General features: G+C 50.7%; 1 protein-coding gene across 1 annotated transcript; it reads left to right on the top strand.

Annotated features, from left to right (window-relative positions):
- Positions 1-15,489: 15,489 nt before the first annotated feature.
- LOC148479131 (uncharacterized) lies at positions 15,490-67,485 on the top strand. Its single transcript, XM_088454932.1, is given in 9 exon segments — positions 15,490-15,596; positions 16,494-17,195; positions 17,315-17,494; positions 20,572-22,494; positions 24,341-24,538; positions 24,793-25,539; positions 40,853-41,698; positions 64,798-65,683; positions 65,685-67,485. Coding segments are annotated over 8 exon segments (5,427 nt in total). The 5' UTR covers positions 15,490-15,596; positions 16,494-16,594; the 3' UTR covers positions 65,731-67,485.
- The last annotated feature ends 4,604 nt before the right edge of the window (positions 67,486-72,089 follow it).

Here is a 72,089-nt window from a genome sequence, read left to right as displayed (position 1 = left end):
GGTGTCCCCTCACTCTCAGGACACATGTAATACAGACAGTCCCGGTATCTCCTCTCACTCTCAGGACACATGTAATACCGACAGTCCCAATGTCCCCTTACTCTCAGGACACATGTAATACAGACAGTCCCAATGTCCCCTCACTCTCAGGAGACATGTAATACAGACAGTCCCGAGGTCCCCTCACTCTCAGGACACATGTAATACAGACAGTCCCGGTGTCCCCTCACTCTCTGGACACATGTAATACAGACAGTCACAGTGTCCTCTTATTCTCAGGACACATGTAATACAGACAGTCCCGGTGTCCTCTCACTCTCAGGACACATGTAATACATACAGTCCCAGTGTCCCCTCACTCTCAGGACACATGCAATACAGACAGTCCCGGTGTCCCCTCACTCTCAGGACACATGTAATACAGACAGTCCCGGTGTCCCCTCACTCTCAGGACACATGTAAGATAGACAGTCCCGGTGTCCCCTCACTCTCAGGACACATGTAATACAGACAGTCACAGTGTCCTCTTATTCTCAGGACACATGTAATACAGACAGTCCCGGTATCCCCTCACTCTCAGGACACATGTAATACATACAGTCCCGGTGTCCCCTCACTCTCAGGACACATGCAATACAGACAGTCCCGGTGTCCAGTCACTCTCAGGACACATGTAATATAGACAGTCCCGGTGTCCTCTCACTCTCTGGACATATGCATTACAGACAGTCCTGGCATCCTCTCACTCTCACGACACATGCAATACAGACAGTCCCGGTGTCCCCTCACTCTCAGGACACATGTAATACAGACAGTCCTTGTGTCATCTTAATCTCAGGACATATGTAATACAGACAGTCCCGGTGTCCTCTTACTCTCAGGACACATGAAATACAGACAGTATTGGTGTCCTCTTACTCTCAGGACACATGTAATACAGACAGTCCCGGTATCACGTCACTCTCAGGACACATGTAAAACAGACAGTCCCGGTGCCCCCTCACTCTCATGTAACACAGACAGTCCCGGTGTTCCCTCACTCTCAGGACACATGTAATACAGACAGTCCCGGTGTCCCCTCACTCTCAGGACACATGTAATACATACAGTCCCGGTGTCTCCTCTCACTCTCAGGACACATGTAATACCGATAGTCCCAATGTCCCCTTACTTTCAGGACACATGTAATACAAACAGCCCAATGTCCGCTCACTCTCAGGAGACATGTAATACAGACAGTCCCGGGGTCCCCTCACTCTCAGGACACATGTAATACAGACAGTCCCGGGGTCCCCTCACTCTCAGGACACATGTAATACAGACAGTCCCGGTGTCCCCTCACTCTCTGGACACATGTAATACAGACAGTCACAGTGTCCTCTTATTCTCAGGACACATGTAATACAGACAGTGTTGGTGTCCTCTCACTCTCAGGACACATGTAATACATACAGTCCCGGTGTCCCCTCTCTCTCAGGACACATGCAATACAGACAGTCCCGGTGTCCCCTCACTCTCAGGACACATGTAATATAGACAGTCCCGGTGTCCCCTCACTCTCAGGACACATGTAATACAGACAGTCACAGTGTACTCTTATTCTCAGGACACATGTAATACAGACAGTCCCGGTATCCCCTCACTCTCAGGACACATGTAATACATACAGTCCCGGTGTCCCCTCACTCTCAGGACACATGCAATACAGACAGTCCCGGTGTCCAGTCACTCTCAGGACACATGTAATATAGACAGTTCCGGTGTCCTCTCACTCTCAGGACACATGTAATACAGACAGTCCCGGTGTCCTCTTACGCTCAGGGCACATGTAACATAGACTGTTCCGATGTCCCCTCACTCTCATGTAACACAGACAGTCCCGGTGTTCCCTCACTCTCAGGACACATGTAATACAGACAGTCCCGGTGTCCCCTCACTCTCAGGACACATGTAATACATACAGTCCCGGTGTCTCCTCTCACTCTCAGGACACATGTAATACCGACAGTCCCAATGTCCCCTCACTCTCTGAACATATGAAATACTGACAGTCCTGGTGTCCTCTCACTCTCAGGACTCATGTAATACAGACAGTCCCGGTGTCCTCTCACACTCTCTGGACACATGTAATACAGACTGTCCCGGTGTCCTCTCACTCTCAGGGCACATGTAATACAGACAGTCCCAATGTCCCCTCACTCTCAGGACACATGTAATACAGACAATCCCGGTGTCCCCTCACATTCAGAACACATGCAATGCAGAAAGTCCCGGTGTCTCCTCACTCTCAGGGCACATGTAATACAGACTGTCCCGGTGTCCCCTCACTATCAGGACACATGTAATACAGACAGTCCCGGTGTCCTCTTACTCTCAGGGCACATGTAATACAGACTGTCTCGGTGTCCCCTCACTCTCAGGACACATGTAAAACAGACAGTCCAGGTGCACCCTCACTCTCAGGACACATGTAAAACAGACAGTCCCGGTGCCCCCTCACTCTCAGGACACATGTAAAACAGACAGTCCCAATGTCCCCTCACTCTCAGGACACATATAATACAGACAGTCCCAATGTCCCCTCACTCTCAGGACACATGTAATTCAGACAGTCCCGGTGTCCTCTCACACTCAGGACACATGTAATACAGACTGTCCTGGTGTCCTCTCACTCTCAGGGCACAGGTAATACAGACAGTCCCAGTATCCCCTCACTCTCAGGACACATGTAATACATACAGTCCCGGTGTCCCCTCATTCTCAGGACATATGCAATACAGACAGTCCCGGTGTCTCCTCACTCTCAGGACACATGTAATACAGACTGTCTCGGTGTCCCCTCACTCTCAGGACACATGTAAAACAGACAGTCCCGGTGCACCCTCACTCTCAGGACACATGTAAAACAGACAGTCCCAATGTCCCCTCACTCTCAGGACACATGTAAAACAGACAGTCCCGGTGCCCCCTCACTCTCAGGTCACATGTAATACAGTCCCGGTGTTCCCTCACTCTCAGGACACATATAATACATACAGTCCTGGTGTCCTCTTAATCTCAGGACATATGTAATACAGACAGTCCCTGTGTCCTCTTACTCTCAGGACACATGAAATACAGACAGTATTGGTGTCCTCTTACTCTCAGACACATGTAATACAGACAGTCCCCATGTCCTCTTACTCTCAGGGCACATGTAATATAGACTGTCCCGATGTCCCTTCACTCTCAGGACACATGTAAAACAGACAGTCCCGGTGTCTTCTCTCACTCTCAGGACACATGTAAAACAGACAGTCCCGGTACCCCCTCACTCTCATGTAACACAGACAGTCCCGGTGTTCCCTCACTCTCAGGACACATGTAATACAGACAGTCCCGGTGTCCCCTCACTCTCAGGACACATGTAATACATACAGTCCCGGTGTCTCCTCTCACTCTCAGGACACAAGTAATACCGATAGTCCCAATGTCCCCTTACTTTCAGGACACATGTAATACAAACAGCCCAATGTCCGCTCACTCTCAGGAGACATGTAATACAGACAGTCCCGGGGTCCCCTCACTCTCAGGACACATGTAATACAGACAGTCCCGGTGTCCCCTCACTCTCTGGACACATGTAATACAGACAGTCACAGTGTCCTCTTATTCTCAGGACACATGTAATACAGACAGTCGAAGTATCCCCTCACTCTCAGGACACATGTAATACAGACAGTCCCAGTATCACCTCACTCTCAGGACACATGTAATACATACAGTCCCGGTGTCCCCTCACTCTCAGGACACATGTAATACATACAGTCACAGTGTCCCCTCACACTCAGGACACATGTAATACAGACAATCCTGGTGTCCTCTTAATCTCAGGACATATGTAATACAGACAGTCCCGGTGTCCTCTTACTCTCATGGCACATGAAATACAGACAGTATTGGTGTCCTCTTACTCTCAGGACACATGTAATACAGACAGTCCCGGTGTCCTCTTACTCTCAGGGCACATGTAATATAGACTGTCCCGATGTCCCCTCACTCTCATGTAACACAGACAGGTCGGTGTTCCCTCACTCTCAGGACACATGTAATACAGACAGTCCCGGTGTCCCGTCACTCTCGGGACACATGTAATACATACAGTCCCGGTGTCTCCTCTCACTCTCAGGACACATGTAATACCGACAGTCCCAATGTCCCCTTACTCTCAGGACACATGTAATACAGACAGTCCCGGTGTCCTCTTACTCTCAGGGCACATGTAATACAGACTGTCTCGGTGTCCCCTCACTCTCAGGACACATGTAAAATAGACAGTCCCGGTGCACCCTCACTTTCAGGACACATGTAAAACAGACAGTCCCAATGTCCCCTCACTCTCAGGACACATGTAAAACAGACAGTCCCGGTGCCCCCTCACTCTCAGGACACATGTAAAACAGACAGTCCCAATGTCCCCTCACTCTCAGGACACATATAATACAGACAGTCCCAATGTCCCCTCACTCTCAGGACACATGTAATACAGACAGTCCCGGTGTCCTCTCACACTCAGGACACATGTAATACAGACTGTCCTGGTGTCCTCACACTCTCAGGGCACAGGTAATACAGACAGTCCCAGTATCCCCTCACTCTCAGGACACATGTAATACATACAGTCCCGGTGTCCCCTCATTCTCAGGACACATGTAATACAGACAGTCCTGGTGTCCTCTTAATCTCAGGACATATGTAATACAGACAGTCCCTGTGTCCTCTTACTCTCAGGACACATGAAATACAGACAGTATTGGTGTCCTCTTACTCTCAGACACATGTAATACAGACAGTCCCAGTGTCCTCTTACTCTCAGGGCACATGTAATATAGACTGTCCCGATGTCCCTTCACTCTCAGGACACATGTAAAACAGACAGTCCCGGTGTCTTCTCTCACTCTCAGGACACATGTAAAACAGACAGTCCCGGTACCCCCTCACTCTCATGTAACACAGACAGTCCCGGTGTTCCTCTCACTCTCAGGACACATGTAATACAGACAGTCCCGGTGTCCCCTCACTCTCAGGACACATGTAATACATACAGTCCCGGTGTCTCCTCTCACTCTCAGGACACAAGTAATACCGATAGTCCCAATGTCCCCTTACTTTCAGGACACATGTAATACAAACAGCCCAATGTCCGCTCACTCTCAGGACACATGTAATACAGACAGTCCCGGGGTCCCCTCACTCTCTGGACACATGTAATACAGACAGTAACAGTGTCCTCTTTTTCTCAGGACACATGTAATACAGACAGTCCTGGTGTCCTCTCACTCTCAAACCACATGTAATACAGACAGTCCCGGTGTCCCCTCACTATCAGGACACATGTAATACAGACAGTCCCGGTGTCCTCTTACTCTCAGGGCACATGTAATACAGACTGTCTCGGTGTCCACTCACTCTCAGGACACATGTAAAACAGACAGTCCCGATGCACCCTCACTCTCAGGACACATGTAAAACAGACAGTCCCAATGTCCCCTCACTCTCAGGACACATGTAAAACAGACAGTCCCGATGCCCCCTCACTCTCAGGACACATGTAAAACAGACAGTCCCAATGTCCCCTCACTCTCAGGACACATGTAATACAGACAGTCCCAATGTCCCCTCACTCTCAGGACACATGTAATACAGACAGTCCCGGTGTCCTCTCACACTCAGGACACATGTAATACAGACTGTCCTGGTGTCCTCTCACTCTCAGGGCACATGTAATACAGACAGTCCCAGTATCCCCTCACTCTCAGGACACATGTAATACATACAGTCCCGGTGTCCCCTCATTCTCAGGACACATGGAATACAGACAGTCCCGGTGTCTCCTCACTCTCAGGACACATGTAATACAGACAGTCCCGGTGCCCCCTCACTCTCAGGACACATGTAAAACAGACAGTCCCGGTGCCCCCTCACTCTCATGTAACACAGACAGTCCCGGTGTTCCCTCACTCTCAGGACACATGTAATACATACAGTCCCGGTGTCTCCTGTCACTCTCAGGACACATGTAATACAGACAGTCCCGGTGTCCTCTCACTCTCAGGACTCATGTAATACAGACAGTCCCGGTGTCCTCTCACACTCAGGACACATGTAATACAGACTGTCCCGGTGTCCTCTCACTCTCAGGGCACATGTAATACAGACAGTCCCAATGTCCCCTCACTCTCAGGACACATGTAATACCGACTGTCCCGGTGTCCTCTCACTCTCAAACCACATGTAATACAGACAGTCCCGGTGTCCCCTCACTCTCAGGACACATGTAATACAGACAGTCCCGGTGTCCCCTCACTCTCAGGACACATGTAATACAGACAATCCCGGTGTCCCCTCACATTCAGAACACATGCAATACAGAAAGTCCCGGTGTCTCCTCACTCTCAGGGCACATGTAATACAGACTGTCCCGGTGTCACCTCACTCTCAGGACACATGTAATACAGACAGTCTGGGTGTCCCCTCACTCTCAGGTCACAAGTAATACAGACAGTCCCGGTGTCCCCTCACTATCAGGACACATGTAATACAGACAGTCCCGGTGTCCTCTTACTCTCAGGGCACATGTAATACAGACTCTCTCGGTGTCCACTCACTCTCAGGACACATGTAAAACAGACAGTCCCGGTGCACCCTCACTCTCAGGACACATGTAAAACAGACAGTCCCCGGTGCCCCCTCACTCTCATGTAACACAGACAGTCCCGGTGTCCCCTCACTCTCAGGACACATGCAATACAGACAGTCCCGGTGTTTCCTCACTCTCAGGGCACATGCAATACAGACAGTCCCGTTGTCTCCTCACTCTGAGGGCACATGTAATACAGACAGTCCCGGTATCTCCTCACTCTCAGGACATATGCAATACAGACAGTCCCGGTGTCCCCTCTCTCTCAGGACACATGTAATACAGACAGTCCCGGTGTCCCCTCACTCTCAGCACACATGTAATACAGATTGTCCCGGTGTCGTCTCACTCTCAGGACACATGTAATACAGATTGTCCCGGAGACCCCTCACTCTCAGGACACATGCAATACAGACAGTCCCGGTGTCTCCTCACTCTCAGGGCACATGTAATACAGACTGTCCCGGTGTCTCCTCACTCTCAGGGCACATGTAATACAGACTGTCCCGGTGTCCCCTCACTCTCAGGGCACATGCAATACAGACAGTCCCGGTGTCCCCTCACTCTCAGGGCACATGTAATACCGACTGTCCCGGTGTCCCCTCACTCTCAGGACACATGTAATACAGATTGTCCCGGTGTCCCCTCATTCTCAGGACACATGCAATACAGACAGTCCCGGTGTCTCCTCACTCTCAGGGCACATGTAATACAGACTGTCCCGGTGTCCTCTCACTCTCAGGACACATGTAATACAGACAGTCCCGGTGTCCTCTCCCACTCAGGACACATGTAATACAGACTGTCCCGGTGTCCTCTCACACTCAGGGCACATGTAATACAGACAGTCCCAATGTCCCCTCACTCTCAGGACACATGTAATACCGACTGTCCCGGTGTCCTCTCACTCTCAAACCACATGTAATACAGACAGTCCCGGTGTCCCCTCACTATCAGGACACATGTAATACAGACAGTCCCGGTGTCCCCTCACTCTCAGGACACATGTAATACAGACAATCCCGGTGTCTCCTCACTCTCAGGGCACATGTAATACAGATTGTCCCGGTGTCTCCTCACTCTCAGGGCACATGTAATACAGACTGTCCCGGTGTCCCCTCACTCTCAGGACACAAAACAGACAGTCCCGGTGTCCCCTCACTCTCAGGGCACATGCAATACAGACAGTCCCGGTGTCCCCTCACTCTCAGGGCACATGTAATACCGACTGTCCCGGTGTCCCCTCACTCTCAGGACACATGTAATACAGATTGTCCCGGTGTCCCCTCATTCTCAGGACACATGCAATACAGACAGTCCCGGTGTCTCCTCACTCTCAGGGCACATGTAATACAGACTGTCCCGGTGTCCTCTCACTCTCAGGACACATGTAATACAGATTGTCCCGGTGTCCCCTCACTCTCAGGACACATACAATACAGACAGTCCCGGTGTCTCCTCACTCTCAGGGCACATGTAATACAGACTGTCCCGGTGTCCCCTCACTCTCAGGGCACATGCAATACAGACAGTCCCGGTGTCTCCTCACTCTCAGGGCACATGTAATACAGAATGTCCCGGTGTCTCCTCACTCTCAGGGCACATGTAATACAGACTGTCCCGGTGTCCTCTCACTCTCAGGACACATGTAATACAGATTGTCCCGGTGTCCCCTCACTCTCAGGACACATGCAATACAGACAGTCCCGGTGTCTCCTCACTCTCAGGGCACATGTAATACAGACTGTCCAGGTGTCTCCTCACTCTCAGGGCACATGTAATACAGACTGTCCTTGTGTCATCTTAATCTCAGGAGATATGTAATACAGACAGTCCCGGTGTCCTCTTACTCTCAGGACACATGAAATACTGACAGTATTGGTGTCCTCTTACTCTCAGGACACATGTAATACAGACAGCCCCGGTGTCCTCTTACTCTCAGGACACATGTAAAACAGACAGTCCAGGTGCCCCCTCACTCTCAGGACACATGTAAAACTGACAGTCCCGGTGTCCTCTCACACTCAGGGCACATGTAATACAGACAGTCCCAATGTCCCCTCACTCTCAGGACACATGTAATAAATACAGTCCCGGTGTCTCCTCTCACTCTCAGGACACATGTAATACAGACAGTCCCGGTGTCCTCTCACTCTCAGGACACATGTAATACAGACAGTCCCGGTGTCCTCTCACACTCAGGACACATGTAATACAGACTGTCCCGGTGTCCTCTCACACTCAGGGCACATGTAATACAGACAGTCCCAATGTCCCCTCACTCTCAGGACACATGTAATACCGACTGTCCCGGTGTCCTCTCACTCTCAAACCACATGTAATACAGACAGTCCCGGTGTCCCCTCGCTATCAGGACACATGTAATACAGACAGTCCCGGTGTCCCCTCACTCTCAGGACACAAAACAGACAGTCGCGGTGTCCCCTCACTCTCAGGGCACATGTAATACAGACTGTCCCAGTGTCCCCTCACTCTCAGCGCACATGTAATACAGACAGTCCCGGTGTCCCCTCACTCTCAGGACACATGTAATACAGATTGTCCCGGTGTCCCCTCATTCTCAGGACACATGCAATACAGACAGTCCCGGTGTCTCCTCACTCTCAGGGCACATGCAATACAGACTGTCCCGGTGTCTCCTCACTCTCAGGACACATGTAATACAGACTGTCCCGGTGTCTCCTCACTCTCAGGGCACATGTAATACAGACTGTCCCGGTGTCCCCTCACTCTCAGGGCACATGTAATACAGACAGTCCCGGGGTGTCCCCTCACTCTCAGGACACATGTAATACAGACTGTCCCGGTGTCCCCTCACTCTCAGGGCACCATCACATACCCCCAACCATCACAGTGGGTGAATAGATGTGCGCACATCATCTAGACACTGTGGGGGACCAGCGGCACAGAGGAGATGGGGAGGTGCTTGTTGGAGAGGCCAGTGCAGCTGCTGAGGGGACATCTTCCCCCTTTGCAATGCTGTTTAGGGGGACAAACATACCCGTTTGCAGAGCAGTGCCATGCATAGTTTATTTCTGGGGGAGGGGCGTGGGGACACCTCCCAGATTTATCCAGTACCCAGCTCTTGACGGCTCCTTAGGGGAAAGCCTAGGTACAGCTCGTAATTTGGGGACTGCTGAGCATGCCTCCATAGTGATAGAAATGGGGGTGTACTGAGTGGCCACACACCTTATTGCGAGGCCACGCCCTGTTTCTGGTAGAATAAATTGGGATATTATACCATTCCCAAATAATGTTATGCAGGAACCTTATTAATCCAATAGTCCCTGCCAAAACCAGGATGGTTGTGAGTTATGTTTTTATCATTAATGAATTATTGCTGTAATACACAGACAGCTCCTGTCCTATCACTTACAATGTATGTTGGTATATGGCGAGATGAGACTGCTGCCAAGGCCTAATGTTTCCTTGGAAAGTCCCTATTATCCGTACTCACCGTGTGCACAGTGCCATGCCTATAATTCTGTAAGCTGGGCGCAAATATAGCCTCAGTGCTGGTCTAGGGGGTATTGTCCTGCTCGGTGCTAGTATAGGGGGTATTACCAGGCTCAGTGCTGGTATAGGGGGTATTGTCATGCTCACTGTGGGTATGAGGGGGTATTATCTTTCTCAGTGCTGGTATATGGGGGTATTACCAGGCTCAGTGCTGGTAGAGGGGAGTATTACTCTGCCCAGTGCTGGTATAGGGGGTATTACCCTGCTCAGTGCTGGTATAGGGGGTATTACTCTGCCCAGTGCTGGTATAGGGGGTATTACCATGCTCAGAGCTGGTATAGGGGAGTATTACCCTGCTCACTGCGGGTATTATCTTTCTCAGTGCTGGTATAGGGGGGTATTACTCTGCTCAGTGCTGGTATAGGGGGTATTACCCTGCTCAGTGCTGGTATAGGGGTATTACCCTGCTCAGTGCTGGTATAGGGGGTATTACCATGCTCAGTGCTGGTATAGGGGGTATTATCCCGCTCAGTGCTGGTATAGGGGGTATTATCCTGCTCAGTGCTGGTATAGGGGGGTATTACCAGGCTCAGTGCTGGTATAGGGGGGTATTACCCTGCTCACTGCTGGTATAGGGGGTATTACCCTGCTCAGTGCTGGTATAGGAGGTATTACCCTGCTCAGTGCTGGTATAGGGGGGTATTACCCTGCTCAGTGCTGGTATAGGAGGTATTACCCTGCTCAGTGCTGGTATAGGGGTATTACCCTGCTCAGCACTGGTATAGGGGGTATTACCCTGCTCAGCACTGGTATAGGGGGGTATTACCCTGCTCAGCGCTGGTATAGGGGTATTACCCTGCTCAGCGCTGGTATAGGGGTATTACCCTGCTCAGCGCTGGTATAGAGGGTATTACCCTGCTCAGCGCTGGTATAGGGGTGAATTACCCTGCTCAGCGCTGGTATAGGGGGTAATACCCTGCTCAGCGCTGGTATAGGGGGTATTACCCTGCTCAGCGCTGGTATAGGGGGTATTACCCTGCTCAGCGCTGGTATAGGGGTATTACCCTGCTCAGCGCTGGTATAGGGGTATTACCCTGCTCAGCGCTGGTATAGGGGGTATTACCCTGCTCAGCGCTGGTATAGGGGTATTACCCTGCTCAGTGATGGTATAGGGGTATTACCCTGCTCAGTGCTGGTATAGGGGAGTATTACCCTGCTCAGTGCTGGTATAGGGGGTATTACCAAGCTCAGAGCTGGTATAGGGGTATTACCATGCTCAGTGCTGCTATAGGGGGTATTACCCTGCTCAGTGCTGGTATAGAGGTATTACCCTGCTCAGTGCTGGTATAGGGGGGTATAACCCTGCTCAGTGCTGGTATAGGGGGTATAACCCTGCTCAGTGCTGGTATAGGGGGTATTACCCTGCTCAGTGCTGGTATAGGGGGTATTACCCTGCTCAGTGCTGGTATAGGGGGTATTACCCTGCTCAGAGCTGGTATAGGGGGTATTACCCTGCTCAGAGCTGGTATAGGGGGTATTACCCTGCTCAGAGCTGGTATAGGGGGTATTACCCTGCTCAGAGCTGGTATAGGGGGTATAACCCAGCTCAGAGCTGGTATAGGGGGTATAACCCTGCTCAGAGCTGGTATAGGGGGTATTACCCTGCTCAGTGCTGGTATAGGGGTATTACCCTGCTCAGTGCTGGTATAGGGGGTATTACCCTGCTCAGTGCTGGTATAGGGGGTATTACCCTGCTCAGTGCTGGTATAGGGGGTATTACCATGCTCAGTGCTGGTATAGGGGGGTATTACCCTGCTCAGTGCTGGTATAGGGGTATTACCCTGCTCAGTGCTGGTATAGGGGGTATTACCCTGCTCAGAGATGGTATAGAGGGTATTACCCTGCTGAGTGCTGGTATAGGGGTATTACCCTGCTCAGCGCTGGTATAGGGGTATTACCCTGCTCAGCGCTGGTATAGGGGGTATTACCCTGCTCAGTGCTGGTATAGGGGTATTACCCTGCTCAGTGCTGGTATACTGGTATTACCCACTCAGTGCTGGTATAGGGGGTATTAGCATGATCAGTGCTGGTATAGGGGTATTACCCTGCTCAGTGCTGGTATAGGGTGTATTACCATGCTCAGAGATGGTATAGGGGGTATTACCATGCTCAGTGCTGGTATAGGGGGTATTACCATGCTCAGTGCTGGTATAGGGGTATTACCCTGCTCAGTGCTGGTATAGGGGGTATTACCCTGCTCAGTGCTGGTATAGGGGGTATTACCCTGCTCAGAGCTGGTATAGGAGGTATTACCCTGCTCAGCGCTGGTATAGGGGTATTACCCTGCTCAGCACTGGTATAGGGGGTATTACCCTGCTCAGCACTGGTATAGGGGGGTATTACCCTGCTCAGCGCTGGTATAGGGGTATTACCCTGCTCAGCGCTGGTATAGGGGTATTACCCTGCTCAGCGCTGGTATAGAGGGTATTACCCTGCTCAGCGCTGGTATAGGGGTGAATTACCCTGCTCAGCGCTGGTATAGGGGGTAATACCCTGCTCAGCGCTGGTATAGGGGGTATTACCCTGCTCAGCGCTGGTATAGGGGGTATTACCCTGCTCAGCGCTGGTATAGGGGGTATTACCCTGCTCAGCGCTGGTATAGGGGTATTACCCTGCTCAGCGCTGGTATAGGGGGTATTACCCTGCTCAGCGCTGGTATAGGGGTATTACCCTGCTCAGTGATGGTATAGGGGTATTACCCTGCTCAGTGCTGGTATAGGGGGGTATTACCCTGCTCAGTGCTGGTATAGGGGGTATTACCAAGCTCAGAGCTGGTATAGGGGTATTACCATGCTCAGTGCTGCTATAGGGGGTATTACCCTGCTCAGTGCTGGTATAGAGGTATTACCCTGCTCAGTGCTGGTATAGGGGGGTATAACCCTGCTCAGTGCTGGTATAGGGGGTATAACCCTGCTCAGTGCTGGTATAGGGGGTATTACCGTGCTCAGTGCTGGTATAGGGGGTATTACCCTGCTCAGTGCTGGTATAGGGGGTATTACCCTGCTCAGAGCTGGTATAGGGGGTATTACCCTGCTCAGAGCTGGTATAGGGGGTATTACCCTGCTCAGAGCTGGTATAGGGGGTATTACCCTGCTCAGAGCTGGTATAGGGGGTATAACCCAGCTCAGAGCTGGTATAGGGGGTATAACCCTGCTCAGAGCTGGTATAGGGGGTATTACCCTGCTCAGTGCTGGTATAGGGGTATTATCCTGCTCAGTGCTGGTATAGGGGGTATTACCCTGCTCAGTGCTGGTATAGGGGGTATTACCCTGCTCAGTGCTGGTATAGGGGGTATTACCCTGCTCAGTGTTGGTATAGGGGGGTATTACCCTGCTCAGTGCTGGTATAGGGGTATTACCCTGCTCAGTGCTGGTATAGGGGTTATTACCCTGCTCAGAGATGGTATAGAGGGTATTACCCTGCTGAGTGCTGGTATAGGGGTATTACCCTGCTCAGTGCTGGTATAGGGGTATTACCCTGCTCAGCGCTGGTATAGGGGGTATTACCCTGCTCAGTGCTGGTATAGGGGTATTACCCTGCTCAGTGCTGGTATAGGGGGTATTACCCTGCTCAGAGCTGGTATAGGGGGTATTACCCTGCTCAGAGCTGGTATAGGGGGTATTACCCTGCTCAGAGCTGGTATAGGGGGTATTACCCTGCTCAGAGCTGGTATAGGGGGTATAACCCAGCTCAGAGCTGGTATAGGGGGTATAACCCTGCTCAGAGCTGGTATAGGGGGTATTACCCTGCTCAGTGCTGGTATAGGGGGTATTACCCTGCTCAGTGCTGGTATAGGGGGTATTACCATGCTCAGTGCTGGTATAGGGGGGTATTACCCTGCTCAGTGCTGGTATAGGGGTATTACCCTGCTCAGTGCTGGTATAGGGGGTATTACCCTGCTCAGAGATGGTATAGGGGGTATTACCCTGCTGAGTGCTGGTATAGGGGTATTACCCTGCTCAGTGCTGGTATAGGGGTATTACCCTGCTCAGCGCTGGTATAGGGGGTATTACCCTGCTCAGTGCTGGTATAGGGGTATTACCCTGCTCAGTGCTGGTATAGGGGGTATTACCATGCTCAGTGCTGGTATAGGGGTATTACCCTGCTCAGTGCTGGTATACTGGTATTACCCACTCAGTGCTGGTATAGGGGGTATTAGCATGATCAGTGCTGGTATAGGGGTATTACCCTGCTCAGTGCTGGTATAGGGTGTATTACCCTGCTCAGAGATGGTATAGGGGGTATTACCATGCTCAGTGCTGGTATAGGGGGTATTACCATGCTCAGTGCTGGTATAGGGGGTATTACCCTGCTCAGTGCTGGTATAGGGGGTATTACCCTGCTCAGTGCTGGTATAGGGGGTATTACCCTGCTCAGAGCTGGTATAGGGGGTATTACCATGCTCAGTGCTGGTATAGGGGGTATTAGCATGATCAGTGCTGGTATAGGGGTATTACCCTGCTCAGTGCTGGTATAGGGTGTATTACCATGCTCAGAGATGGTATAGGGGGTATTACCATGCTCAGTGCTGGTATAGGGGTATTACCCTGCTCAGTGCTGGTATAGGGGTATTACCATGCTCAGTGCTGGTATAGGGGTATTACCCTGCTCAGTGCTGGTATAGGGGGTATTATCATGATCAGTGCTGGTATAGGGGTATTACCCTGCTCAGTGCTGGTATAGGGGGTATTACCCTGCTCAGTGCTGGTATAGGGGGTATTACCCTGCTCAGTGCTGGTATAGGGGGTATTACCCTGCTCAGAGCTGGTATAGGGGGTATTACCATGCTCAGTGCTGGTATAGGGGGTATTAGCATGATCAGTGCTGGTATAGGGGTATTACCCTGCTCAGTGCTGGTATAGGGTGTATTACCATGCTCAGAGATGGTATAGGGGGTATTACCATGCTCAGTGCTGGTATAGGGGTATTACCCTGCTCAGTGCTGGTATAGGGGTATTACCATGCTCAGTGCTGGTATAGGGGTATTACCCTGCTCAGTGCTGGTATAGGGGGTATTATCATGATCAGTGCTGGTATAGGGGTATTACCCTGCTCAGTGCTGGTATAGGGGGTATTACCATGCTGTCAGGGGTGCACAGCCCCAGCACAGATCCCAGCAGGTGCCGTCCTCCACTATCGTCATGAATCTGAGAAGATAAAGACACAGCTCCATCTGGCGGCCACTACAGGTAACTGCATCCAGTAAGTCCTATGACACTGCTCTGTCCGTGATGTCACTCTTCTCTTCCCCCTCCCGAGCTCAGAGTGGACTCGTCCTGCCTACTTCCTCCCATCACGTTACTAGGAGGAAGAGTACATGTGCACTATCAGGAGGGGAAGCCGGTCATAGAACGCTGCATGCTGTGGGCGGCAGGAGGAGGTGAGATATCCAATGTGTCCGTAGGAACCCTGCTACTGACCTGCCAGGGATATTGCCCTGCTCAGTGCTGGTACAAAAGGGGTTTTTGTACCAGGTGCTGTATAGGGGGGGGGGGGGGTGTTACCCTGCTCAGGGTAGGTACAGGGGGGTATAGGGGGTATTACCCTGCTTAGTGCTGGTACAGGGGGGTATCACCCTGCTTAGTGTACTGGGGGCATTAAACTGCTCAGTCCTGGTATATGAGGTATACTTGGTGCTGGTATAGGGGGTATAACCCAGCTCAGTGCTGGTATAGGGGGGGTATAACCCAGCTCAGTGCTGGTATAGGGGGTATCACCCTGCTCAGTGCTGGTATAGGGGGTATCACCCTGCTTAGTGTACTGGGGGGTATTATTCTACTCAGTCGTGGTATATGGGGTATACTCAGTGCTGGTATAGGAGGTATTGCCCTTTTCAGGGCGGGGTATAAGTGATATGCTCATCGCTGGTATAAGTGATACTACACCGCTCAGTGCTGGCATAGGGGATATTACATTTCCCAGAGCTTGTATAGGGGTATTATCCTGCTCAGAGCTTGTATAGGGGACTAGAACCCTGATCAGGACTGGCGTAGGAGTTATTACTCATCTCAGAGGTGGTATAGGGGGTATTACCCTGCTCAGTGGTGACAGAGGGTAGTAATAATTAACCTGTTCAGTCATGACAGAGTGGAGTAGTAACTACTCAGTGGTGACATACTGTAGAGGGGCAATAACCTGTACAGTGGTGACAGAAGGGGTCAGTAGTAACAGAGGAGGGTAGTAATCTGGTGAATTACTTATTATGGACGTGGATGCCTACACTATATGTATGGGTCAGATGCTGCATCTATCCCAATCTCTTCTTTACTATCCACAGATCAGAAACAAGGGGACAATAAGTCTATTGAGGAAGCAGAGCCTAATGCTGGTATGGTGTGCCCATAGGGAAAGGCCTTTAATACTCAGTCGTCTTTGATTATGCACAAGAGGATGCATACCGTGGAACGGCCCTATTCTTGCCCAGACTGCGGCAAAAGCTTTGGTCAGAGATCAACCCTCATCCGCCATCAGACTTTTCACTGTAGCGCCAAGAAGGGCAAAATTCCAGTTTCTTCCAGCAGCCCAGTGCTGTCCTTCGAGACCCATCGTTCTTATAAGTGTGGCATCTGCCAGGAGACATACCCAAGCCCCAATGAACTAAAGAAACACCTAAGAAGTCACCCCAGAGACAAGCGCTACATGTGCCAGGAGTGTGGTCGCACCTTCACCTGTAACTTCTACCTGGTCCGTCACCAGAGGACGCACACCGGGGAGAGACCCTTCAGCTGCCCGCAGTGCAACAAGAGCTTCAAGTGCAGCTCCGTCCTGTACCGGCACCAGAGGACCCACTCCGGGGAGCTGCCGTATAAGTGTGAAGTGTGTATGAAGGGCTTCTCCCAGAAGACCAGTCTGATCATCCACCTGAGGACGCACACGGGAGAACGGCCCTTCTGCTGCCAGGTCTGTGGGCGGAGCTTCTGTTCCAGCTCCGCCCTGATCCGACACGCGCAAACTCACAGACGGCATGGATGTAGAGAAGGTGGGACCTGTAGCCCCTCTTATTTGCCATTTATTGCTGTTTGCCGCTCCCCTCTTTTATATTGTAATTAATGAAGTCTAACAATGCTGCTAAGTCCTGATACATTGTCTAACCCACAGATGGAGACCGGCTGATGGGAGCTATTGAGAGTCCTGTAAAGCTGAAGATCGTGGATAGTTTATCAGAAAACACCCAGAACATTTCATTCAGGAGAGAGGGCGGGGGGGACGGCAAGCAGCCTGAAAGCCCAGCCATGGTGCAGGATGTCCCCGAGAACGGGATTAACAGCAAATATAGAGGTAATGATTTAAGATGACTGGAGGCTTGTTGTGGCATAATGCTGTGCCCCCCACTTCATTGGCTCTACTGATTGTCCTCGTCCTGTCCACTGGCCACATGACTGGCTGGAGGCAGCTGGCAGAGAGATTTATGGGTGTAAGATGCTATTTCCGCAGTTACTGTCATTATGTTTAAAGGGAAAACTACTTGCATGTACACTGATTCTTTCCCCCACACACTGTTGTATCCAGAGCTGTGACCTCTCAGTGTGGACTTGAGATAGATCAGAGCGGGGTCAATATTCTAAGACTGTGGAGGATTTGTACCAGGATCATGTGGGAAACTTTAAAGACGTCAGGGAACTTCTGAGCCTTGTTGGGATTAGTGTAAAAGGATTAGAGAACATCAGTTGTATCAACGTTAATGAAAGGATTGGGGGGAGCTACTGGTATAGGGATTAGTGAAAGAGAATTGGGGAACCCCTGGTCTCATGGGGATTAGGGAAAGAGGATTGGGGGGAGCCCCTGGTCTCATTGGGATAGGTGAAAGAGGATTGAGGAGCCTCTGGTCTCATTGGGATTAGTAAAAGAGGATTGGGGGGAGCCTTTGGTCTCATGGGGATTAGTGAAAGAGGATTGGGGGAGCCTCTGGTCTCATTGAGATTAGTGAATGAAGATTGGGGGGAGCCCCTGGTCTCATTGGGATTGGTGAAAGAGGATTGGGCAACCCCTGGTCTCATTGGGATTAGTGAAAGAGGATTGGGGAGCCCCTGGTCTCATTGGGATTAGTGAAAGAAGATGGGGGAGCCTCTGGTCTCATTGGGATTGGTGAAAGAGGGTTGGCCAACCCCTGGTCTCATTGGGATTAGTGAAAGAGGATTGGGGAGCCCCTGGTCTCATTGGGATTAGTGAAAGAAGATGGGGGAGCCTCTGGTCTCATTGGGATTAGTGAATGAAGATTGGTGGGAGTCCCTGGTCTCATTGGGATTAATGAAAGAAGATTGGTGGGAGAGCCTCTGGTCTCATTGGGATTAGTGAAAGAAGATGGGGGAGCCTCTGGTCTCATTGGGATTAGTGAAAGAGGATTGGGGGAGTCTCTGGTCTCATTGGGATTAGTGAAAGAGGATTGAGGAGCCCCTGGTCTCATTGGGATTAATGAAAGCAGATTGGTGGGAGAGCCTCTGTTCTCATTGGGATTAGTGAAAGAAGATGGGGGAGCCTCTGGTCTCATTGGGATTAGTGAAAGAGGATTAGGGGAGTCTCTGGTCTTATTGGGATTAGTGAAAGAGGATTGGGAGAGCCTCTGGTCTCATTGGGATTAGTGAATGAAGATTGGTGGGAGAGCCTCTGGTCTCATTGGGATTAGTGAAAGAAGATGGGGGAGCCTCTGGTCTCATTGGGATTAGTGAAAGAAGATGGGGGAGCCTCTGGTCTCATTGGGATTAGTGAAAGAGGATTGGGGGAGTCTCTGGTCTCATTGGGATTAGTGAAAGAGGATTGGGAGAGCCTCTGGTCTCATTGGGATTAGTGAAAGAGGATTGGGGGAGTCTCTGGTCTCAGTGGGATTAGTGAAAGAGGATTGGGAGAGCCTCTGGTCTCATTGGGATTAGTGAATGAAGATTGGTGGGAGCCCCTGGTCTCATTGGAATTAGTGAAAGAGGATTGAGGAGCCCCTGGTCTCTTTGGGATTAATGAAAGAAGATTGGTGGGAGAGCCTCTGTTCTCATTGGGATTAGTGAAAGAAGATGGGGGAGCCTCTGGTCTCATTGGGATTAGTGAAAGAGGATTAGGGGAGTCTCTGGTCTCATTGGGATTAGTGAAAGAGGATTGGGAGAGCCTCTGGTCTCATTGGGATTAGTGAATGAAGATTGGTGGGAGAGCCTCTGGTCTCATTGGGATTAGTGAAAGAAGATGGGGGAGCCTCTGGTCTCATTGGGATTAGTGAAAGAGGATTGGGGGAGTCTGGTCTCATTGGGATTAGTGAAAGAGGATTGGGAGAGCCTCTGGTCTCATTGGGATTAGTGAATGAAGATTGGTGGGAGCCCCTGGTCTCATTGGGATTAGTGAAAGAGGATTGAGGAGCCCCTGGTCTCATTGGGATTAGTGAAAGAAGATTGGCGGGATCCTCTGTTCTCATTGGGATTAGTGAAAGAAGATGGGGGAGCCTCTGGTCTCATTGGGATTAGTGAAAGAGGATTGGGGGAGTCTCTGGTCTCATTGGGATTAGTGAAAGAGGATTGGGGGAGTCTCTGGTCTCATTGGGATTAGTGAAAGAGGATTGGGAGAGCCTCTGGTCTCATTGGGATTAGTGAATGAAGATTGGTGGGAGCCCCTGGTCTCATTGGAATTAGTGAAAGAGGATTGAGGAGCCCCTGGTCTCATTGGGATTAATGAAAGAAGATTGGTGGGATTGGTGGGAGCCCCTGGTCTCATTGGGATTAGTGAAAGAGGATTGAGGAGCCCCTGGTCTCATTGGGATTAATGAAAGAAGATTGGGGGAGTCTCTGGTCTCATTGGGATTAGTGAAAGAAGATGGGGGAGCCTCTGGTCTCATTGGGATTAGTGAAAGAGGATTGGGGGAGTCTCTGGTCTCATTGGGATTAGTGAAAGAGGATTGGGAGAGCCTCTGGTCTCATTGGGATTAGTGAATGAAGATTGGTGGGAGCCCCTGGTCTCATTGGGATTAGTGAAAGAGGATTGAGGAGCCCCTGGTCTCATTGGGTTAGTGAAAGAGGATTGAGGAGCCCCTGGTCTCATTGGGTTAGTGAAAGAGGATTGGGGAGCCCCTGGTCTCATTGGGATTAGTGAAAGAAGATGGGGGAGCCTCTGGTCTCATTGGGATTGATCATAGAGAGGGGGGAGCCTTTTGGTCTTGTTGGGATAAGTGAAATAGTTTGGAGGAATCTCAGGGTTCCGTCAGGGTTAGTGAAAGAGGATAAGGGGCCACTGCTGGTGCTGGGATAAGTGGAAGTAGAACAATCATTAATTTGAGAGAAGATACAATGATGAAACTGTAGATGTAAATGATTACATTGTACAATATATGTTATATGCATAGAAATAGGAACATTGACCGGTTTCCTTCTTTACATTGACAGACATGTATTCAGAAATCGGTTCACAGAGTGATGACTGCCCAGTACAAGTGACAGCCACTGTGGAGTCTGGACGTGGTGCAAAGCTGCGTGACACAGGACATAGTGCTATTACTGAGCATGAAGACTGGGCAACTGATACATATACAGAGTGTCAGGACACAGGACATAGTGCTATTACTGAGCATGAAGACTGGGTACCTGATACATATACAGAGCGTCAGGACACAGGACATGGTGCTATCACTAAGCATGAAGACACACCTGATACATATACAGATCGTCAGGACACAGGACAGGGTGCTATCACTGAGCATGAAGACACACCTGATACATATACAGAGTGTCAGGACACAGGACAGGGTGCTATTACTGAGCATGAAGACTGGGCACCTGATACATATACAGAGTGTCAGGACACAAGACAGGGTGCTATCACTGAGCATGAAGACACACCTGATACATATACAGAGTGTCAGGACACAGGACAGGGTGCTATCACTGAGCATGAAGACTGGGCACCTGCTACATATACAGAGCGTCAGGACACAGGACAGGGTGCTATCACTGAGCATGAAGACTGGGCACCTGATACATATACAGAGCGTCAGGACACAGGACAGGGTGCTATCACTGAGCATGAAGACTGGGTACCTGATACATATACAGAGCGTCAGGACACCGTACAGGGTGCTATCACTGAGCATGAAGACTGGGCACCTGATACATATACAGAGCGTCAGGACACAGGACAGGGTGCTATCACTGAGCATGATGACTGGGCACCTGATACATATACAGAGCGTCAGGACACAGGACAGGGTGCTATCACTGAGCATGAAGACTGGGCACCTGCTACATATACAGAGCGTCAGGACACAGGACAGGGTGCTATCACTGAGCATGAAGACACATCTGATACATATACAGAGCGTCAGGACACAGGACAGGGTGCTATCACTGAGCATGAAGACACATCTGATACATATACAGAGCGTCAGGACACAGGACATGGTGCTATCACTGAGCATGAAGACTGGGCACCTGATACATATACAGAGTGTCAGGACACAGGAGAGGGTGCTGCCAGTGAGCAGGGGGACACAGGAGAGGGTGCTGCCAGTGAGCAGGGGGACACAGGAGAGGGTGCTGCCAGTGAGCAGGGGGACACAGGAGAGGGTGCTGCCAGTGGCCTGGAAGGCAGTATGCTAGAGGTGTTTGCAAACCAGGGGAGTGAGGAAAAAGTTGTGCCCGCAGAGGGGAACATCAGCTGTGGTTTTATATGTTCTGAATGTGGTAAGATGTTCTCATCTCAGTCTGATCTCTCTGTCCATTCTGCCACGCATACCAGGGAGCGGCCTTCGTGCCCAGACTGTGGTAAAACATTTAGACATCGATCATCTCTTATGCGGCACCAGAACTCGCACTGTGGCATCCAGACCGGAAAACGCAGCTATCGTTCCAGCCATTTCTCTTCCACTGTCAGTTGTCAGAGCCACAATAAATGTGGGATCTGTCACATGAACTTCCCTGGCCTGAATGAGCTGCGGAGACATCTGGGAAGTCACACCGGGGACCAGCGCTACATGTGCCGCGACTGTGGTCGCACGTTTAACTGTAACTACTTCTTGGTTCGACACCAGAGGACACACACCGGAGAGCGGCCCTTCACCTGTCCGCAGTGCAACAAGAGCTTTAGGTGCAGCTCCGTCCTGTACCGGCACCAGAGGACCCACACAAGAGAGCAGCCGTATCGGTGTGAGGTCTGTACACGATGCTTCTCCCAGAAGACCAGTCTGATCATCCACCTGAGGACGCACACGGGAGAGCGCCCATTCTGCTGCCAGGTCTGTGGCCGGAGCTTCTGTTCCAGCTCCGCTCGGGTCCGTCACGAGCAAAGTGGAAGACATGGCAGGAATCGGACATGTGAGTATCTTCTGGGTTATTCAGATTGCCTCTAGCATTTCTATGGGAGTGTCTTTTTAATGAGCCCCGGTACATATGGTTTACCTGTTATTTCTCAGTCATTTTATGGAGGCACTGGACCCTTAGAGATATAGAATATCCTTCCGCTTCCATTTGACCATCCGACTAGAGTGCTCACAGGACAGGGCGCTGTTTCGTCTGCTGTAGTAGCCTGGTGTATTTTATTCTGAATTAGTTTTTCGTTCATTTATATTTTTAGTGTGGGTTTTTTTTACTATAGCAGCCCAGAGCGACCTTCACCATCAGTGTTTGTTTTTGACCTCTACCGGGCACAGCAGCGGGTATAGTACAATGGCATAATGTATGGTGAGGGGATCAGGGGAAGCCATGGTCGGATCCTAGGGATCGTCCTAGGATTGCTTTATATCTACTGTGAAGATGTAGTCGGTGCAGGGAGAGTGTCTCCGCACAGGCAATTAAATTAAATTATGGTCAGAGTTTCAGGTTGTATAGCATCACTAATTATGGAGAAGTCCTCATATTCTTTCAATTTGTTAAATGCCATCAACATATAAAGCTGGCGGTGCTCCCCTAGAGCTTGGTTACAGTATTGTACAAGAGGGAAAAGAAAACTAATTTTTCTGGGGGCACAAACTTAATGTACTCTGTTTAAAAACATTTTTTATTATTATATTGGGTATTGTGTACTTTGCGGACTCATTGCAGAGAGAACCCAATGAATGTTTTAAATGGTACTTGTGTACTTTACGTACGGCGGTCATTCATACTGATTCCGTCAGATCATATACAAGGCTTGCAATTGGGAAAGAACTAGCATCCTTTTACTAGAACACCGCCGGGAGGCGCCTTAATATCTGGAGGACACCGCAGTGGCTGCTGGTCAGATTGGAGATATAATTTTAGCTTTGGTGCGTACTGAGCTCTCTCGCTGTAGGCTTGGGAGGTGGATGCAGAGTCTAAGAAGACTAAAGTCCCTTCTGTATAACAGGTAATGCCTTCTTCAGCCCAGAGTTGTATAAGTTAATTGGTTGGATGATGGACAGTAGTTCCTTCGACCAAAATGTGTGTTGAATGTGCTGGAAGCCAGAGGTTCTCGTTTTCATTCCATTCATGTTTCCATCAAAGGCAGATGTTACAGGCCGAAGGTCTTAGCTCCTCATGCAGCCAGCAGGGAGGGATACAGGCTTGGACCAGGAAGAAACCTTCAGCCAAGCCCTCAGAGGAACAGTATGCATGATGGGCACCCGATGGGTGCTACAATGGAAGCTGCTACTTCACTGGGATCAGTGGTTTAATGCATGCACACTTCCCTTAACTCATGTTCCAGAACAGACTCCTTTCAGATGTTTGGATGTCTGCATGGGCTGAGTGTGCCTCATAGAAAGATGGAGACATAAATGTTAAATTCTTTTCTCTATACCCATTAGTGAACATTGCGGGCTCTAGTTCTCCTGTTTAATGTTTGCCAATGCTAAATGTTCTTTCAGATAGATGATTTTCTTTTCTGTCCTGCCGGACTTGGTTAAAGAAAAGTAACTGAGGGTCCAGTAGAATGAGAATATGGAAGAGGTGACCTTTTTAGCTGAATTTAAAGTGCCAATGTCCTGAAGGGGGGACGCTATATTCACAAGGGTCCCGAATTCCAAAATAGATTCAGATAAATGGATTTAACGGAAGTAGAAAAGTCCTGGTTTGTCCTACGTCTTTTTCATGGTCTCTCCTGGAGTTCTTAGTCCTCAAACCGACAGAATCTGTTACATGATCATTGTAGTGACACGGCAAAGCATGTCCTCTGCAGTCATGTGTGTTCATTGTGTGCTTTCAGCAAAGGAAGGTCTGAGGCAATGTGACGACGGAAGGGGCCAAGTGAGAAGGCAGCCGAAGGCTTGTGGCGGCGGCAGCTCCCTCCGGGCCGTGGAGAACACGCGGTGGATTGAGCAGCAGATGGATTCCGACACTTGGCAAGGAAAACTTATGGTGGAGATTGAAGGAGCCAAGGAACAATCGCATGACATTCGTTATGGTAATAATAGAACGCTCTCGGACAATCCTAATTATCCGAGGCATCAAATCATAAGACGAACATTTATCTCTATTTTTTTAAATTCTGTAGGCTTCTATTTTTTAAATTTTGTTATTATTTTTTATTTTTTTGCCACACACGGGAGTGTGGACATGAGACAAATCCCTAATTTTCCATGCTCGTAGCTTTTTAAAGAAAAACGCTCATTAGACCATTAATATATAATATAATATTTATATTTATTTTCTCAGCAGATCAGAATCTGGAGAGCACAGGAGAGACGCTCTGCACAAGGAGTCTTGTAAAACCTGAAGATGTTTCTGATGAGAAACCTCTGCTGGATAAAGGTGGAAAATACAGGAACATGGATGAAGATCACGGGAGGTGGACATCAGACGGATATCCCTGTGGGGACCTGCTAGACTCTAATAATGGTGGTGGGATTATCTGCCCAGACTGTGGCAAGACATTCCGATCTCCATCCTCGTTCACGGTGCATCAGAAGATCCACCTAGGAGACAGCCGGTTCACTTGTTCCCAGTGTGGTAAAATATTTGGTCACCGGTCTACGCTTGCCCGACACCAGAGTTCTCACTGCCATAATCTAGTGCGGAAACCATTTACCTCTAACAATGGTCTCGCTCTTGTTGAAACCTCTAAGCTCTCCCATAAATGTGGCGTCTGTAACCATAGCTTCCTGGACACCAGTGAGTTGAGGAGACATTTGGCGGACCACAAGGGAGAGCACAGGTACATCTGTAAGGACTGTGGGCATAATTTTACCTGCAACTACTTTTTAGTTAGACACCAAAGGACGCACACGGGTGAACAACCTTACAAATGCGAGGTCTGTCTAAGGGGCTTCTCTCAGAAGACAAGCCTGGTGATCCATGTCAGGACGCATACCGGGGAGCGACCGTACATCTGCTCAATCTGCACTAGAGGATTTTGTTCTCGTTCGGCCTTGGTCCGGCACCAGCACAGTCACCGGGACAGGAGAGGTGGGTACTCTACGATGATGACGGAGTTACTGATTTATAAGTGATATTGTGTAATGATGGTGACATGAAAGGTTGGAATGGGCCCTAATGTTTTTTTCTTCGTCAGGGTCCATAGGGGATCCACAAGGATACCATAGGCGGGTGTGGTTGGAGTGTTCCGGGCACCAAACAGTTAAAGCTTTAGCACCCAGGATGCCTCGGGCCTCCTCTACATATACCCCGCCCCAGCCATAGGCAGACAGTTTTTAGTTTAGTGCTGGACAGGAACGGTCGCATCTTTAGAACAGACAGCCTCATGCTTTATTTTTATGAGGGTTTTTTTTAAAATTTTTATTATTATCTGAGCAAGCAGCAAGGCGTCCTAATGGGCGCCTGTGCGGCTGCTCCAGCTACCTCCGATGGCGCCGTAACACTGGTGAGTGGTCCAGTGATTACAGCGGGTGCCAGCGGGGCTCTGCTAGCCGCTCCACTGGGGACCCAGAACTGCAGACAGAGTGGAACAGGTAAGGTGATTCCCCTGTCGCGTATTGTGCAGTCCTTACCTCTGGCGGTGGAGACCTGCCGGAGGACGCCGCAGTGGGGGCGACTGGTTCGTCCGCTCACCCACTAGACCAACAGGGCATCGGGGACCATGTTGGAGGGCAGCGGCACCCGGCGGTTCATGCAGCAGCAGCAGGGAGGTAAGTTCTCCCCCCGGCAGCCCCTCACCCAGCCCGGAGTGTGATCCCTCACGAGAGGTTTCCCGCCTCTGAGCTGCTCCTACTCCTCCTCACCCTCCTCCCTATATGAGACAATCAGGGCTTTTCTGAAGTTACAGGTCTCGGGTGTTTCGGGTTCAGTCTCCCTGTATACCTCTTCCAGATCCTACCAGCCCTTTGAGGCTTGAGCAGTTGTTCTAGTGCCCATTATAAGTATATTCTACTTCAGGGTCCATAGGGGGTCCACAGGGTTGACCTTGGGGTTATAGCTGGAACAGGATCCATGGGCACCACACAGTTAAGCTTTTAGCTCCCAGGATGCACTTGGGTCCTCCTCTATACCCCGCCCCCGAGCCACAGGCACCTCAGTGTAAGCTGGTGCCCGGCCGGAGTCGGTCACCGCGCAGGGGGGCTGCAGGAGCAGCCCCCAGAAGCTTTTTATTTTAAGTAAAATTTTTATTTAGTTTTAATCTATTTTTACTACAGACGGCAGCGAAGGGCTGTCTGTACAGACGCCCATGCTGCCGCTCTGATCCCCGACTGGCGCCGCGACGCCAGTACTGATCTGGGGATCGCAGCGGGAGGACAGAGGCCGGACTCTGTCTACCTCCCAGGACTGCTGCCGGAGTCGCCGGGGATGCAGGTAAGCCGCGCGTCGCTGGCTAGCGGCGGCGCGCGGAATGCCTTAAATGCAGTCCTTTAGCCTCCGGTCCTGGGGACAGACCGGAGGCTGCTGGCAGTGGCGGCGGGCCCCCCCCCATAACCCGTGGGACCACTAGACCACCAGGGATAACCGGCAAGCGGGAAGCCAGCATCCCTGGGGTTATGGCCAGCCAGGGGAGGAAGCCTTCCCTGTCAGCGGCTCCTCCCCTCAGCTCAGCGCGCCTTTCAGCACGGAGTCTGGCGTCGCTGAGCTGCAGCTACTCGGCCACTCCTCCTCTGAGGTCTCCAGCGGCCATTTTCCCACAGTGGCAGCGCAGATCTCAGGGAGCACGCGGACCGGTCCCCCTGTGTACCTCTCCCCTGATTAAGGACAGCGTACACAGCACTATAGCCCTCCCAGACACTGAATCTGGGCAGGTTGATTGTAGTGTAAAGGTGCAGTGAGTATATCTTCCTGCATGGTATGTGACTTTTTGCTAGTGCTGCCTGTCTGTGCTTATTTTCCGCTTACTGTCAGCTTATACCTATCCCTTTACTTCTCCTACAAGCCCTGCAGGTGTGTGGGGGAGGGGCGTTTCTACTGACCTCACTTATATAGATCACGTATTTGTGAGGTCCGTCACATACAGTAGTGTGCTACTCAGTGCCATATTGTGGGCTGTTGTTCAGCACACCGGTGAGTGCGTTTCACTTCTACCCTGGTGCCAGATATATAATATATTCTGTCATGTCAGACGAGGAGGTTGAGCGCTCAGTGGCTCCGGTGTTGGCCTCCTGCGGACGCTGTTCTGCAGGAGTAGATAGGGAGGATTTGTCACAGGATGGCCTGTGTAGTCGATGCCAGGTGGCTCCTGGCCCATCCAGACCTTCTCTGGCGCAGGAACCACCGTGGGCGATGTTTTCTCAAGTGCTGGTGTCTATTGCGGACCGTCTGTCGGTCCCGACTGCTCTCCCTACTAGGGCGGTGCCCCAGCCGACCATCCCCCATTCCCCGGGTGTCCCGCAGTTATTGCGGAGTCCTCCTGTGTCTCAATCAGTTGGTCCCTATGCGGGGTTGCCTATGTATATACAGGCTTCCCCTGTGCCGCAGCAGCCTGTGGTACCTTTTCAGGCCCCTATGGCGACGCCTCCACCATGGGTGGATGTGCTCTCCAACTCCGTGCAAAATTTGGCGGCCGCTTCCTCGGCTTTTCAGTCAATGTTGCAGACTGACATGCCTTCTAGGATTTCTAAACGCCCACTCATGACACGGGCTGCTCAGGTATCGGACTCAGAGGGTTCCTCAGATGATGGGGAGGTCCCTGATGACACTGACTCGAACGCCTCGGTCCAGGAAATGGATACCAAGTCGTCCATTAATGTGCGAGCACTAGTTAGGGCGGTGCGAGCTATTCTTCTTATAGAGGATGAGGCACCGGTTCCTAGGTCGAAGTTTCCTAGTTTCAAAAAAAACTAAGGTGGCTTCTGCGGTGTTTCCCCTGTCGGATCAGTTGACGGATCATATGGCGGTAGCTTGGCAGGCGCCCAGTAAGAGATTCCTTCCTCAGAAGCGGTTGGCTTCTAATTACCCCTTCCCTGAGGCACATTGTAAAAAATGGGAAACTCCACCGGCGGTGGATTCCCATGTCACCCGTTTAACTCGGGGCGCCACCTTACCATTACCGTCGATATCCTCGCTGAAGGATCCCACGGACAGGAAAGTTGAGACTTGCTTAAAGTCTATTTACTCCCTCTCCGGGGCGGTGGCCCGACCGTCCATGGCCATTTCCTGGGTGGCCAAGGCCATTGAGGGGTGGGCCAATGCATTGGAAGATACCTTCCCGGACGACGCTCCGGATGTCCAGCGGGCGTTGTTGGGACAAATGAGGGACGCCGCTTCTTACATTGGAGAAGCTTCTTTAGATGCTAGTCTGCTGACCTCGCGGGTATCGGCTGCAGCGGTGTCTGCCCGCCGATCCTTATGGTTGCGGTCCTGGAGAGCGGACTCTGATTCAAAGAAAGGTCTGGAGGCCTTACCTTTCAATGGGGAATTACTATTTGGTCCGGACTTGGACAAAATAGTGGACACCCTGGCTAAATCCAAGTCGGCCTTCCTCCCTTCGGCGGCACTGCCTGCTAAGGTTCGGAGTTCGGCTTTTCGTTCCTTTCGGGTTCAGGGTAAGGCGAAAGGTCAGTCCTTCCCGAGACAGTCTGCGAGTAAGACGGCCTCTAAACCCAAGAAGCAAGCCTGGAGTGCTCGGCGCCCTTCTTCCAAGCAGGAAGATAAACCTGCGGCCTGATGGGACGGGCCTCCCTCTGGGGGACCTCAGAGTGGGAGGCCGACTTCTATTTGCCCAGTGCTGGCACAATACCACCACGGATGCCTGGGTTCGAGAAGTGGTCTCCCAGGGGTACGCCCTGTCTTTTCGGCACAGACCACCCCACCAGTTTTTCTGCACAAGTCCTTCTCAGAACAAGACCAAGGCGTTACAGGTTCAGGAGGCTATAGAGTCCTTGCTGAAAGCAGGGGTCATTGTTCCCGTTCCTCTATCACAACGAGGGACGGGGTATTATTCGTCTCTGTTTCTGGTGCAGAAACCCAATGGTTCTCATCGCCCTATCCTCAATTTGAAGTCTCTGAACAAATTCCTCAGAGTTCCCAAGTTCAGGATGGAAACGTTACGTTCCATCATTCTGGCGATGGAACCGGGGGATTACATGGTGTCCCTGGACATCCAGGACGCCTACCTCCATGTTCCGATAGCATCTTCACACCAGCGGTATCTGAGGTTCGCTATCCTTCAACACCACTATCAGTTCCAGGCGCTACCCTTTGGTCTCTCCACGGCACCGAGGGTGTTCACGAAGATTATGGCGGTCATGGCCGCACATCTTCGGAACCAGAATGTACGGCTGCTGCCGTACCTGGACGACCTCCTGTTGCTGGCGAGCTCCCCGGAGGTACTGCTTCAACATCTCCACCTGACGATCGCTTGCCTGCAAGCGCACGGGTGGTTGATAAATTGGAAAAAGTCCTCTCTGATTCCATCACAGCGGATGGTTCATTTGGGAGCCCTGCTGGATTCGCGTCAGCAAAGGATCTTCCTGACTCCGGAGAAGGTCGCCTCACTACAGCTGCGGATACGCAGTTGCCTGAGCCGTTGCCGCCTGTCGGTCCATTCGGCTATGAGAGTTCTGGGGTCCATGGTGTCGACATTCGACATGGTGGAATTTGCCCAGTTCCATTCCCGGCCCCTGCAGGGGCTGATTCTATCAGAATGGAACGGGTTACCTCACCGGATCCGCTCTCAGGTGCTGGTGTTGTCTCCGGACGTTCGGCTATCTTTGGCTTGGTGGCTTCAGACAGCTCATCTGGTCGAGGGGCGCCCATTTTGGATCCCGGACTGGGTCCTGCTCACGACGGATGCCAGTCTCCGGGGTTGGGGGGGCAGTGACCGGCTCTTTGTCGCTTCAGGGTCGTTGGTCAGCGGAAGAAGCACTTCTCCCCATCAACATCCTGGAACTGCGGGCAGTATACAAGGCCCTGCAGTCGTCCGGCCCCGCTCTTCACGGAAGGGCGGTACAGGTGCAGTCCAACAACGCCACCACGGTGGCGTATATCAATCACCAAGGCGGAACTCGCAGTCAGGCAGCGATGTCGGAGGTGTCTCGTATCCTGTCTTGGGCGGAGGGTCACATTCCAGCGATCTCGGCGGTCTTCATCCCCGGAGTCCTCAATTGGGAGGCGGACTTCCTCAGCCGTCACGACGTGCATCCCGGGGAATGGTCGCTTCACCCAGAGGTGTTTCAGCTACTCGTGGACAGGTGGGGACTGCCGGAGCTGGACTTGATGGCCTCCCGTCACAATCACAAGTTGCCCGTTTACGGGTCAAGGACAAGAGACGCAGGTGCAAGTCTGGTGGACGCGCTGTCGGTGACATGGACGTTTCACCTGGCGTATCTGTTTCCTCCGATATCCCTGCTTCCTCGGGTTCTGCGGAAATTCAAGCAGGACGGCGGCATGCTCGTGCTGGTAGCTCCGGCGTGGCCCAGACGTCCTTGGTACTCCGATCTGAGGAGCCTCTCCATCGACGCTCCGTACCTTCTTCCTCAACGTCGGGACCTGTTGTCTCAGGGGCCCTGCCTTTACCCGGATCTGGGTCGGCTGTCTTTGACGGCGTGGCTCTTGAGACAGCCGTCTTGAGGTCTCGGGGCTTCTCCAGTTCGGTTATTGGTACGATGCTCAGGGCACGCAAGCCTGCTTCAGCACGGATTTATCACAGAGTGTGGCACACTTACTTTCAGTGGTGTGAGTCCAGACTTTATGATCCTCAGGTGTTCCGAGTTTCTAGGATCTTGGAATTTCTTCAGTCAGGATTGGATCTCGGCTTACGCCTTGCATCTCTGAAGGTTCATGTGTCCGCCTTGTCCGTGTGGTTTCAACGGCGGATTGCAATACTACCAGACGTTCACACCTTTTTCCAAGGTGTTCTCAGGATCCAGCCTCCCTTTGTGCCTCCTGTGGCTCCTTGGGACTTGGCGGTGGTGCTACGGGTCCTGCAGGGTCCTCCGTTTGAGCCTCTTGAGGCGGTGGAGCTCAAGTGGCTGACATTTAAGACGGTTTTTCTCCTGGCAATTGCTTCGGCCAGGAGGGTGTCTGAATTGGGGGCGCTTTCCTGTCGCCCTCCTTTCCTGATTTTTCACCAGGACAGAGCGGTGCTCCGCACTCGTCCTGAGTTTTTGCCCAAAGTGGTCTCGAAGTTCCATATTAATCAGGAACTTGTTGTGCCAGCTTTTCAGTCCCCTGATCTTTCAGCTGGTGAGACTTCCTTAGATGTGGTCCGGGCGCTTAGAATTTATGTAGACCGGACGGCTTCGGTTAGGAAGTCTGATTCCTTGTTTATCCTCTTTGGTTTTCACAAGAGGGGTTGGCCTGCCAACAAACAAACGTTAGCCCGTTGGCTTCGTTCCGTTATTTGTGAGGCTTATGCACAGGAGGGCTTACCTGTGCCAGCCTCTGTTAAGGCTCATTCCACTCGTTCTGTGGGTCCCTCTTGGGCTGCTAGACGTGGCGCTTCTGCTGTTCAGCTGTGTAAGGCGGCCACTTGGTCTTCAATTCAAACGTTTTTGAGGTTCTATGCGTTTGACACCTTTGCCTCTCAGGATGCATCCTTTGGGCGCCGGGTACTCCTTTCAGCACAGGAGCGTCCCCGCCCTTAGTTGTACTGCTTTGGAACATCCCCAAGGTCAACCCTGTGGACCCCCTATGGACCCTGAAGTAGAAAACAAGAGATATGGTAAGAACTTACCTTTGTTATCTCTGTTTCTACGAAGTCCATAGGGTCCACAGGGCGCCCGCCCTGACGCACCTGGCTTCAAATGGGCTGTGTGGCTGGTCACCGGTTTTCCGTCTCCTATTGCTGTGAGTATGGTTTCTTGTGTGTTCCAGTCTTCCTTCTCTCTGTTCCATATTCTCCTCCGGCCTAGGCTGCTTACCAACTGAGGTGCCTGTGGCTCGGGGGCGGGGTATAGAGGAGGACCCAAGTGCATCCTGGGAGCTAAAAGCTTAACTGTGTGGTGCCCATGGATCCTGTTCCAGCTATAACCCCAAGGTCAACCCTGTGGACCCTATGGACTTCGTAGAAACAGAGATAACAAAGGTAAGTTCTTACCATATCTCTTGTTTTTATATGCATTGTATGTGACTTGTGCTAGCTCTGCTGTTGTTATATACTGCCTTAAACATTGACTGTCAGTTATATCTATCCCTGCTGCTCTTTTCTTAAACCCTCAACTACCAGGTGTCTAGGGGTTATAATTACTTCACATTTACCTGTATTTGTGAAGGGTGTCACATTGCATTATTAGCTATACACTTATTGTGTGCTGGCTATTTCTATATCTTCTAAATGCAAGGATAACCAGGAGGCGGAGGCCCCTGTGCTAGTTACATGCAAATCCTGTTTTGCAGGCTTGTCCCCTCAGGATTTCATACAGGATGGTTTGTGTGCTAATCAGTCCACCTTACCAGCCCCTGTCCAGGAGCCACCTTGGGTGTCCTCCTTATCCCAGGTTATGACGCAGCTAGTGGACCACTTATCAGCCCCCATGCTGCCTCCCACCATGGAGTACACACAGCTATTACAGCCTACTATGTCGGTACCCCCTATGCATTCTCCTTGGATGGATGTTTATGCCCACTCAGGCAGCAGATGTTTGAGCCATATTCTGAACTGTCAGCAAAGGTTACAGGCGGACTAACGACTAGCCACCAAAGCACATAGACTGACTGTATCATTCTCTCAGTCTACCCAGCTTTCGGATTCCGACGCATCATCTGAGGAGGCAGATGATGCACAAGGTTCTTTCTCCGAGTCGCACTCTGGTGAGGAGCACCGTGATTCAACAGTGGATGTTCCTTCTTTAGTGAGGGCGGTTAAATCAATCCTGATAATAGAGGATGATGGACTGGCCCCTAAGCCTAAAACCTTGATGTTTAAACATCAAAAAGTGGTTAAGGCTGAATTCCCGGAGTCTTAACACCTCACTGAGCTCATGGGAGAAACTTGGGGTACTCCTGGCAAATGGTTCCAGGTCCCAAATTAGACTAGTGTCTTTTTACCCTCTCCCTACTAGGGAGTGTACTAGGTGGGAAGACCCTCCCACTCTTGATTCACATGTGGCACACTTAGGACCTCATTCAGAGACTCTCGCAAAATGCGAGCGCTCGATCTGAATGAGGGCGGCCGCATCTATTTTCTGACCCGGCCTCCTCTCCGCTCGCTAGGCTGTGGGTGACCATCCACAGCTTTAGCGAGTGGCCAGGTTGATGGTCGGGATGGTCAAGACCATCGGGGCTTGCGACGAGACCCTTGTGGTAGGGTCTCGTCTACCGCAAGCCCCAGTGAGCTTTCAGCTCTATTAGAGTCACCCCCACCGCCCCGCCTACAAAACTGTGCGAGCCGCCCCTTTTTGTAGTAAGCGTGCGCAAGGCCTCTACATTGACCCGCTCGCAAGCGCATCGGCGCTTGCGAGCGGGTCTGAATGAGACCCTTAGTCAGAAGATCTACTCTGCCTTTGCCGTCTACATCCACGGATAGAAGACTAGAGACTTGTCTCAAGTCAGTCTACTCGCTTTCTGGCGCTATTACTAGGCCAGCTATAGCTGTGGCTAAGGCTATCGAAGGATGGGCAGACGCACTGGAAGAGAGCCTGCCATCAGATGCTACCAGGGGACAACTGGCCTACATCTCCCATATTCAGGAAGTGGCCTCTTATTTTGGAGAAGCTGTGTTGGATACTGGACTCCTTCCCTCTAAGGCATCTGCGACCTCGGTAGTCGCCCGCTGGGTCCTTTTGGCTACGATCCTGGAAGGCGGACACGGGATCCAAGAAAGCACTCGAATCTTTACCCTTCTCTGGAGACAGGCTGTACGGCACAGAGTTGGACAAGATTGTGGCTACCTCAAATCTGTCTTTCTGCCATCAGCAGCTGCCCCTAAGCCTAGGCTGTCCTCTTCTCGGTCCTTTCGCCCCCAGGTTAAGGCAAGAGGACAGTCCTTTCCAAGGCACTCTAGTTCGCACAAGACCACCAAGCCGCGAGCCAAGCAGTCTTGGTCAGCCAGACATCCCACTTCCAAGTTGCATAACAAACATTCCGCCTGATGGGACGGGCCTCCTCCTGGGGGATCCCAGGGTGTGGGGGCGGCTACTTCGATTTGCCGGCTCTTGGTGTCAAACAACAACAGACGCCTGGGTCCGAGAAGTGGTCTCTCAGGGGTACGCTCTTACCTTTCTGAGGCGTCCTCCCAAGCTATTTTTTTGTACCGGTCCCCCATTAGGCTCTATTAAGGCTTGGCCCTTCAGGGGGCCATTGACTCCCTGCTGAGTACAGGTGTGATAATACTGGTTCCTTTGGCTCAAAGAGCAATTGGATTTTATTCCACTCTCTCTTTTTGATTCAGAAGCTGAGTGGGTCTCATCGGCCTATTCTGAATCTCAAACCCCTCAACAAATTTATCTAAGTGCCCAAGTTCCGCATGGAAACTTTGCTCCCGGCGCCCCAGCACTTTCGGGTCACGAGTCGCCGCACGCTGAGGGACAACCAGCTCCCTGTACCTCTGTCGCTGGGGAAAGCAGGACGCTGCTGCAGCCGGGACAAGTGTCCCGGACTGCAGGGCTAAGTTCTGCACACGGGGACTGGGTTAGCTGGCTTCCTGTGCAGCACTACGTAACTAGCTGAATGCTGGGGACTGGGAGCTTGGCTCCCATCACCCCAGCTCTGCTAAAGAGAATAGCCGCATGCTGGAGGTCAGGGAAAGCCAGCTCCCTGTACCCCCAGCAATGAGAAGGGAGCAGCAGCTGACCGCTGCCGAGTACAGGTAATGCTGCTGCAGCCAGGGCATAGGTCCCAGGCTGCAGAGCTGGGAGCCCTATGCTGGGGACTGGGTGATCAGCTCCCCGTGTCCCAGCCGTGCAGCGCTGGGCATAGTGTATAAAGCACAAAATACACACAGGTACACAATGTTGAATAAAATGTATATATTTAATGTATGAGTTAAAGTGTATAATTTAAAAGTAAATGTGCACTTACAATGTTCCCTGGAAGTCCCAGGGGATCCAGGGCTCTGTGTGGGTTGCTGGATCCCCCAGCCACTTCCAGGGTAATAAAATGTCCTCCTATGCAGCCTCATGCCTGATAGTGGTATGAGGAGGTGCTTAGGGAGCTGGCTAATACAGCCAGCTAATTGTATTCAGGGAGCTCCAAAAGGGCTTCCCCTCTGTGGCCAGGAAACCCTGCCCGGGGACCCTGCTTGCCCAGCTCTGGAGCTCAGATTCAGGCAGAGGTGGCAGGCTTGATCTCTTAGCAAATTAGTAGAAGTAGGTTTTGGAGAGAAAACCTCCCTGGGCCCTAGACAAGCCGACTCCTGGGTGGCGACTAAAACACCAGGTGGGCTCGGGCACGGGAGTGACCACTCCCCCCTGTCCATAGGGGACAATGTTAAACGTGCATGTGGCCAGCACATGCACAGCAAATGCACTTAATGTTATTGGTTGGAAACCACAGGGCGGACTTACCCCATGTGGTAATGTGTATTGGAGTAGCATATAAGAAGGCTGCGCGCTTGGTAAAAATGTACTTCTGTATATCCTTTGTGGAAAAGAACTGCTGTAACTTGTATGCTGATATACCCCTTCAATCTGAAGGACGAGTCCTTTTTTTTAAGACTTTGAGCAATAAACATCTTACCTGACTACATTTGCAACTGAATCCTGCGACCAACAGAATTGCGCAAAACGCTATTCCATTCTCCTGCTGTTCAGGATTGAGCCAAGCGTCTCCAAAGCTCAAGCCCTCTGCCAGCTACCGTGCAGAGCCTGGACCATTGCGAGGGACCAGGAGGAAACAGCCAACAACAATCAGAAGTTGTGGCCACAGCAAGTCAACGCATACGCTGCAGAAGCGGTTCCAAACGCCGATAGTAGAGTTTGGTGGTGGCAGCATCGTTGCACGCCCACGGCGCAGTGAGCGGAGTCAGTGATGGGCGGTCACTGACGGTAAGCTGGAACCCCTGATACCCCAGGATCCAGTGGGGATCAAACGCCAATCTGTGATCGGGAGTCGGGCTGAGGCCATCCGGTCACACCTGTATGTACCTATTACTCCAACCCACCAAAGGTTCCTACAGTTTGCTGTTCTGCAGCAACATTACCAGTTTCTGGCGCTGCCCTTTGGTCTGTCAACAGCCCCTCGAGTCTTTACCAAAATAAAGTTATGGCGGTCCACCTCAGGCGCCAGGAAGTCAGAATCCTGCCATACCTAGATGACCTCTTAATCTTGGCACACTCACCAGTTGTGTTACAACGCCATCTCCAGCTGACCGTGGACAGCCTGCAAACACACAGCTGGATCATCAATTGGGATGAAGTCCTCCCTCTCCGACACAGCGGATGGTACATCTGGGGGCACTCCTGGATTCTCAAATACAGAGGATCTTTCTGCCAGCAGACAAGATTCTTACACTACACTTGCATGTGCGCAGCTTGCTCCACAATCGGAGGGTATCCATTCACTCAGCAATGCAGGTCCTGGGGTCCATGGTATCCACTTTCGATATGGTGGCATACGCCCAGTTCCACTTCATGCCCCATCAACAACAGATTCTCTCTCGTTGGAATGGGCAGTATCATCTGATCCCGTCCCAGACCTCCTCACTCCAGAGGTTTGGCTTTCCCTCTCATGGTGGCTGCAGACGTCCCATCTGAACTGGGGTTGTGCCTTCTGGATTTCAAATTGAGATACAGATGCCAGCCTTCGCGGATAGGGCGCGTTAACCGTTCATCGTACCTTTCAGGGACGCTGGACAACAGGAAAGACACCTGCCCATAAACAATCTGGAGCTTATAGCAGTGTACAGGGCACTCTCTCGGGTGCAAGACCATCTCTGGGGCAGGCCCGTCCAAATCCAGTCTGACAACGCAACTACGGTAGCCTACCTCAATCATCAGGGAGGCACGCGAAGTAGGGCAGCTATACGGGAAGTGGCAAACATCCTGGTCTGGGCCAAATGTTACCTCTTGGCAGTGTTTATCCCAGGAGTCCTCAACTGGGAAGCGGACTTCCTAAGCCATCAGGACATACACGCCGGAGAGTGGGCTCTTCATCCGGATGTCTTTCAACTACTGGTGGACAAATGGGGCCTACCAGATGTAGATCTCATGGCTTCACGTCACAACCACATGGTCCCCAGGTACGGGTTCAGGACCAGAGACCCCTCAGCCGCCTTTGTGAACGCTCTGGCAATGAGGTGGGAATCTTGCATACCTCTTTCCTCCAATCTCCCTCATCCTGAGGGGTCTCCAAAAGTTCAAGCAAGAAGTCGGCACCGTGATACTAATAGCCCCAGCCTGGCCCAGGCAATATTGGTTCACTTCCTCTACAGCAGGATCTACTAGCACAGGGTCCTTGTCTGCACCCGGACCTTGTCTTTGACGGCGTGGCTCTTGAATCATCCATATTAAGATCCAAGGGTCTCTCTCGCTCTGTGGTCCAGACAATGCTCAGGGCGCATCTCTTACAGAGTTTGGTACTCTTACTTTCAATTATGCTCCCCAGAGGCTGTGACCCTACGGTTTTTAGGGTCTCCTGGGTGCTTGCCTTTCTCCTGGCTGGGTTAGACCTAGGCCTCCGCCTGGCCTCCCTTTAGAATTCAGGTTTCTGCTCTGTCAATCTAGTTCCAGCGAAGGATCGCTTCCCTGTCTGATTTAAGAACATTTCTTTCAGGCGGTTCTCCGCATTCAACCTCCGGTGACTCCGTGGGATTTGTCATTTGTTCTCCGGGCTCTACAGGCTCCTCTATTTGAACCTCTGGACTCCAGAAGATCTCAAGTGGCTGACAGCGAAGACCATCTTCTCGCTATCTCCTCTGCCCGCAGGGTATGTGATTTGGCAACGCTCTTCTGTCGCTCCCCCTTCTTGATCTTTCTTCAGGACAGGGCTGGGTACCACCCTAAAGTGCTATCCCAGTTCCATTTGAATGAAGAGATTGTGGTTCTGGCCTACCAGTCTTTCTGCAGGTGAAGCCTCCTTGGATGTGGTTCCTGCTCTTCGGATCTACGTGGATCGTACTAATTACTTTAAGAAATCAGATTCTCTCTTTGTGTTGAATTGCTTTCACAAGCGAGGCTGGCCAGCAAACAAACAGACTCTGGCTTGATGGCTCCACATCACAATCTCTCAGGTCTACATGCAAGCTGATCTTCCTGTTCCAAACAGGGTTACAGCACATTCTACTCGGACTGTGGGACCCTCATGGGTGATACGACATGGCGCTTCTGCTGAACAATTGTGCAAGGCGCCCACATGGTCTTCCGTCCACACCTTTCAGTATGCTTCCTTTGGGCGTCAGATTCTCCTTTCTGCTCAGAAGCGTCCCCACCCTTATGGGAAACTGCTATGAGACATCCACATGGTATCCCTATGGACCCTGAAGAAGAAATTAAGAGTTATGGTAGACTTACTGTACCTTTTGTTATCTCTATTTCTTCGAAGTCCATAGGATTCATAGGGCGCCTACCCTGACGCACCTGACTTCAATGGGTATTTTTCTTTTGGTCACGGATTCCCTCATCTTTTGTGAATGTGTTTCTTGTGTACATTGTTCTTCCTTCTCCTCTTTCATGCTCCTGCATTGGGCTTGTTTACGAAACTGTCTGCCTATGGCTGGGGGCGGGGTATATGTGGACGAGGCCCGGGCATCCTGGGAGCTAAAGCATTAACTGTTTGGTGGTCCACATGCGCAAAGTCCCTGTAAAAGCTCCGGTCCTTAGTCTTGATATTCCTCTTGTCTGGGATCTCTCACCGTCTCAGAAAGAAGAAAAAGAGCAAGACCAGAGAGAATATAAAAGAAGCCTTTATAGGTACTCATCTCATTGGCGTGAGGTGAGTCCAGAGGGAAAAAGTTACCTTCATAAACTGAATACCTTATGGATCTATTATGAATATAATACATTGCCTTGCTCTTTTTCTTCTTTCTGAGACGGTGAGAGATCCCAGACAGGACAAATATCAAGACTAAGGATCGGAGGTCTTACAGGGACTTTGCGATTGTGGACCACTCATATTGTATATATGTGTTTGTAAAGGATTGGTGACCTAGAGTGTGGACTAAGCAGCAGTCCAGGGGCGCAGGTCGCTGTGACATATTTATTGATTAACTGTTTGGTGCCCGGATCACTCCAACCACACACACCCCATGGTATCCCTGTGAATCCTACGGACTTCGAAGAAATAGAGTTTACAAAGGTAAGTCTACCATAACTCTTACTATTAATACCTGATTCTATAGTTTTTTTTTTTTTTTTTTGGGACAGTTTTTTTAAGTGGTCCAGAAGAAGCCACAGAAGGTCAAATTGGGATTAAACAGCAGAGTTGTCTGCTGGCCCTGATCACTTAGATCACTCAGAGTCCTGAAAGCATGGCCTCTTGTGGGTTCTCCAATACCTGAGTGTAAGGATCCAGATTTAAGTCTTCTATTAAACTATGGAACTAAGGGCCTGATTCAGAGCCGCTTGTAAGCGGCCGCTCGTTCGCTCCGTGCTGATGTTCGCACATCTGCGTATGGGTTGTAATGCACATGTGCCAACCAGTCAGTGTGGTCGGAAATCGTGTGCTCGCAAAATAGCGAATGCCTGCTAATTTGAGTGACAGGATGAAGCATATGTGGGTGGTAACAGGGGAAGGTGCTTGAAAACGGGGAGTGGAGATCCGAACGCAGGCGTGCCAAACGGTCAAAACGGGCATTTTAAGTGTGTGCATAATTAACAAAGCAGCGTCATCGACCACGTTACTTGGTTGTCTTTTAGCCAGAACTGCTCACATGATTGCGGTAGGAAAATGCTACCACAAGAATAGCGAGCAGTTCATACGCCTTTCGATGTACTCGATTAATCTAATAAATAGCGGAGATGACGTATGATGCGAGAGGCCAAGGGGCGTCTTTACAAAATAGTGAGCGCATGTTTCGGACGCTCGCTCAGACATAGAGGCGTCAACAGACCGCAAAGAGCGAGCGCTCAATTTAAATAGCCGGCCCCTTTTTCTGAACGAGCGAGCGCAAATAGCGTCCGGCTCTGAATCAGGCCCTAGATTCCTATCATTGTTTTATTATAACAATGTGAGAGAAAATCTTTAACCTAACTGAGGAGCTCTAACAAGAATGAAATCGTCTGTCTGTTGGTGGGTTCTTGCCTCGACGATAGACCGCTGCAGTCTAAATGGCCACTGGGCTAAACAATCTCAGACATGACCGTATATATCATTGTATGTTTCTCTGGTCCACAATATACAGCCTTTGATCTATATTAATGTCAAATATTGGTTCTACGAGTACTCCGGTACCTCAGTCTGCTGTGTAGTATGTGCGCAGGAAGCTGTAAAAGAGATTAGATTCACCGTGGTCTATATGTCACAGGTCAGCGAAGGCGAAAGCCGAGAAATCTCTCGGGGATGAATTGTGGAAAGTTTCCTAAATACACTTTGGGCAATCTGAGCTGTGAAGTTTCTGTAGACGTCGCTGCAAGTCTCCCCTTTGCCAAAGATGCTGACCGACCAGAGGAAGATCTTGTGAGAGAGACTAAACCTGAAACACACATTCTGAACGAGTTTAAAGAGACAGATCGGAGAATTAAATGTCCAGATTGCTGGAAGACTTTCCAATCCCGGGCTCGCTTAGCTGCACATCGAAGAGTGCACACCGGGGAGAGACCTTTCTACTCTTCTGACTGCGGTAAAAGCTTTCGACATCGTTCAACACTCTCAAAGCACAGAGATCTTCATTGCAATATCCAAACGGGCCACATTTCCAGCGATGGTACACCAAAAAGTGCCCAACATTTTTACAAGTGCGGGATTTGTCATGAAAGCTGCCCAAGTCCCAATGAGCTAAGGAAACACCTAAGAAGTCACCCCAGAGACAAGCGCTACATGTGCCAGGAGTGTGGTCGCACCTTCACCTGTAACTTCTACCTGGTCCGTCACCAGAGGACACACACCGGGGAGAGACCCTTCAGCTGCCCGCAGTGCAACAAGAGCTTCAAGTGCAGCTCCGTCCTGTACCGGCACCAGAGGACCCACTCCGGGGAGCTGCCGTATAAGTGTGAAGTGTGTATGAAGGGCTTCTCCCAGAAGACCAGTCTGATCATCCACCTGAGGACGCACACGGGAGAACGGCCCTTCTGCTGCCAGGTCTGTGGGCGGAGCTTCTGTTCCAGCTCCGCCCTGATCCGACACGCCCAAAGTCACAGATGTGATAGACCAGGTCAGTACTGGCATATAGTATATAAAGCCGTACGTTTGTGTGTATTCTTAGTATACAGTGTGGGTGACAGTGGTGTATGTGACGAGATTTCCCAGCAGCATCAATAATAGTGGTATAAAGACGATATAGTCAATATATTTCTATTCTTGTTCTACATTAAAGCATATAGTGTTCCCTTTAGGCTCCTTGGAATCCTGCCAGTCTTTTAAATCTTGCTATTCGCCCTGCCCGTTTCCAAGTGCCAGATTGCGCCCCGCGTCTGCACCGGAGCCGCACACCATTCAAAGAACAAGAGGAAGGTCTTTGGTAATCCGCTCAGTGTAGCTGGGGGCCCGCCACCCCTCACACGCCGACAGCCTGTACACGGGGAGAGACAGGGGGGCTGGACTCCATAGAGTAGCGCGTGGACTTCGGAGGTGCCAGCGCAGATGCAGGAGGAGACGCACGAGCGGGGAGGCCGCACTGGAACCTCCTAGTGGCGTGTGGTGGAGGCCGGCATGTGATGTAGTCATAGACATGCGGTGGTTTAATCCTGTAGCTATACACTGGGGCTGGTACAGAGACGTACGCTGATGCAGACGCATTTGCAAAATTTTGCCGCTTAGCAATTGCTAAAATACACTAATGCGTCAGCTGGCGGAATTTGTATTGAGACGCCCACCGGAGCCCTCGTAGCTGCCCGCAACTGCGCACACAAACACAGCATCGGACGCAGATCCTGAAAATATCTGAGTCAGTCTATGGTCACTCAGAATGGTCGTGGTGACGGAGATGCTGGAGCTTTGTTCTTTGCGTGCGCGTTTGCAGACGCTGGGTAGTACACGCCCAGGAAACGGCCCCGAACACACGCCCGTGATTTGGGCGAACTCTCCATAACCACTGACAAAACTGTCTGTTCCTGTTAATCTGTTGCATGTGAATCCTCACAGCGTGCGCAATCGCAATCCATACGAAACGCGCTTGCGCGATGCAGCTGTGATGCATGCGGAGACCACCGGTAATTGCTGAACTACATGACAATCGGCGCAGCGTTCAGCCCAATGTGAATTGTCTCATGATGGGGGAGCGCCTTAAATATGTTGTATGTATGTGAGGGTATATAATACACTAGTAGAACGCAAAGGCGCCGAGAGGGGGGGGGGATCGGGTACTAATTACCCGAACTGCTGTAGGGGCCCAGCGGGGTGCCCGGTGCCGCTCCCCCTCCCTCTTAAATCACAGCCACAGCAGTCTCCTATGCCTGGGGAGGGGGACTGATCGTGCCCCCCCGCGTCCCCCTCCTCAGCGCTCTGCGCCGCTGCATGACGCCGCAAAACTCTTCTTTTTTTTTTTGTGAGCAAATCCTAAGGGGGTGTGACCATGCCTCACATGAGTAGGCCACGTCCCTCCTTTCCCTCAGGCCCGTACGGACTCTCTACGCCCCTGGTAGAACGGTTGTGCTGTGCATTGCGCTGACTACACATTGTATCTTCAGTGACAAAGTGTCCTCTGTGATCCGCGCCCTGCCCTAGAGTGCACCCGAAGCGTGTATGTCAGGGGTCTTCAACCGTGGCCCTCCAGCTGCTGTGGAACTACACATCCCAGCATGCACTGCCACCTTTTTGATATAACAGCATGCTACACCTATGGCAGTGCATGCCGGGATGTGTAGTTCCACAGCAACTGGAGGGCCACGGTTGAAGACCCCTGGTGTATGTGATCCGCGCCCTGCCCTAGAGTGCACACTAAGCATGTATGTGATCGGCTCCCTGCCCTGCCCTAGAGTGCACACTAAGCATGTATGTGATCGGCTCCCTGCCCTGCCCTAGAGTGCACACTAAGCATGTATGTGATTGGCGCCCTGCCCTGCCCTAGAGTGTGCACTAAGCATGTATGTGATCCGCTCCCTGTCCTGCTCTAGAGTGCGCACTAAGCTTGTATGTGATCGGCTCCCTGCCCTGCCCTAGAGTGCACACTAAGCATGTATGTGATCCGCTCCCTGCCCTGCCCTAGAGTGCGCACTAAGCATCTATGTGATCCGCTCCCTTCCCTGCCCTAGAGTGTGCACTAAGCATGTATGTGATCCACTCCCTGCCCTGCCCTAGAGTGCACACTAAGCATGTATGTGATCTGCTCCCTGCCCTACAGTGCGCACTAAGCATGTATGTGATCAGCTCCCTGCCCTGCCCTAGAGTGCGCTCTAAGCATCTATGTGATCCGCTCCCTGCCCTAGAGTGCACACTAAGCATGTATATGATCCGTTCCCTGCCCTAGAGTGCGCACTAAGCATGTATGTGATCCGCTCCCTGCCCTGCCCTAGAATGCACACTAAGCATGTATGTGATCCACTCCCTGCCCTGCCCTAGAGTGCACACTAAGCATGTATGTGATCGGCTCCCTGCCCTGCCCTAGAGTGCACACTAAGCATGTATGTGATCCGCTCCGTGCCCTGCCCTAGAGTGCACACTAAGCATCTATGTGATCCGCTCCCTGCCCTACAGTGTGCACTAAACATGTATGTGATCCGCGCCCTGCCCTAGAGTGCACACTAAGCATGTATGTGATCCGTTCCCTGCCCTAGAGTGCGCACTAAGCATCTATGTGATCAGCTCCCTGCCCTGCCCTAGAGTGCACACTAAACATGTATGTGATCCGCGCCCTGCCCTAGAGTGCACACTAAGCATGTATGTGATCCGTTCCCTGCCCTAGAGTGCGCACTAAGCATGTATGTGATCCGCTCCCTGCCCTGCCCTAGAATGCACACTAAGCATGTATGTGATCCACTCCCTGCCCTGCCCTAGAGTGCACACTAAGCATGTATGTGATCAGCTCCCTGCCCTGCCCTAGAGTGCACACTAAGCATGTATGTGATCCGTTCCCTGCCCTAGAGTGCGCACTAAGCATGTATGTGATCTGCTCCCTCCCCTGCCCTAGAATGCACACTAAGCATGTATGTGATCCACTCCCTGCCCTAGAGTGCGCACTAAGCATGTATGTGATCCGCTCCTTGCCCTGCCCTAGAATGCACACTAAGCATGTATGTGATCCACTCCCTGCCCTGCCCTAGAGTGCACACTAAGCATGTATGTGATCCGCGCCCTGCCCTAGAGTGCACACTAAGCATGTATGTGATTGGCGCCCTGCCCTAGAGTGTGCACTAAGCATGTATGTGATCCGCTCCCTGCCCTGCCCTAGAGTGTGTACTAAGCATGTATGTGACCAGCTCCCTGCCCTGCCCCAGAGTGCACACTAGGCATGTATGTGATCAGCTCCCTGCCCTAGAGTGCGCACTAAGCATGTATGTGATCAGCTCCCTGCCCTGCCCTAGAGTGCACACTAAGCATGTATGTGATCGGCGCCCTGCCCTGCCCTAGAGTGTGCACTAAGCATCTATGTGATCCGCTCCCTGCCCTGCCCCAGAGTGCACACTAAGCATGTATGTGATCCGCTCCCTGCCCTAGAGTGCACACTAAGCATGTATGTGATCGGCTCCCTGCCGTAGAGTGCACACTAAGCACGTATGTGATCAGCTCCCTGCCCTAGAGTGCACACTAAGCATGTATGTGATCAGCTCCCTGCCCTGCCCTAGAGTGCGCACTAAGCATCTATGTGATCCGCTCCCTGCCCTAGAGTGCGCACTAAGCATGTATGTGATCAGCTCCCTGCCCTAGAGTGCACACTAAGCATGTATGTGATCGGCGCCCTGCCCTGCCCTAGAATGTGCACTAAGCATGTATGTGATCCGCTCCCTGCCCTAGAGTGCGCACTAAGCATGTATGTGATCCGCTCCCTGCCCTGCCCTAGAGTGCGCACTAAGCATCTATGTGATCCGCTCCCTTCCCTGCCCTAGAGTGTGCACTAAGCATGTATGTGATCCACTCCCTGCCCTGCCCTAGAGTGCACACTAAGCATGTATGTGATCTGCTCCCTGCCCTACAGTGCGCACTAAGCATGTATGTGATCAGCTCCCTGCCCTGCCCTAGAGTGCGCACTAAGCATCTATGTGATCCGCTCCCTGCCCTAGAGTGCACACTAAGCATGTATATGATCCGTTCCCTGCCCTAGAGTGCGCACTAAGCATGTATGTGATCCGCTCCCTGCCCTGCCCTAGAATGCACACTAAGCATGTATGTGATCCACTCCCTGCCCTGCCCTAGAGTGCACACTAAGCATGTATGTGATCGGCTCCCTGCCCTGCCCTAGAGTGCACACTAAGCATGTATGTGATCCGCTCCCTGCCCTAGAGTGCACACTAAGCATCTATGTGATCCGCTCCCTGCCCTACAGTGTGCACTAAACATGTATGTGATCCGCGCCCTGCCCTAGAGTGCAAACTAAGCATGTATGTGATCCGTTCCCTGCCCTAGAGTGCGCACTAAGCATCTATGTGATCAGCTCCCTGCCCTGCCCTAGAGTGCACACTAAACATGTATGTGATCCGCGCCCTGCCCTAGAGTGCACACTAAGCATGTATGTGATCCGTTCCCTGCCCTAGAGTGCGCACTAAGCATGTATGTGATCCGCTCCCTGCCCTGCCCTAGAATGCACACTAAGCATGTATGTGATCCACTCCCTGCCCTGCCCTAGAGTGCACACTAAGCATGTATGTGATCAGCTCCCTGCCCTGCCCTAGAGTGCACACTAAGCATGTATGTGATCCGTTCCCTGCCCTAGAGTGCGCACTAAGCATGTATGTGATCTGCTCCCTCCCCTGCCCTAGAATGCACACTAAGCATGTATGTGATCCGCTCCCTGCCCTAGAGTGCGCACTAAGCATGTATGTGATCAGCTCCCTGCCCTAGAGTGCACACTAAGCATGTATGTGATCGGCGCCCTGCCCTGCCCTAGAATGTGCACTAAGCATGTATGTGATCCGCTCCCTGCCCTAGAGTGCGCACTAAGCATGTATGTGATCCGCTCCCTGCCCTGCCCTAGAGTGCGCACTAAGCATCTATGTGATCCGCTCCCTTCCCTGCCCTAGAGTGTGCACTAAGCATGTATGTGATCCACTCCCTGCCCTGCCCTAGAGTGCACACTAAGCATGTATGTGATCTGCTCCCTGCCCTACAGTGCGCACTAAGCATGTATGTGATCAGCTCCCTGCCCTGCCCTAGAGTGCGCTCTAAGCATCTATGTGATCCGCTCCCTGCCCTAGAGTGCACACTAAGCATGTATATGATCCGTTCCCTGCCCTAGAGTGCGCACTAAGCATGTATGTGATCCGCTCCCTGCCCTGCCCTAGAATGCACACTAAGCATGTATGTGATCCACTCCCTGCCCTGCCCTAGAGTGCACACTAAGCATGTATGTGATCGGCTCCCTGCCCTGCCCTAGAGTGCACACTAAGCATGTATGTGATCCGCTCCCTGCCCTGCCCTAGAGTGCACACTAAGCATCTATGTGATCCGCTCCCTGCCCTACAGTGTGCACTAAACATGTATGTGATCCGCGCCCTGCCCTAGAGTGCACACTAAGCATGTATGTGATCCGTTCCCTGCCCTAGAGTGCGCACTAAGCATCTATGTGATCAGCTCCCTGCCCTGCCCTAGAGTGCACACTAAACATGTATGTGATCCGCGCCCTGCCCTAGAGTGCACACTAAGCATGTATGTGATCCGTTCCCTGCCCTAGAGTGCGCACTAAGCATGTATGTGATCCGCTCCCTGCCCTGCCTTAGAATGCACACTAAGCATGTATGTGATCCACTCCCTGCCCTGCCCTAGAGTGCACACTAAGCATGTATGTGATCAGCTCCCTGCCCTGCCCTAGAGTGCACACTAAGCATGTATGTGATCCGTTCCCTGCCCTAGAGTGCGCACTAAGCATGTATGTGATCTGCTCCCTCCCCTGCCCTAGAATGCACACTAAGCATGTATGTGATCCACTCCCTGCCCTAGAGTGCGCACTAAGCATGTATGTGATCCGCTCCTTGCCCTGCCCTAGAATGCACACTAAGCATGTATGTGATCCACTCCCTGCCCTGCCCTAGAGTGCACACTAAGCATGTATGTGATCCGCGCCCTGCCCTAGAGTGCACACTAAGCATGTATGTGATTGGCGCCCTGCCCTAGAGTGTGCACTAAGCATGTATGTGATCCGCTCCCTGCCCTGCCCTAGAGTGTGTACTAAGCATGTATGTGACCAGCTCCCTGCCCTGCCCCAGAGTGCACACTAGGCATGTATGTGATCAGCTCCCTGCCCTAGAGTGCGCACTAAGCATGTATGTGATCAGCTCCCTGCCCTAGAGTGCACACTAAGCATGTATGTGATCGGCGCCCTGCCCTGCCCTAGAGTGTGCACTAAGCATCTATGTGATCCGCTCCCTGCCCTGCCCTAGAGTGCACACTAAGCATGTATGTGATCCGCTCCCTGCCCTAGAGTGCACACTAAGCATGTATGTGATCGGCTCCCTGCCGTAGAGTGCACACTAAGCACGTATGTGATCAGCTCCCTGCCCTAGAGTGCACACTAAGCATGTATGTGATCAGCTCCCTGCCCTGCCCTAGAGTGCGCACTAAGCATCTATGTGATCCGCTCCCTGCCCTAGAGTGCGCACTAAGCATGTATGTGATCAGCTCCCTGCCCTAGAGTGCACACTAAGCATGTATGTGATCGGCGCCCTGCCCTGCCCTAGAATGTGCACTAAGCATGTATGTGATCCGCTCCCTGCCCTAGAGTGCGCACTAAGCATGTATGTGATCCGCTCCCTGCCCTGCCCTAGAGTGCGCACTAAGCATCTATGTGATCCGCTCCCTTCCCTGCCCTAGAGTGTGCACTAAGCATGTATGTGATCCACTCCCTGCCCTGCCCTAGAGTGCACACTAAGCATGTATGTGATCTGCTCCCTGCCCTACAGTGCGCACTAAGCATGTATGTGATCAGCTCCCTGCCCTGCCCTAGAGTGCGCACTAAGCATCTATGTGATCCGCTCCCTGCCCTAGAGTGCACACTAAGCATGTATATGATCCGTTCCCTGCCCTAGAGTGCGCACTAAGCATGTATGTGATCCGCTCCCTGCCCTGCCCTAGAATGCACACTAAGCATGTATGTGATCCACTCCCTGCCCTGCCCTAGAGTGCACACTAAGCATGTATGTGATCGGCTCCCTGCCCTGCCCTAGAGTGCACACTAAGCATGTATGTGATCAGCTCCCTGCCCTGCCCTAGAGTGCACACTAAGCATGTATGTGATCCGTTCCCTGCCCTAGAGTGCGCACTAAGCATGTATGTGATCTGCTCCCTCCCCTGCCCTAGAATGCACACTAAGCATGTATGTGATGCACTCCCTGCCCTAGAGTGCGCACTAAGCATGTATGTGATCCGCTCCTTGCCCTGCCCTAGAATGCACACTAAGCATGTATGTGATCCACTCCCTGCCCTGCCCTAGAGTGCACACTAAGCATGTATGTGATCCGCGCCCTGCCCTAGAGTGCACACTAAGCATGTATGTGATTGGCGCCCTGCCCTAGAGTGTGCACTAAGCATGTATGTGATCCGCTCCCTGCCCTGCCCTAGAGTGTGTACTAAGCATGTATGTGACCAGCTCCCTGCCCTGCCCCAGAGTGCACACTAGGCATGTATGTGATCAGCTCCCTGCCCTAGAGTGCGCACTAAGCATGTATGTGATCAGCTCCCTGCCCTGCCCTAGAGTGCACACTAAGCATGTATGTGATCGGCGCCCTGCCCTGCCTTAGAGTGCGCACTAAGCATCTATGTGATCCGCTCCCTGCCCTGCCCCAGAGTGCACACTAAGCATGTATGTGATCCGCTCCCTGCCCTAGAGTGCACACTAAGCATGTATGTGATCGGCTCCCTGCCCTGCCGTAGAGTGCACACTAAGCACGTATGTGATCAGCTCCCTGCCCTAGAGTGCACACTAAGCATGTATGTGATCAGCTCCCTGCCCTGCCCTAGAGTGCGCACTAAGCATCTATGTGATCCGCTCCCTGCCCTAGAGTGCGCACTAAGCATGTATGTGATCAGCTCCCTGCCCTAGAGTGCACACTAAGCATGTATGTGATCGGCGCCCTGCCCTGCCCTAGAATGTGCACTAAGCATGTATGTGATCCGCTCCCTGCCCTAGAGTGCGCACTAAGCATGTATGTGATCCGCTCCCTGCCCTGCCCTAGAGTGCGCACTAAGCATCTATGTGATCCGCTCCCTTCCCTGCCCTAGAGTGTGCACTAAGCATGTATGTGATCCACTCCCTGCCCTGCCCTAGAGTGCACACTAAGCATGTATGTGATCTGCTCCCTGCCCTACAGTGCGCACTAAGCATGTATGTGATCAGCTCCCTGCCCTGCCCTAGAGTGCGCACTAAGCATCTATGTGATCCGCTCCCTGCCCTAGAGTGCACACTAAGCATGTATATGATCCGTTCCCTGCCCTAGAGTGCACACTAAGCATGTATGTGATCGGCTCCCTGCCCTGCCGTAGAGTGCACACTAAGCACGTATGTGATCAGCTCCCTGCCCTAGAGTGCACACTAAGCATGTATGTGATCAGCTCCCTGCCCTGCCCTAGAGTGCGCACTAAGCATCTATTTGATCCGCTCCCTGCCCTAGAGTGCGCACTAAGCATGTATGTGATCAGCTCCCTGCCCTAGAGTGCACACTAAGCATGTATGTGATCGGCGCCCTGCCCTGCCCTAGAATGTGCACTAAGCATGTATATGATCCGCTCCCTGCCCTAGAGTGCGCACTAAGCATGTATGTGATCCGCTCCCTGCCCTGCCCTAGAGTGCGCACTAAGCATCTATGTGATCCGCTCCCTTCCCTGCCCTAGAGTGTGCACTAAGCATGTATGTGATCCACTCCCTGCCCTGCCCTAGAGTGCACACTAAGCATGTATGTGATCTGCTCCCTGCCCTACAGTGCGCACTAAGCATGTATGTGATCAGCTCCCTGCCCTGCCCTAGAGTGCGCACTAAGCATCTATGTGATCCGCTCCCTGCCCTAGAGTGCACACTAAGCATGTATATGATCCGTTCCCTGCCCTAGAGTGCGCACTAAGCATGTATGTGATCCGCTCCCTGCCCTGCCCTAGAATGCACACTAAGCATGTATGTGATCCACTCCCTGCCCTGCCCTAGAGTGCACACTAAGCATGTATGTGATCGGCTCCCTGCCCTGCCCTAGAGTGCACACTAAGCATGTATGTGATCCGCTCCCTGCCCTGCCCTAGAGTGCACACTAAGCATCTATGTGATCCGCTCCCTGCCCTACAGTGTGCACTAAACATGTATGTGATCCGCGCCCTGCCCTAGAGTGCACACTAAGCATGTATGTGATCCGTTCCCTGCCCTAGAGTGCGCACTAAGCATCTATGTGATCAGCTCCCTGCCCTGCCCTAGAGTGCACACTAAACATGTATGTGATCCGCGCCCTGCCCTAGAGTGCACACTAAGCATGTATGTGATCCGTTCCCTGCCCTAGAGTGCGCACTAAGCATGTATGTGATCCGCTCCCTGCCCTGCCCTAGAATGCACACTAAGCATGTATGTGATCCACTCCCTGCCCTGCCCTAGAGTGCACACTAAGCATGTATGTGATCAGCTCCCTGCCCTGCCCTAGAGTGCACACTAAGCATGTATGTGATCCGTTCCCTGCCCTAGAGTGCGCACTAAGCATGTATGTGATCTGCTCCCTCCCCTGCCCTAGAATGCACACTAAGCATGTATGTGATCCACTCCCTGCCCTAGAGTGCGCACTAAGCATGTATGTGATCCGCTCCCTGCCCTGCCCTAGAATGCACACTAAGCATGTATGTGATCCACTCCCTGCCCTGCCCTAGAGTGCACACTAAGCATGTATGTGATCCGCGCCCTGCCCTAGAGTGCACACTAAGCATGTATGTGATTGGCGCCCTGCCCTAGAGTGTGCACTAAGCATGTATGTGATCCGCTCCCTGCCCTGCCCTAGAGTGTGTACTAAGCATGTATGTGACCAGCTCCCTGCCCTGCCCCAGAGTGCACACTAGGCATGTATGTGATCAGCTCCCTGCCCTAGAGTGCGCACTAAGCATGTATGTGATCAGCTCCCTGCCCTGCCCTAGAGTGCACACTAAGCATGTATGTGATCGGCGCCCTGCCCTGCCCTAGAGTGCGCACTAAGCATCTATGTGATCCGCTCCCTGCCCTGCCCCAGAGTGCACACTAAGCATGTATGTGATCCACTCCCTGCCCTAGAGTGCACACTAAGCATGTATGTGATCGGCTCCCTGCCCTGCCGTAGAGTGCACACTAAGCACGTATGTGATCAGCTCCCTGCCCTAGAGTGCACACTAAGCATGTATGTGATCAGCTCCCTGCCCTAGAGTGCGCACTAAGCATCTATGTGATCCGCTCCCTGCCCTAGAGTGCGCACTAAGCATGTATGTGATCAGCTCCCTGCCCTAGAGTGCACACTAAGCATGTATGTGATCGGCGCCCTGCCCTGCCCTAGAATGTGCACTAAGCATGTATGTGATCCGCTCCCTGCCCTGCCCTAGAGTGCGCACTAAGCATCTATGTGATCCACTCCCTGCCCTGCCCTAGAGTGCTCACTAAGCATGTATGTGATCGGCTCCTTGCTCTGCCCTAGTGTGCACACTAAGCATGTATGTGATCAGCTCCCTGCCCTGCCCTAGAGTGCACACTAAACATGTATGTGATCCGCGCCCTGCCCTAGAGTGCACACTAAGCATGTATGTGATCCGTTCCCTGCCCTAGAGTGCGCACTAAGCATGTATGTGATCCGCTCCCTGCCCTAGAATGCACACTAAGCATGTATGTGATCCACTCCCTGCCCTGCCCTAGAGTGCACACTAAGCATGTATGTGATCCGTTCCCTGCCCTAGAGTGCGCACTAAGCATGTATGTGATCTGCTCCCTCCCCTGCCCTAGAATGCACACTAAGCATGTATGTGATCCACTCCCTGCCCTAGAGTGCGCTCTAAGCATGTATGTGATCCGCTCCCTGCCCTGCCCTAGAATGCACACTAAGCATGTATGTGATCCCTGCCCTGCCCTAGAGTGCACACTAAGCATGTATGTGATCCGCGCCCTGCCCTAGAGTGCACACTAAGCATGTATGTGATTGGCGCCCTGCCCTGCCCTAGAGTGTGCACTAAGCATGTATGTGATCCGCTCCCTGCCCTGCCCTAGAGTGTGTACTAAGCATGTATGTGACCAGCTCCCTGCCCTGCCCTAGAGTGCACACTAGGCATGTATGTGATCAGCTCCCTGCCCTAGAGTGCGCACTAAGCATGTATGTGATCAGCTCCCTGCCCTGCCCTAGAGTGCACACTAAGCATGTATGTGATCGGCACCCTGCCCTGCCCTAGAGTGCGCACTAAGCATCTATGTGATCCGCTCCCTGCCCTGCCCTAGAGTGCACACTAAGCATGTATGTGATCCGCTCCCTGCCCTAGAGTGCACACTAAGCATGTATGTGATCGGCTCCCTGCCCTGCCCTAGAGTGCACACTAAGCATGTATGTGATCAGCTCCCTGCCCTGCCCCAGAGTGCACACTAAGCATGTATGTGATCAGCTCCCTGCCCTGCCCTAGAGTGCGCACTAAGCATCTATGTGATCCGCTCCCTGCCCTAGAGTGCGCACTTAGCATGTATGTGATCAGCGCCCTGCCCTAGAGTGCACACTAAGCATGTATGTGATCTGCTCCCTGCCCTAGAGTGCGCACTAAGCATGTATGTGATCTGCTCCCTCCCCTGCCCTAGAATGCACACTAAGCATGTATGTGATCCACTCCCTGCCCTAGAGTGCGCACTAAGCATGTATGTGATCCGCTCCCTGCCCTGCACTAGAATGCACACTAAGCATGTATGTGATCCACTCCCTGCCCTGCCCTAGAGTGCACACTAAACATGTATGTGATCCGCGCCCTGCCCTAGAGTGCACACTAAGCATGTATGTGATTGGCGCCCTGCCCTAGAGTGTGCACTAAGCATGTATGTGATCCGCTCCCTGCCCTGCCCTAGAGTGTGTACTAAGCATGTATGTGACCAGCTCCCTGCCCTGCCCCAGAGTGCACACTAGGCATGTATGTGATCAGCTCCCTGCCCTAGAGTGCGCACTAAGCATCTATGTGATCAGCTCCCTGCCCTGCCCTAGAGTGCACACTAAACATGTATGTGATCCGCGCCCTGCCCTAGAGTGCACACTAAGCATGTATGTGATCCGTTCCCTGCCCTAGAGTGCACACTAAGCATGTATGTGATCGGCTCCCTGCCCTGCCCCAGAGTGCACACTAAGCATGTATGTGATCGGCGCCCTGCCCTGCCCTAGAGTGCGCACTAAGCATCTATGTGATCCGCTCCCTGCCCTGCCCCAGAGTGCACATTAAGCATGTATGTGATCCGCTCCCTGCCCTAGAGTGCACACTAAGCATGTATGTGATCGGCTCCCTGCCCTGCCCTAGAGTGCACACTAAGCACGTATGTGATCAGCTCCCTGCCCTGCCTCAAAGTGCACACTAAGCATGTATGTGATCAGCTCCCTGCCCTGCCCTAGAGTGCACACTAAGCATCTATGTGATCCGCTCCCTGCCCTAGAGTGCGCACTAAGCATGTATGTGATCAGCTCCCTGCCCTGCCCTAGAGTGCACACTAAGCATGTATGTGATCTGTTCCCTGCCCTAGAGTGCGCACTAAGCATGTATGTGATCCGCTCTCTGCCCTGCCCTAGAATGCGCACTAAGCATGTATGTGATCCACTCCCTGCCCTGCCCTAGAGTGCACACTAAGCATGTATGTGATCAGCGCCCTGCCCTAGAGTGCGCACTAAGCATGTATGTGATCCGCTCCCTGCCCTAGAATGCACACTAAGCATGTATGTGATCCACTCCCTGCCCTAGAGTGCGCACTAAGCATGTATGTGATCCGCTCCCTGCCCTGCCCTAGAATGCACACTAAGCATGTATGTGATCCACTCCCTGCCCTGCCCTAGAGTGCACACTAAGCATGTATGTGATCCGCTCCCTGTCCTAGAGTGCACACAAAGCATGTATGTGATCAGCTCCCTGCCCTGCCCTAGAGTGCACACTAAGCATGTATGTGATCGGCTCCCTGCCCTGCCCTAGAGTGCGCACTGAGGTTGTATGTGATCCGCTCCCTGCCCTAGAGAGCACACTAAGCATGTATGTGATCCGCTCCCTGCCCTAGAGTACACACTAAGCATGTATGTGATCGGCTCCCTGCCCTGCCCTAGAGTGCGCACTGAGGTTGTATGTGATCCGCTCCCTGCCCTAGAGTGCGCACTAAGCATGTATGTGATCGGCACCCTGCCCTGCACTAGAGTGCACACTAAGCATGTATGTGATCCGCTCCCTGCCCTAGAGTGCACACTAAGCATGTATGTGATCCGCTCCCTGCCCTAGAGTGCACACTAAGCATGTATGTGAACCGCTCCCTGCCCTAGAGCGCACACTAAGCATGTATGTGATCAGCTCCCTGCCCTGCCCTAGAGTGCACACTAAGCATGTATGTGATCGGCACCCTGCCCTGCCCTAGAGTGCGCACTGAGGTTGTATGTGATCCGCTACCTGCCCTAGAGTGCACACTAAGCATGTATGTGATCGGCTCCCTGCCCTAGAGTGCGCACTAAGCATGTATGTGATCGGCTCCCTGCCCTAGAGTGCGCACTAAGTATGTATGTGATCGGCTCCCTGCCCTGCTGTAGAGTGCGCACTAAGCATGTATGTGATCGGCTTCCTGCCCTGCTCTAGAGTGCGCACTAAGCATGTATGTGATCGGCTTCCTCCCCTGCCATAGAGTGCGCACTAAGCATGTATGTGATCGGCTCCCTGCCCTGCCCTAGAGTGCGCACTAAGCATGTATGTGATCAGCTCCCTGCCCTGCCCTAGAGTGCACACTAAGCATGTATGTGATCGGCTCCCTGCCCTGCCCTAGAGTGCACACTAAGCATGTATGTGATCAGCTCCCTGCCCTGCCCTAGAGTGCACACTAAGCATGTATGTGATCCCTTCCCTGCCCTAGAGTGCGTACTAAGCATGTATGTGATCCGCTCCCTGCCCTGCCCTAGAATGCACACTAAGCATGTATGTGATCCACTCCCTGCCCTAGAGTGCGCACTAAGCATGTATGTGATCCGCTCCCTGCCCGGCCCTAGAATGCACACTAAGCATGTATGTGATCGGCTCCCTGCCCTGCCCTAGAGTGCGCACTGAGGTTGTATGTGATCAGCTCCCTGCCCTAGAGTGCACACTAAGCATGTATGTGATCGGCGCCCTGCCCTACCATAGAGTGCACACTAAGCATGTATGTGCTCCGCTCCCTGCCCTGCCCTAGAGTGCGCACTGAGGTTGTATGTGATCCACTCCCTGCCCTAGAGTGCGCACTAAGCATGTATGTGATCGGCGCCCTGCCCTGCCCTAGAGTGCACACTAAGCATGTATGTGATCCGCTCCCTGCCCTAGAGTGCACACTATGCATGTATGTGAACCGCTCCCTGCCCTAGAGCGCACACTAAGCATGTATGTGATCAGCTCCCTGCCCTAGAGTGCACACTAAGCATGTATGTGATCGGCTCCCTGCCCTGCCCTAGAATGCGCTCTGAGGTTGTATGTGATCCGCTCCCTGCCCTAGAGTGCACACTAAGCATGTATGTGATCCGCTCCCTGCCCTAGAGTGCGCACTAAGCATGTATGTGATCTGCTCCCTGCCCTGCCCTAGAGTGCGCACTAAGCATGTATGTGATACACAATAGTGCGCTTAATTTTAATAATTGGGCTTGATTCATTACGGATCGCAACTGCAACAGAGTATGCTGTCGGCCGATTGTTGCATACTGCGCATGCATCGCAGTGTTCGCCGGGTACTCTGCGATCATGGAGATCACGCAGAGCCATTGCAGAGTGAGTGACGCGCAGTGAGCGTTTAGGAGTGGTGATGGGGGAGTGGTTGGAGAAATGCAGACGTGCCAGTCCGTGTGAACACCGTTGCTTTGGCGTGCATGAATTAGCCCCTGTGACGGCATACGCAGCTTGTGTACTCACTGCGTGCAGCGAGGTTAGCAATTTCTGGGTACGGTCACAGCTGCTGTAATTGTGCGTGAGGGGCCGATGTTACTCCGTGTTCCTGATGTATACGCAGGTCTGTGAGGTATTACGGATGTGAGACAGCGGTAGTGGGCATCAGTGGTTGTCTCTATGCTGGCTTCATGACAGCATTGCGATAGCATTCAGTAGCGTACTTTTGCAGCGTGTCTGCGTGTGTAATCACAGCTGCAGCAAGGAAGCGGCTCTGCAATACCGTATAACTCTGTAGGAAATAGACTCCTCCTTGCTGCATCTGCGATCCGAGGGCAATGTCCATAGACACCGGTCGCGTTGGTTGCTCCTTTGCCCAGGCTGCATAATCTGAGATTTAGGGGTAAATTTACTAAAGTGAGAGGTTTTAGATGTGGAGCTGTTGCCCATAACAGCCAATCAGATTCTAGCTATTATCTTCTAGAAGGTACTAGTTAACTGTTAAGTAGAATCTGATTGGTTGCTATGGGCAACATCTCTTCTAAAACTCACTTCTAAAAACTCTCACTTTAGTATATTTACCCCCTTAGCCCGGCCCAGTCCTGGCAGGCAGGAAAGCTACGTCCACTGACACAGACCCTGGCCTCGCCCCTCCCAGAAAACCAGGGCAATGTACCCTTATTTCTGGGAACACTGGCCAGCCATACCCCTACTCCACTCCCCAAATGCAGCAAAATTGCGGGACCCGTTCTGTACGTGCGCAGGCCCCAAACCATCGGAGATGTGCGCTCTGTGTGGTGGTGTGGAGGAGGCTGAGCTGTGGGATGTGTGTGCGGTGCTGGTAGTGTCAGCTGTTATTATAGAGAGGAATGAGTGTGGTGCCCTCTGTGTGGTGGTGTGGAGGAGGCTGAGCTGTGGGATGTGTGTGCGGTGCTGGTAGTGTAAGCTGTTATTATAGAGAGGAATGAGTGTGTGGTGCCCTCTGTGTGGTGACGTGGAGGTGGCTGAGCTGTGGGATGTGTGTGCGGTGCTGGTAGTGTCAGCTGTTATTATAGAGAGGAATGAGTGTGGTGCCCTCTGTGTGGTGACGTGGAGGAGGCTGAGCTGTGGGATGTGTGTGCGGTGCTGGTAGTGTCGGCTGTTATTATAGAGAGGAATGAGTGTGGTGCCCTCTGTGTGGTGACGTGGAGGAGGCTGAGCTGTGGGATGTGTGTGCGGTGCTGGTAGTGTTGGCTGTTATTATAGAGAGGAATGAGTGTGGTGCCCTCTGTGTGGTGACGTGGAGGAGGCTGAGCTGTGGGATGTGTGTGCGGTGCTGGTAGTGTCAGCTGTTATTATAGAGAGGAATGAGTGTGGTGCCCTCTGTGTGGTGACGTGGAGGAGGCCGAGCTGTGGGATGTGTGTGCGGTGCTGGCAGTGTCGGATGTTATTATAGAGAGGAATGAGTGTGGTGCCCTCTGTGTGGTGATGTGGAGGAGGCTGAGCTGTGGAATGTGTGTGCGGTGCTGGTAGTGTCAGCTGTTATTATAGAGAGGAATGAGTGTGGTGCCCTCTGTGTGGTGACGTGGAGGAGGCTGAGCTGTGGGATGTGAGTGCGGTGCTGGTAGTGTCGGCTGTTATTATAGAGAGGAATGAGTGTGGTGCCCTCTGTGTGGAGGAGGCTGAGCTGTGGGATGTGTGTGCGGTGCTGGTAGTGTCGGCTGTTATTATAGAGAGGAATGAGTGTGGTGCCCTCTGTGTGGTGACGTGGAGGAGGCTGAGCTGTGGGATGTGTGTGCGGTGCTGGTAGTGTCGGCTGTTATTATAGAGAGGAATGAGTGTGGTGCCCTCTGTGTGGTGACGTGGAGGAGGCTGAGCTTTGGGATGTGTGTGCGGTGCTGGTAGTGTTGGCTGTTATTATAGAGAGGAATGAGTGTGGTGCCCTCTGTGTGGTGACGTGGAGGAGGCTGAGCTGTGGGATGTGTGTGCGGTGCTGGTAGTGTCGGCTGTTATTATAGAGAGGAATGAGTGTGGTGCCCTCTGTGTGGTGACGTGGAGGAGGCTGAGCTGTGGGATGTGTGTGCGGTGCTGGTAGTGTTGGCTGTTATTATAGAGAGGAATGAGTGTGGTGCCCTCTGTGTGGTGACGTGGAGGAGGCTGAGCTGTGGGATGTGTGTGCGGTGCTGGTAGTGTCAGCTGTTATTATAGAGAGGAATGAGTGTGGTGCCCTCTGTGTGGTGACGTGGAGGAGGCCGAGCTGTGGGATGTGTGTGCGGTGCTGGCAGTGTCGGATGTTATTATAGAGAGGAATGAGTGTGGTGCCCTCTGTGTGGTGATGTGGAGGAGGCTGAGCTGTGGAATGTGTGTGCGGTGCTGGTAGTGTCAGCTGTTATTATAGAGAGGAATGAGTGTGGTGCCCTCTGTGTGGTGACGTGGAGGAGGCTGAGCTGTGGGATGTGAGTGCGGTGCTGGTAGTGTCGGCTGTTATTATAGAGAGGAATGAGTGTGGTGCCCTCTGTGTGGAGGAGGCTGAGCTGTGGGATGTGTGTGCGGTGCTGGTAGTGTCGGCTGTTATTATAGAGAGGAATGAGTGTGGTGCCCTCTGTGTGGTGACGTGGAGGAGGCTGAGCTGTGGGATGTGTGTGCGGTGCTGGTAGTGTCGGCTGTTATTATAGAGAGGAATGAGTGTGGTGCCCTCTGTGTGGTGACGTGGAGGAGGCTGAGCTTTGGGATGTGTGTGCGGTGCTGGTAGTGTTGGCTGTTATTATAGAGAGGAATGAGTGTGGTGCCCTCTGTGTGGTGACGTGGAGGAGGCTGAGCTGTGGGATGTGTGTGCGGTGCTGGTAGTGTTGGCTGTTATTATAGAGAGGAATGAGTGTGGTGCCCTCTGTGTGGTGACGTGGAGGAGGATGAGCTGTGGGATGTGTGTGCGGTGCTGGTAGTGTTGGCTGTTATTATAGAGAGGAATGAGTGTGGTGCCCTCTGTGTGGTGACGTGGAGGAGGCTGAGCTGTGGGATGTGTGTGCGGTGCTGGTAGTGTTGGCTGTTATTATAGAGAGGAATGAGTGTGGTGCCCTCTGTGTGGTGATGTGGAGGAGGCTGAGCTGTGGGATGTGTGTGCGGTGCTGGTAGTGTTGGCTGTTATTATTGAGAGGAATGAGTGTGGTGCCCTCTGTATGGTGGAGGTGGCTGAGCTGTGGGATGTGTGTGCGGTGCTGGTAGTGTCAGCTGTTTCTACTTCAGGGTCCATAGGGGGTCCACAGGGTTGACCTTGGAGTATAGCTGGATCTGGATCCACGGGCACCACGCAGTTAAAGCTTTGCTGCTCCCAGGATGCACTTGGGTCCGTCCTCCTCTATACCCCGCCCCCGAGCCACAGGCACCTCAGTTTTAGTTGGTGCCCGGCCGGTATCGGGTCACCCTGAAGCTTTATTTTTAAAGAAGATAGAAGATTTTATTGTTTTACTTTTTACTCTTCAGAGCGGCAGCATCAGACTGTCCGTCTGGACGTCCACGCTGCCGCTCCTACAGCCCCGCTGGCGCTGCGACGCCGGTACTGATCCGGGGATCGCAGCGGGACCCCGGAGTCAGTGCTAGCGTGGCTCCGGGACCTCCCACAGACCGCTGCCGGTCTCTCTCGGGGGCGGTGGCCCGTCCGTCCATGGCCATCTCTTGGGTGGCTAAGGCCATCGAGAGCTGGGCCAACGCTTTGGAGGATACTTTTCCGGAAGATGCTCCGGAGATCCAGAGAGCGTTGATAGGACAAATGAGGGATGCGGCTTCCTACATTGGGGAAGCTTCGTTTGATGCGAGCCTGCTGACCTCTCGGGTGTAGGCTGCAGCTGTGTCGGCGCGTCGGTCCTTGTGGCTGAGGTCTTGGAGAGCTGACGCGGACTCCAAAAAGGGCCTGGAGGCCTTACCTTTTAATGGGGAGTTGCTTTTTGGTCCAGACTTGGACAAAATTGTGGATACGCTGGCTAAGTCTAAGTCAGCCTTCCTCCCTTCGGCTTCTGCACCTACCAAGGTACGGAGCTCTGCCTTTCGGTCCTTTCGGGTTCAGGGCAAGGCAAAAGGTCAGTCCTTCCCGAGGCAGTCGGCGACCAAGGCCGCTTCTAAGCTCAAGAAGCAGGCCTGGAGTGCCAGGCGCCCTTCTTCCAAGCAGGAGGATAAACCCACTGCCTGATGGGGCGGGCCTCCCTCTGGGGGACCCCAGAGTGGGAGGCCGACTTCTTCTGTTTGCCCAGTGCTGGCACGATACCACCACGGATGCCTGGGTTCGAGAAGTGGTCTCCCAGGGGTACGCCCTGTCTTTTCGGCACAGACCGCCCCGATAGTTTTTCTGCACGAGTCCTTCTCAGGATACGACCAAGACCTTACAGATTCAGGTAGCTATAGAATCCTTGCTGAAAGCAGGGGTCATTGTTCCCGTTCCTTAATTACAACGAGGGACGGGGTACTATTCTTCTCTGTTTCTGGTGCAGAACCCCAATGGTTCTCATCGCCCTATCCTCAACTTGAAGTCTCTGAACAAATTCCTCAGAGTTCCCAAGTTCAGGATGGAAACGTTACGTTCCATCTTTCTGGCGATGGAACCGGGGGATTACATGGTGTCCCTCTATATCCAGGACGCCTACCTCCATGTTCCGATAGCACCTTCGCACCAGAGGTATCTGAGGTTCGCTATCCTTCAACACCACTATCAGTTCCGGGCGCTACCCTTTGGTCTCTCCACAGCACCAAGGGTGTTAACGAAGATTATGGCGGTCATGGCCGCACATCTTCGGAACCAGAATGTACGGCTGCTGCCGTATCTGGACAACCTCCTGTTGCTGGCGAGCTCCCCGGAGGTACTGCTTCAACATCTCCACCTGACGATCGCATGCCTGCAGGCACACGGGTGGCTGATAAATTGGAAAAAGTCCTCCCTGATTCCATCTCAGCGGATGGTTCATTTGGGAGCCCTGCTGGATTCTCGTCAGCAAAGGATCTTCCTGACCCCGGAGAAGGTCTCCTCCCTGCAGCTGCGGATACACAGTTGCCTGAGCAGTTGCAGCCTGTCGGTCCATTCAGCTATGAGAGTTCTGGGCTCCATGGTGTCGGCATTCGACATGGTGGAATTTGCCCAGTTCCATTCCCGGCCCCTGCAGGGGCTGATTCTATCGGAATAGAACGGGTTACCTCACCGGATCCGCTCTCAGTTGCTGGTGTTGTCCCCAGAGGTTCGGCAGTCTTTGGCTTGGTGGTTTCAGACAGCTCATCTGGTCGAGGGGCGCCCCTTTTGGATCCCGGACTGGGTCCTGCTCACGACGGATGTCAGTCTTAGGGGTTGGGGGGGCAGTGACCGGCTCGTTGTCACTTCAGGGTCGTTGGTCTGCGGAAGAAGCTCTTCTTCCCATCAACATTCTGGAACTGCGGCCAGTATACAGGGCCCTGCAGTCGTCCGGTCCCGTTCTTTACGGAAGGGTGGGTCAGGTGCAGTCCGACAACGCCACCACGGTGGCATATATCAACCACCAAGGAGGAACTCGCAGTCGGGCAGCGATGTTGGAGGTTTCTCGCATCCTTGCTTGGGCGGAGTGTCACATTCCAGCGATCTCGGCAGTCTTCATCCCGGGAGTCCTCAAGTGGGAGGCAGACTTCCTCAGCCGTCACGACGTGCATCCCAGGGAATGGTCGCTTCACCCAGAGGTGTTTCAACTTCTCGTGGACAAATGGGGACTGCCGGAGTTGGACCTGATGGCCTCCCGTCACAATTACAAGTTGCCCGTTTACGGGTCAAGGACAAGAGACGCAGGCGCCAGTCTGGTAGTCGCGCTGTCGGTGAAATGGATGTTTCACCTGGCGTATCTGTTTCTTCCAATATCCCTACTTCCTTGGGTTCTGCGGAAATTCAAGCAGGACGGCGGCACGCTCGTGCTGGTAGCTCCGGCGTGGCCCAGACATCCTTGGTTTTCCGATCTGAGGTGCCTCTCCATCGACGCTCCGTACCTTCTCCCTCAGCGTCGGGACCTGTTGTCTCAGGGGCCCTGCCTTTACCCGGATCTGGGTCGGCTGTCTTTGATGGCGTGGCTCTTGAGACAGCCGTCTTGAGGTCTAGGGGTTTCTCCAGTTCGGTCATTGGTACCATGCTTAGGGCACGCAAGCCTGCTTCCGCACGGATTTACCACAGGGTGTGGCGCACTTATTTTCAGTGGTGTGAATCCAGAAACTATGACCCTCAGGTGTTTACGGGTTTCCAGAATCTTGGAGTTGCTTCAATCGGGTTTGGACCTCGGCTTACACCTAGCCTCTCTGAAGGTTCATGTGTCTGCTTTGTCCGTGTGGTTTCAGCGACGGATTGCTACACTACCGGATGTTCACACCTTTTTCCAGGGTGTTCTCAGGATCCAGCCTCCCTTCGTGCCTCCTATGGCTCCTTGGGACTTGGCGGTGGTGCTACGGGTCTTGCAGGGTCCTCCTTTTGAGCCTCTTGAGGTGGTGGACCTCAAGTGGCTGACGTTCAAGACCGTTTTTCTCCTGGCGATTGCTTCTGCCAGGAGGGTGTCCGAGTTGGGGGCGCTTTCCTGTCGCCCCCCTTTTCTGATTTTTCACCAGGACAGAGCTGTGCTTCGCACTCGTCCTGAATTTTTGCCCAAAGTGGTCTCAAAGTTCCACATTAATCAGGAGCTTGTCGTGCCAGCTTTACAGTCACCTGATCTTTCAGCTGGTGAGGCTTCCTTAGATGTGGTCCGGGCGCTTAGAATCTATGTGGACCGGACTGCTGCGGTTAGGAAGTCTGATTCATTGTTTGTCCTCTTCGGTTTTCACAAGAGGGGTTGGCCTGCCAACAAGCAAACGTTAGCCCGTTGGCTTTGTTCAGTTATTTGTGAGGCTTATGCACAGGAGGGTTTACCTGTGCCAGCCTCTGTTAAGGCTCATTCCACTCGTTCTGTGGGTCCCTCTTGGGCTGCTAGACGTGGCGCCTCCGCTGTTCAGCTGTGTAAGGTGGCCACTTGGTCTTCAATTCAAACGTTTTTGAGGTTCTATGCGTTTGACACCTTCGCCTCTCAGGATGCATCCTTCGGGCGCCGGGTGCTCCTTTCAGCACAGGAGCGTCCCCGCCCTTAGTTGAACTGCTTTGGGACATCCCCAACTGTGGACCCCCTATGGACCCTGAAGTAGAAAACAAGAGATATGGTAAGAACTTACCTTTGTTATCTCTGTTTCTACGAAGTCCATAGGGTCCACAGGGCGCCCGCCCTGACGCACCTGGCTTCAAATGGGCTGTGTGACTGGTCACCGGTTTTCCATCTCCCATTTCTGTGAGTATGGTTTCTTGTGTGTTCCAGTCTTCCTTCTCTCTGTTTAGTCTCCTCCTCCGGCCTTGGCTGCTTACCAACTGAGGTGCCTGCGGCTCGGGGGCGGGATATAGAGGAGGACGGACCCAAGTGCATCCTGGGAGCAGCAAAGCTTTAACTGCGTGGTGCCCGTGGATCCAGATCCAGCTATACCCCAAGGTAAACCCTAAGGTCAACCCTGTGGACCCTATGGACTTCGTAGAAACAGAGATAACAAAGGTAAGTTCTTACCATATCTCTTGTTATAAGGGACGTCATGTATGATGTCATGCTTTAGCCGCTGATTTGGCATGCTCCTATTACATGTATGATGTCATGCCTCAGCCGCTGATTTGTCATGCTCATATTACATGTATGATGTCATGCTTTAGCCGCTGATTTGTCGTGCTCATATTACATGTATGATGTCATGCTTTAGCCGCTGATTTGTCATGCTCATATTACATGTATGATGTCATGCTTTAGCCGCTGATTTGTCATGCTCGTATTACATGTATGATGTCATGCTTTAGCCGCTGATTTGTCGTGCTCATATTACATGTATGATTTCATGCTTTAGCCGCTGATTTGTCGTGCTCATATTACATGTATGATGTCATGCTTTAGCCGCTGATTTGCCGTGCTCATATTACATAGCCACTGATTTGTCGTGCTTATATTACATGTATGATGTCATGCTTTAGCCACTGATTTGTCGTGCTCATATTACATGTATGATGTCATGCTTTAGCTACTGATTTGTCGTGCTCATATTACATGTATGATGTCATGCTTTAGCCGCTGATAATGAGAAATGTACTGTTATTTGTTTCTAACTCAGGGAAAAGTTTGACAAATGAGAACCAACAACAGACCCGTCCCATCAAACAGGAGCCCACCTGCACCGAGCGCCAGAAGACTGAGGGGGGCCGGCCGGAGCTGGGGCAGCACCATGAGGGTGGTGGGGCGCCTGCGACTGCGCCAAGTCAGAGAAATGACTGTGAAAAAGGGGATTTCGGGAAAGAGACCATCACTGACCTGGCAGACACAGAGGATCCTCCGAAGGGTGGGCTGGCAGAGAGTAATGAGGGCACTGGTTATATGTGTCCTGACTGTGGTAAGTACTGCCAGTCCCAGCCTCTTCTCACCGCACATCGGAAAGTACACGCTGTGGGTCGCTGTCTCGTCTGTTCTGACTGCGGAAAAAGTTTTAGTCAGCGGTCTTCTCTACTCCGGCACAGGAGCTCCTACTGCAGCCAGCAGCCGAGGATCATCTGCCCTACGCCCAGTGCCCCCACCCTGCCCATACAGCACGTCTACAAATGCGGCATTTGTCATCTCAATTTCTCCACTTCTAATGAGTTGAGGAGACACTTGACGAGCCACAAAGGAAACCAGCGGTACATGTGCCACGAGTGTGGGCGCACGTTTAACTGTAACTATTTCCTAGTGCGTCACCAGAGGACGCACACGGGGGAGAGACCCTTCAGCTGCCCGCAGTGCAACAAGAGCTTCAAGTGCAGCTCCGTCCTGTACCGGCACCAGAGGACCCACTCCGGGGAGCTGCCGTATAAGTGTGAAGTGTGTATGAAGGGCTTCTCCCAGAAGACCAGTCTGATCATCCACCTGAGGACGCACACGGGAGAACGGCCCTTCTGCTGCCAGGTCTGTGGGCGGAGCTTCTGTTCCAGCTCCGCCCTGATCCGACACGCCCAAAGTCATAGTAATGTCTGAGTCCTAAGTGCTGGAGTGTGGTGGGGAGCTGATGCCTTAGTGCCCGTGGTACCTATGTGCACAAACACTGTCGTTTACGTGCTAGTTTGATTCTTTTAGATCGAACTGACGCATGTTGGCCCAAAACCACCCGGAAATGTAACTTGTCCATGACGTCCATCCGAATGGGTGACTGCAGAATGACTATTGTATGACTATTACATGTGCAGAATGACTATTGTATGACTATTGTATGTGCAGAATGACTATTGTATGACTATTACATGTGCAGAATGACTATTGTATATGCAGAATGACTATTGTATGACTATTACATGTGCAGAATGACTATTGTATATGCAGAATGACTACTGTATGACTATTACATGTGCAGAATGACCATTGTATATGCAGAATGACCCGGCGGAGTTCAATATTTTATAGTTTATTCTCTGATTTGTGAAACAACGTGTTATTCCTAATAAATAACATGAAAACTATAATGCTGTGTTATGTTGGTGTTGTATGTGCAGAATGACTATTGTATGACTACTACATGTGCAGAATGACTATTGTATGACTATTGTATGTGCTGAATGACTATTGTATTGCTGAATGACTATTGTATGTGCTGAATGACTATGGTATGACTATCGTATGTGCATAATAACTATTGTATGACTATTACATGTGCAGAACGACTATTGTATGACTACTACATGTGCAGAATGACTATTGTATGACTATTGTATGTGCTGAGTGACTATTGTATGTGCAAAATGACTATTGTATGACTATTACATGTGCTGAATGACTATTATATGACTATTACATGTGCAGAATGACTATTGTATGTGCAGAATAACTTGTATGACTATTACATGTGCTGAATGACTTGTATGACTATCACATGTGCAGAATGACTATTGTATGACTATTACATGTGCTGAGTGACTATTGCATGACTACTACATGTGCAGAATGACTATTGTATGACTATTGTATGTGCTGAGTGACTATTGTATGACTATTGTATGTGCAGAATGACTATTGTATGACTGTTACATGTGAAGAATGACTATCGTATGTGCTGAATGACTATTATATGACTATCACATGTGCATAATAACTATTGTATGACTATTACATGTGCAGAATGACTACTGTATGACTATTGTATGTGCAGAATGACTACTGTATGACTTTTACATGTGCTGAATGACTATTGTATGTGCAGAATGACTATTGTATGACTACTACATGTGCAGAATGACTATTGTATGTGCTGAGTGACTATTGTATGACTATTACATGTGCTGAATGACTATTGTATGACTATTACATGTGCTGAATGACTATTGTATGACTATCACATGTGCAGAATGACTATTGTATGACTTACATGTGCTGAGTGACTATTGCATGACTACTACATGTGCTGAGTGACTATTGTATGTGCAGAATGACTATTGTATGACTATTACATGTGCAGAAAGACTACTGTATGACTATTGTATGTGCAGAAAGACTATTATATGACTATTACATGTGCAGAATGACTATTGTATATGCAGAATGACTATTGTATGACTATTACATGTGCAGAATGACTATTGTATATGCAGAATGACTATTGTATGACTATTACATGTGCAGAATGACTATTGTATATGCAGAATGACTACTGTATGACTATTACATGTGCAGAATGACCATTGTATATGCAGAATGACCCGGCGGAGTTCAATATTTTATAGTTTATTCTCTGATTTGTGAAACAACGTGTTATTCCTAATAAATAACATGAAAACTATAATGCTGTGTTATGTTGGTGTTGTATGTGCAGAATGACTATTGTATGACTACTACATGTGCAGAATGACTATTGTATGACTATTGTATGTGCTGAATGACTATTGTATTGCTGAATGACTATTGTATGTGCTGAATGACTATGGTATGACTATCGTATGTGCATAATAACTATTGTATGACTATTACATGTGCAGAACGACTATTGTATGACTACTACATGTGCAGAATGACTATTGTATGACTATTGTATGTGCTGAGTGACTATTGTATGTGCAAAATGACTATTGTATGACTATTACATGTGCTGAATGACTATTATATGACTATTACATGTGCAGAATGACTATTGTATGTGCAGAATAACTTGTATGACTATTACATGTGCTGAATGACTTGTATGACTATCACATGTGCAGAATGACTATTGTATGACTATTACATGTGCTGAGTGACTATTGCATGACTACTACATGTGCAGAATGACTATTGTATGACTATTGTATGTGCTGAGTGACTATTGTATGACTATTGTATGTGCAGAATGACTATTGTATGACTGTTACATGTGAAGAATGACTATCGTATGTGCTGAATGACTATTATATGACTATCACATGTGCATAATAACTATTGTATGACTATTACATGTGCAGAATGACTACTGTATGACTATTGTATGTGCAGAATGACTACTGTATGACTTTTACATGTGCTGAATGACTATTGTATGTGCAGAATGACTATTGTATGACTACTACATGTGCAGAATGACTATTGTATGTGCTGAGTGACTATTGTATGACTATTACATGTGCTGAATGACTATTGTATGACTATTACATGTGCTGAATGACTATTGTATGACTATCACATGTGCAGAATGACTATTGTATGACTTACATGTGCTGAGTGACTATTGCATGACTACTACATGTGCTGAGTGACTATTGTATGTGCAGAATGACTATTGTATGACTATTACATGTGCAGAATGACTACTGTATGACTATTGTATGTGCAGAAAGACTATTATATGACTATTACATGTGCAGAATGACTATTGTATGACTTACATGTGCAGAATGACTATTGTATGACTATTACATGTGCTGAATGACTATTGTATGACTATTACATGTGCAGAATGACTTCTATGACTATTACATGTGCAGAATTACTATTGTATGTGCTGAGTGACTATTACATGACTATTACATGTGCAGAATGACTATTGTATGACTATTATATGTGCAGAATGACTACTGTATGACTTTTACATGTGCTGAATGACTATTGTATGACTATTACATGTGCAGAATGACTATTGTATGACTATTGTATGTGCAGAATGACTACTGTATGACTTTTACATGTGCTGAATGACTATTGTATGTGCAGAATGACTTCTATGACTATTACATGTGCAGAATGACTATTGTATGACTATTGTATGTGCAGAATGACTATTGTATGTGCCGAGTGACTATTGCATGACTTACATGTGCAGAATGACTATTGTATGACTATTACATGTGTAGAATGACTATTGTATGTGCAGAATAACTTGTATGACTATTACATGTGCTGAGTGACTATTGCATGACTATTACATGTGCTGAATGACTATTGTTTGACCATCGTATGTGCTGAATGACTATTATATCACTATCACATGTGCATAATAACTATTGTATGACTATTACATGTGCAGAATGACTATTGTATGACTATTACATGTGCTGAGTGACTACTGTATGACTATTACATGTGCAGAATGACTACTGTATGACTATTGTATGTGCAGAATGACTACTGTATGACTTTTACATGTGCAGAATGACTATTGTATGTGCAGAATGACTACTGTATGACTATTGTATGTGCAGAATGACTATTGTATGTGCAGAATGACTATTGTATGACTATTACATGTGCAGAATGACTATTGTATGACTATTGTATGTGCAGAATGACTACTGTATGACTTTTACATGTGCTGAATGACTATTGTATGTGCAGAATGACTTCTATGACTATTACATGTGCAGAATGACTATTGTATGACTATTGTATGTGCAGAATGACTATTGTATGTGCCGAGTGACTATTGCATGACTATTACATGTGCAGAATGACTATTGTATGTGCCGAGTGACTATTGCATGACTATTACATGTGCAGAATGACTATTGTATGACTATTACATGTCCAGAATGACTATTGTATGTGCCGAGTGACTATTGCATGACTATTACATGTGCAGAATGACTATTGTATGACTATTGTATGTGCTGAGTGACTATTGTATGACTATTACATGTGCTGAATGACTATTGTATGACTATTACATGTGTAGAATAACTTGTATGACTATTACATGTGCAGAATGACTATTGTATGTGCAGAATAACTTTTATGACTATTACATGTGCTGAGTGACTACTGTATGACTACTACATGTGCAGAATTACTATTGTATGTGCTGAGTGACTATTACATGACTATTACATGTGCAGAATGACTATTGTATGACTATTATATGTGCAGAATGACTACTGTATGACTTTTACATGTGCTGAATGACTATTGTATGACTATTACATGTGCAGAATGACTATTGTATGACTATTGTATGTGCAGAATGACTACTGTATGACTTTTACATGTGCTGAATGACTATTGTATGTGCAGAATGACTATGGTATGACTATTACATGTGCAGAATGACTATTGTATGACTATTACATGTGCAGAATGACTATTGTATGACTATTGTATGTGCAGAATGACTATTGTATGTGCCGAGTGACTATTGCATGACTATTACATGTGCAGAATGACTATTGTATGAGTATTACATGTGTAGAATGACTACTGTATGACTATTGTATGTGCAGAATGACTACTGTATGACTTTTACATGTGCAGAATGACTATTGTATGTGCAGAATGACTATTGTATGACTATTACATGTGCAGAATGACTATTGTATGACTATTGTATGTGCAGAATGACTACTGTATGACTTTTACATGTGCAGAATGACTATTGTATGTGCAGAATGACTTCTATGACTATTACATGTGCAGAATGACTATTGTATGACTATTGTATGTGCAGAATGACTATTGTATGTGCCGAGTGACTATTGCATGACTATTACATGTGCAGAATGACTATTGTATGTGCCAAGTGACTATTGCATGACTATTACATGTGCAGAATGACTATTGTATGACTATTACATGTCCAGAATGACTATTGTATGTGCCGAGTGACTATTGCATGACTATTACATGTGCAGAATGACTATTGTATGACTATTGTATGTGCTGAGTGACTATTGTATGACTATTACATGTGCTGAATGACTATTGTATGACTATTACATGTGTAGAATAACTTGTATGACTATTACATGTGCAGAATGACTATTGTATGTGCAGAATAACTTTTATGACTATTACATGTGCTGAGTGACTATTACATGACTATTACATGTGCAGAATGACTATTGTATGACTATTATATGTGCAGAATGACTACTGTATGACTTTTACATGTGCTGAATGACTATTGTATGACTATTACATGTGCAGAATGACTATTGTATGACTATTGTATGTGCAGAATGACTACTGTATGACTTTTACATGTGCTGAATGACTATTGTATGTGCAGAATGACTATGGTATGACTATTACATGTGCAGAATGACTATTGTATGACTATTACATGTGCAGAATGACTATTGTATGACTATTGTATGTGCAGAATGACTATTGTATGTGCCGAGTGACTATTGCATGACTATTACATGTGCAGAATGACTATTGTATGACTATTACATGTGTAGAATGACTATTGTATGTGCAGAATAACTTGTATGACTATTACATGTGCTGAGTGACTATTGCATGACTATTACATGTGCTGAATGACTATTGTATGACCATCGTATGTGCTGAATGACTATTATATCACTATCACATGTGCATAATAACTATTGTATGACTATTACATGTGCAGAATGACTATTGTATGTCTATTACATGTGCTGAGTGACTACTGTATGACTATTACATGTGCAGAATGACTACTGTATGACTATTGTATGTGCAGAATGACTACTGTATGACTTTTACATGTGCAGAATGACTATTGTATGTGCAGAATGACTTCTATGACTATTACATGTGCAGAATGACTATTGTATGACTATTGTATGTGCAGAATGACTATTGTATGTGCCGAGTGACTATTGCATGACTATTACATGTGCAGAATGACTATTGTATGTGCCAAGTGACTATTGCATGACTATTACATGTGCAGAATGACTATTGTATGACTATTACATGTCCAGAATGACTATTGTATGTGCCGAGTGACTATTGCATGACTATTACATGTGCAGAATGACTATTGTATGACTATTGTATGTGCTGAGTGACTATTGTATGACTATTACATGTGCTGAATGACTATTGTATGACTATTACATGTGTAGAATAACTTGTATGACTATTACATGTGCAGAATGACTATTGTATGTGCAGAATAACTTTTATGACTATTACATGTGCTGAGTGACTACTGTATGA

Source organism: Taudactylus pleione, unplaced genomic scaffold (assembly GCF_031769625.1).
Source record: "Taudactylus pleione unplaced genomic scaffold, aTauple2 ptg000635l, whole genome shotgun sequence".
NCBI classification, from domain to species: Eukaryota; Metazoa; Chordata; class Amphibia; order Anura; family Myobatrachidae; genus Taudactylus; species Taudactylus pleione.
The sequence above is the reverse complement of the archived record's forward strand: the minus strand, read 5'-3'. Positions and strand labels throughout refer to the sequence as shown.